Here is a 72,089-nt window from a genome sequence, read left to right as displayed (position 1 = left end):
CTCCTTCCAGACAAAAAGAATAAGCAAATACTCCTCCTAAGCCATCATCAACATTAGAGGAAGGCATTCCTATCTCTTCCTCTACCCAAGAAGCACCTATAAAAGATACTATTGAACAACATCTCCTAGAGACAATTGGCATACAAGATGATGTGGAGGAAGAAAATAAAAAATACTAAAGCTCTGGGAACTAATATTGAGGAATAAAAGGCTAGAGAAGAATAGTCCAAAGCAGAAGAAGATTTTCCCCAGCACAATGCATGCAAGAAGAATAAATAATGGAAGAGGGTGATAAAGATGACGATGCAACAAAGGAGATGCACACACTAAACTAGGAAAGTGAAGAAGCCTTGGATAAAATTCTTGGGAGTAGAGGCACTGATGAAGATTATGATGAAGAGAATCAACATCAACTGATAAAACTCATAAAGAACATCACGAAGAAGAGATTCTCAAAAGTCACAATGAATAAGAACATGATCATGGGTATAACGAATATGAACTTCATGAAGGCATGAAGAAAAAGAGCAAGAAAAGGACCAGGAGTCAAAAGGTGACAAGCCTCAAGAGAAAAAAAAATCATGATGAGGAGGAACACATTGAAAGTGAGCGAGTGCCTAATGAAGGAATTTTTTAATTGATAGACGATGTGCCACAAACAAGCACTAGGAAACATGAGCTCAACAAAGCAAAGAAAGACAAAGAAAAGTAGATAATAGAAATAAATATATATTGGATACAAAGATCCCTTTAGAATATACACTTGGTGTAACCCTATGTAGTTGACTCAAACAATGCAAGAAGACGATGGAAATATAACGAGATAAATGAAGAAGATTTTACTATCTTGGAATAGACAACAAAGATTCTTGAGACCGAGAAGAGAGAAAGGAAGATATCAATGGTAACCAATGACAGTAGTGGTCACCAAATAGCGTAGATAGCAATACCACTTGTGGACAAACCCAAGGATGAGCTGGAAATGCAAGAAGTAGATCTTGGGATGAAAACAAGGGAAGGGGAAAAGCACTCCTTGTAGTAGGTTGTGACCACAATATTTTGGAGGATGTAGAAGGATGAAAACACTAAAGATGAGCTACGAGCACAAATAGAAGAACTGGAGAAGTATATTGGCCGCCTCCTAGGACGTTTGAATTTTAGTGCTCCTTCTACTAGCCTACAAGCTACATTATCTCCAAGCACAATATTCCAAGATTAAGATTCTTTTTGTTTTAGTTGAACTTGATTGTTGCCAGGACATTGAGGCTCAAGGTGAAGAAACTATCAACAAAGTCCTTAGATTATATCATTCAACAAAGGACCATTTGAAGATCTTGCATGATATGATAATGGGGGAGGGAGAAGATGGAATAGGTATTCATGAAAAAATCCTCATGTGGTAAGATTATCTTCCCACATTCCATATTATTAAATCTACTCATGAAGGTAGATTCTTAAGGAAAGGAGTACTTGATGACTCCAATAGAAAAATGCCAATAGAATGGATAAGAGCCATCAAAATGGTCATAGAGGAATTCAGGGATGTAATGCCTCTCCAATTTTCTCTTTTGGATTCTTGCTTCTTGATGTGGATTTGGCTTTGTGTTTGTGGTAGTGTCATTTGTAGTTTGGTTGTGGATCATTATCTTATTTCAGATACTTCATTTGTTGCAATATATGACCTTAAGTGCATATCGTATGCCTTGTTTTGATATATGTTATGTGATCGTCTGACACCAATGGTGTGTTGGATTGTTTCTTGGTTCTCTTGTTTATGCTACTACATTGAGATGCATGCTCCCTTTTTGTGTGTGGCTATAAGAACCATTGTACTATTGTTTACTGCATATCTTATTTGGATTTTGGATCTATTGGGGATTGTTACCATATTTAAGATGCTAATATTAATATTGATTTGATTAATAATTGGAATGAACAAGTGATGTTAAAATGTTTGGTTGATTTAAAAGTTATAAATCATAATTTATGTGATTGTATTTTGTTAAAGATATTAAATGCTCATAGATACAATTGATGATATTCATGTTAGAATTAGTGAATTTCTATAATGATGATGTTATGATATTGCATTTAATTAGATGATATTATTATTGTTGTGCCTTACTTGATGATTAGATGTGAAAGGGATGAAATCGCATCATTTGAATATATGAGAATGCATGTGATGCTAAAATCCCCTACTAATGATTTTAGTTACTTTGATATATATGCACGAGTGAATGTTTTAGTGACTATAGGTACAGGGCGTTGATTCTACTTGGGTCCACGGGTTTTGGTGTGCCCATATCCTTGATAGTGGTTACAAGAGATAGCATATTGGCCATTAATGTTACCTATCCATGGCCATCATTCCTAATTTGGATGATTTTCCTTAATTTCATGTGTTTACACGTCTAGTTACCAATTTGGTAATGTTCAATTGCCCCAATGCATATTTGTGTAAGACCCATAAATATTGTTTGTGCATAGTCAGTCAATTGTGAAATGTCATCAATTAATATGCATTTGTTAATGATATTTTTATATTATAGTGGCAATTTAATATTTAATTGTGCAATATGGCTTATAGGTAGTTGGTTAATGTGGATTGCATGATTTTAGCTTGGGGGTCAATTTTGGGAGTTAATTGATATTTGAATTTAAATAGGTTTTATTAATATTTTATTTCACTTAAAAAGTGAGTTTATACTTCTAAATTGGGTTTATTTCTCAACACTTGGTTATTTTTCTCTCATTTTTGGCTCTCAAACTCTACATGGTAAATTTGATGGATTAATTTTGGGAGATTTTCTTGGGGGATTTTTGTGTGTAGTTGCTCAAAAGAATGGTGTTGGTGAATGCTTTGGGTTGTCCAAAAGATTTTCTCTCTCTTGGTGTCTATGGTTTGCATTTTTAGTTTGAGGATTTGATCAAGTTGGAGGTAGGAATACAATTTCCTCTCTTGTTTTTCAATTTGATCACTTCTAGTTTGTTGCAAATGGTATATTGAATGAATTTAAGCATTCTTTTAATTTGAATCTTTCCATTTGGGTAATAAACAATTTGTATGATTTTAATTTTGAAACGTGGTTTTTAAGAAATGTTATGATGCCCAACTTGTCTTGGGTGTGTGAAAATGAGATTTTATTGTAAATTTGAGATGTTGTTCACATTAGCTTTGTGAGTATTTGTGAGAATTTGGATTCTTGTATTATGAACAATTTGATCTTTTTGAGGTCCATTAATGGTGGATGGCCTCTTGGATTGGATTTTGGTCCAAAATGTGATTTATTGAAAAATAGACTTTAGAGTATTTTGAAATGTTATTATGATGTGGAATGATATATTTATATATGTAAATTTTAATATGGGATCATTTGAGATCCGTCTCCTGGCATTTGCACCATTTGGGCAATTGTTTCTATATGACAATTTTGGGCTCATTTAATGAGTGGTTGGCTTGAAAATTGGTATATTTGTCATGTGGTCTCATATTTTGGATTCATTGAGATTAGAGTAGGTAATAAGGGCAATGACGGGAATGGTGTCCAATGTGGGTCGGGGCACAAAGGGGCCACCAAGATAACCCATTGAACATTTTGGTAATGAAGTGAACATATTAATTAAAACTTAGGTTAGGTTAAACATTAAATAAGATTATTGAATTCCCCTCTCATTCCTTGAGTTCTCGTATAAACTTACGATGAGTTGGGAAGGTCTGTCCATCCACGGGGCGTTGATCTGGCATGATCGGGTCTCCTCATCTATATGAGAGGACTACTCCATGTGACCCATCCCTTTGAGCAAAGATGGCAGTCCTTGCTCTTGTTCTCTATGTACCTAGTCCTATAGATATGATTAGCACCCAAAAGATGATATGCCTTCCATGTTGATTACCATGTTAAAGTTGTGAAATACAACGTCACAGAACCCAGTGAACACCTGTGTGCAAATAACATGTCACAACAATGGAAGATTCACACAAAACTCAAAAGTTTCTTTGAAACCCTAGAGAAAAATTATGCAATAATAATAATAACCTATGTAAAGATTACAAAGGGATCAATCCTTATAAAAGGAGATCAAAACCTAAAAACATAAACCCTAAAACCAATAATTAACAATGAATTAATGATTAATGGGCCTAAGTTTAGCTTCCTAAATTTAGCTTAAGTGAAAATAAAGTAAAAGGTGACTTAATTATTCCTTATGGATTCATGTGATTGTCTTATATGTGGCCATTCGACCTTATCATCTTTCGGTGATTGGTAGATGAGATGGTTCCTACTTGATGTTTTGATGTGTTTCTTCTTGGTGAGTGCATCCTTATTTTTTACATGAGTTTGATTGTTTTGAGGTTATGGCTCCACCTTCTTTTATGTTGATGTGGCATTATAATTCTTATATGGTTGATTTGATCATGTTGAGTGTATGCTCCATGTTTGCTCTTATGTGAATCTATTCTCCCCCTGTATGCTTTGTATGATTGTTTGGGTCGTGCAACTATCTCCATGAGCATGGTGAGGTGTGCCTAAGGGTACCACATGGTTGTCTAGTGTTGCAAACCACCGCTGCGGATTGAAGGACTTCAATCATGAGTGGCTTGAAAAGTTCTTCGTCCTTCATCAACACTTTTTCTCCTTCTTTCTTTTTTTTGCAAAGTTGTATTTAATGTAAAATGCTATCAAGCATTGTAATTATGGATGATTTGTATGTTGAACACTCCGAGAGGAGTTTAATGTAATTTATAACTTATGATATTAGATTGATGAACCTTTACATGGATCGATGTTGTAATTAGCCACAAGCATGATCTTGTATGCTTCTCAATTCTCGATGTATCATGTTTTTCTCATGGGAACACTTATTTTGGATCTTAAAATGAACATAGTTGTGTTTTGTTGAGCATCGATGATTGATTTAATCATCTCCCATTTTGATGAATCTTTGACCAATTTAGTGTGGGTTAGAGTATTTTGAAGCCAATTTGGGCTCAACTGGGACTACTTGTGAGGCGTCTCAAGGTGTTTCAACCCTATTTCTTGGTGGTTCGAACATCCCTGAGTGTTGTGAAGTCCATTTTGGGAATATATGGGTGTGATTATCATGCTTTGAGTTCACCCAATTCTCGACTAGTCTTGTGGGTGTCAACTAGTTACTCGATGGCACCACTCTTGACTCATTTTCTCACCTTTTTTCCTAATTCTCTCAATTTGAGGATCATATGCATATTTTGACTTCATCGAGGGGTTTTAGGTATTTGAAACGTGAAATTGTCCAACCAGGAAGCTTGTTGGTCTAGATAAATACGTGTCTCAGAGGGCGAAAGCACAAGTTCACCAGTCCAAAGGACGCCAACGCATCGTAGGGACACTTATGTGTCACGTTAGTACCCTCAACACATGCTAGTTTCCTCTCAGGATACTTGTGCATATTCTAAAACCTTTCATTGGACACTTGTGCAAATTTTGTAAACTATCATCAGACACTTGTGTAGATTTACAAAAATTGTCATTTGTTGTTTAGTCTGGAGAGGATGTGTTGTGAAGGTACAAACATTTAGAAACCCTTAGACGTGGTTTGAGTAGGTTTTTTGGGGGGTTTTGAGAATTCAAAGGTGTCTGATTGTGACTAGGGTTTGTCGAGGCTCATTTGTGACACTTGGGACTAATTAGTTGATCTTGTTTATCGATTTGAGTCTTGTGACTTCGAGGTGGTCTTGTGTGGTCCTAATCACCTCTTGGACCTTTTCCTAAAGTTGCAAAGACCTATCCCCTTACTTGTTCGAAGTTTCAAGTGTTTAGTCTTCAACCTATGCGTTGTTGATTATGATAGTTTTATCTTATCATGAGGTTTGTATATGTTATGCATGTTGACACTTTAGTACTTCACCAAAAAAAAAAATATCCATGCATGTTGACAATAAGATGGACCTACAAGTTAGAATGAAAAGTTCAATTTGTTAGCAAATGAGTGGAATGCTCTTATGAGCCTCCACAACCTAAAGTCTACTTAGGTGGTTGTTGTTGTGTCTTTTTGGCCTTCTATTAGTGTTTAGCTCTTCTGCCTCTTTGGTTGTGTTGGTATAATAAATCAATATTTTAATTGTTGAACATTTTTTATGTTGTTCTTCTAAACTCTTTAGGTGTGAAACCCTTTTCACATCTTATTTTATAAAAAACACTAACTATTATGAGTTAGAAGAAGATATACAAGTGTACCGAGTTCATGAAATGAAAGAACCTCATAGATGAATATTTTTTTTGTATTATTTGGGTCAAAAACTCATGCAAATTAATTTCATCTATAGCTATCTCCAACCATCCTAACACTAATTAACAACCACTAGCGTTAGAACCGACAACTGTTGAAGTTAGTGTTAGGTGGACGAACCAAAAGATGTCAACTAGGATTCCTTCCTAGCTAAGAGGGGGTGTTGATTTTATTGTAGCTGTGGTTGGAATCCACGGGCCTTCATAACACAAAGGTTGTGATTATATTATATTGATAATATAATAATTATATTGATAATATAATTATATTATTATTGTAAGATAGTATATTATTATATTATTTTAATAATTATCAGATGATATAATTATATTATAATTTAATTATACTTATAATTATTGATAGTATAATAATATATTGATATTATATTTAACATTATATTATATTAATATAATTATATAGTAACTAATAAGAGTGAAAGGGGCACCTCTTGCACATATATTTTATGAGATATGTGATCTCATTTAAGGTGGTAATAATCAATTGAATAAAAAGAATAATATACGATGGCAATATGAAAGAATTCAACGTGGTATCAGAATGGGTACGAAACTCGGTAAAAGCCCTAATTCACGACGGAGTTCACATTCAAACTTCAAAGAGAAATTTGTGAAGTCTATGGTGTGTTGGCATATCTACTCATCTTTCAATATTGGTGATTAACATTATCAAAGTGACTGATTATGTATTGCGGATATTATTGGATAAAGTCGATTCTAAAAGAATTGCTTAAATTTTAAATATCGTATTCTATCGAATGCGGGTCTCATAGTCGGAAATAATAAGATCTCTACTGGGCGATCATTATTGTAATAATTGTGAATGTCGTGAATTGGAATCAAATATAATTTAATTAATTATTTGTCTGCTCCTTCCATGGTGCCAAGCGATATATCATCTAGAGCGATTCTCTTTGCTGAAGAATATATTTTATAAGAATACTTGGTGGTAGTATTCAGGTTTGTGTGGCAAGAGTTATTCGCACATCTTCAAGTGTTAGACGTGTACCTATTTTCTTCATCCATGGCAATTCCTTCAGTATCACAAGACTCTGAGTCAACGCACAACCCTCGTTTGGAACTGTTCCAGTTATCGTGCATCCTTGTTCGATGGAATTGAGTTTTCTTTATTGTGTTCATATTGCAGTTAAAGAGCCATCCTAAACACATCGTGTGGGAGCTTAATCATTCTTTTGTGAACGATGGTTGTCGTGAGTAGTTAGTGTGTGGCCATCTCTGCAACTGGGGAAACTTTGTGAGCATCATTTCTCTAGTCACCTGGAAATATGATTTTCTTTTGGTCATGTATTTTGAAGAACCATCATGGTACGTTATTTTGCTGCAGCATGGAGCATGATAAAGGTTTCCTCTATGATCGGATTTTTCCAATGGCATGTGCTCTATCTATCTTGGTGCGACTCCTTGCTTAACGATGTTCATTTGCTAAGTCGAGCTTCATTCCTGTGTCATGAGTTCTCCTTGTGATGAGGTGTTTGGTTGGAGTTGGTCATCGTGCGTATATCCATTGTGAGTTTCACGTTGGATGGCAACACTTAACACTTCTGGTAAAGCAGATGCTAATATACATTACGAGTCACTTTGCCATCCCGTGAGAGACGTCGAGAATAGTGATACAAACGGGAGTCAGTATTACAAGGCGGAAAGAGTATTTACATGTCGTAATTATTATATGTCCATTCTATTCAAGGAGACACCATGTTGTTTTGCACGACTCTTCATCGATCATAAATTTCATGATCTTTGGGGGCTCCATTGCATTCATTTGTTGTGCGGAGATCGATATTACCCTTGATTGACCACAAACGACTTCATTGGTTGCTCAGTGTACATCATATCAGATTTGTTAGCCTTTTTCGTGTGGAGCATTATTTTTTATTTTTTTTGCTTGGATCAGGCTCTCCAGTTTTTCATCATGGTTAGGCTTTGTTCTTCATCGCTCAGCATTGCAGTGGTAATACTGACCGACAGTTCTATCTCCTTCATCCAAGAGGTTGTTTGGATAGCCTTTGCTTATGGATTGGGTATTTGATTCTTAGCGGTGAGAGAGATCGAGTTTATATGCCATCATTTCAATTCTCTAACAAAGGTGGAGTCCACATCTTTGTATTTGTTGATCGATCCATTCTCCTACTTGTTGTCGCTTAAATCATTTTTTGCTAAGCCCGCGATTGGTTTTGATCGTTGTTGGAGGTTTCGATCATTAGTTGTGAAGGTCCCTGTGAATGTCAAGGCGATATTCTCTTTGAATTCTTTGAAGGCTTGTGATTTCATTTCAATGTAGAGATCTATGGGCTTGAAAATGGAACAACTTAAAGCAGAGTTGGTGGATTGTGAGGAAAACTAACCAATTAAGAGATAAGTTTTCATGGTTGAAAAATGTTCATGAAGTTTTCATATAGTTATTAATTCATGCTATAGCGAACCATGTATGATTTCAGCATTGCTATTTCTCTTCGAAATAGCCTTGAACCATTATTAATCTTTCTAAATGTTGTTAGGACGGAGATTGCATTGAAGGGTGGATGAGCTTTATACATCATGTGAGGAAGCATCATAGTTTTCTGCCATGAAATTGAATTGGTGGCTGGAGACGTCCCTTCCAAGAGGAAGAATCAACAATCAGAGGGAGCCTGACATTTCAGCATCACAGGAAGCCTTGAACAAGGAGATTGAAAGGTTGACATCAAGATACCCTTTTGGTAAAAGGGAGTGGACTGCAAGAGGACTCTATTCTAATCTCAAGATGGTCATATTCTTGTCTGGTCTAGGGCTCGGTCTTATGACAATAGGTCCAAGGTGATCTTGGATATTGCACCTTCAGCCGTATGTGGATCATACCAGATGATGAGAGTCTCTTGGAGCAAGATATCTTCCATCATTCGGACCATGTGAACAGTGTATGCTTCCATGATAAAAGGAGCAGTTAGAGAATCTACTTTATTTGATTTCCAAGGATCTTGGTCATATTAATTAAAGGGGAGTAAACCATGTCGAGATGGTTTCTCCAGTGATCAGGAAACTGTAGTAGTTAGAGGAATCTATGATTCATGAGATAAAGTTCCATGTGATATTCCTGGATAGATGGATACTTGGTGAGCTTGGGATTCACCAAGAATGATGCAAATCTTTGAGACAAGCTTAGAAGATATGAAAAATGAAGCCTTAACTGAGAGGGAGGCTTAGCATCAGTCATCTTCTATGATTTGATAGCGTATTTCTCTTTGAGAGAGACTTGAGGTGTAAGCTCTTATCTCCACCCGCTGATATGGTTCATGGTGGATGTCATGTGTGTGATGCCATGACAACAACACGTAAGAGAGTATGTGGTAATTTTCTTGTACTTGTGTGTTTACCCTCTAGATGAGTCGTGGTGAATATCATTGTGAGGTGACGATCTCACAATGATAAACACTTGTGCATCTTACCATCATTGTGAGGTGACGATCTCACAATAATGGTTGATATTTCATGAGGTGATATCCATGGATAAGCTGTAATGGTGGATATCACGTGAGGTGATATCTATGGATAAGACATAATGGCGGATGTCACAGGAAGTGATATCTATGGATATGCCATAATGGTTGATATCACGTGAGGTGATATCTATGGATAAACCATAATGGTGGATGTCACGGGAAGTGATATCTATGGATATGCCATAATGGTTGATATCACGATAAGGTGATATCTATTATTTTACCATCCATGGGTGTAGCCATGGTGATATGTTCATTTGTACTTCACTCATGGGTGTATCCATGATGAGTCCACCCTTTGGGCATATCCATGGTGGATGTCACTATGTGACTCATATGTAGAATTCCTCCCTAGCTAAGAGGAAGTGTTGAAGATAGCATCAGGAGGACGAATCAGAAGATGTCAAGTAGGATTCCTTCCTAGCTAAGAGGGAGTGTTGATTTTATTGTTGTTGTGGTCGAAATCCACAGGCCGATCATAACACAAAGGTTGTGATTATATTGTGATTGATAATATAATAATTATATTGATAATATAATTATTATATTATTATTGTGAGATAATATATTATATAATTATTATATTAGTATTATTATTATGAGATGATATAATTATATTATAACATAATTATACTTAGAATTATTGATAATATAATAATATATTGATATTATATTTAACATTATATTATATTAATCATTGGGAGTTTTATTAACAAGTGATAACTTATATCAAATCTGTGATGCCGTCTGTGATGCCTGTCGATGTTGCCTTAAGGCCGCTTGTGTCTGTCACCATCGCTGCCCTAAGGCAGCGAAACCGGCTGTCCAGCTCCCTGTTCCCCCTTTAACGGCTGGTGAGACTGCTTTGCCTGGCTCTGCAGGGGTTTCGCCTGGTGCTGTGAATGGGGGCTCTGTGGGGGTTTCCTCTAAGGTTGGAGATACGGTGTTTCCAGCACCCTCTGCTGCTGATCGAGATGCCTGTGGCTTGGGGCCTGTGGCTGTTACTATATGCAAACCTTTGGTTTTCAAGGTGTTTGATGATACTGATATGGAGATCATCCACACTTCCTCTGTGTTTGAAGCTCATGGTCTGATTTGCAGGTTTCGGGGTTTCTGGCCAAGCCTTCCTCAGCTGCACACTTGGATTTCTCAAAGCTGGAAACCGATCATAAAAGGTTCAGTTAACATCTTTCCTTCTGCCAAGGGTTTTTTCATTGCCAAATTTGAATATGAAGAGGATAGATCGAAAATCTTAGGTATTAATCCTTTCAGCTGGGAAGACAAATTTATTTTGATGGTTAAACCCTAGTTCCTGGGTTTTAACCCATCTACAGATTCATTTAATGAGATTCCTATTTGGGTTAGGCTCCCTAACTTTCCCCTTCATCTATGGATGGACTCTCTGCTAGAGGAAGTGGGGGATGCTTTAGGCGAATTCTTAATGATTGATAAGGATTCTTTCCAGATTTATCACTCTACTTATGCTCGGATTTTGGTTAACATTGATGTCTCTAAAGGGCTTCCAGCTGAGTTAGAGATTGAATCTTCCTTGGGATCTTGGGTCCAACCGCTTGACTTTGAAGGTATCCCCTTTAGATGTCGAAAGTGCTTCCAGACTGGACATGTTGCTGCACGGTGTGAAACAGATAAAAAGAAAAAAAGATCTGCTACTTGGTGGAAGGGTGCATCCTCTGAACACTATTTTGTTAAAAAGAAAAGCTTCTCCCAGGTGGTGGCACAAGTTCCTCAGGCCAATGAGCCTCTAGTTGCTGCCTCTGTTCCTCAGGAATGTGTGGATGCTTGCACCCCGACTGATCGTTTGAAAAATGTCGGATCTTCTTCTTCGATGGATGACCCTCCCGCGTCCCAGATTGCTGCTGGATCTTCTGTTGTCCCTGCCTCTGTTGTTCCTGCCTCTTTGGATGTTGGCTCTGTTCCTCCTGATGATGGGAGGTCCTCTATTATGGATCCATCCTCTTGCAAAAGGCTGCTGCTAGGGTTGAGGAGGGATGGATTACTGTTAAAAGTAAAAAATCTAAATTGTCCCAGTCCTCTTTTGATATGACCCTTCGATCCCACAAGGGTAGGACAAATTCTTGATCCTTCCTGGTTGGGTTAGGGCTGCTGGTTTTTTGCAGCCTGTTGGTTTTTGGTAGGGGTACTTGTTGTTCCCCTTCTTTTGATTGGTTGTGTCGAGTCTCTATTGTGTTCTGTTTCTTTGAGTGGACTTTCAAGTTTATCTTTCGGTTCGAGTTACAAGTCCCTCTAAAACCTGTCTTGTAAAGGGTTTCTGGTCCTTTAAAAACTTGTTTTTCCTTAATCAAAAACATTATATTATATTAATATAATTATATATAATTATATTAATTAATAAGAGTGGTGTCCCTTGGTAAAAGGGGCACCTCTTGCATATATATTTTATGAGATATGTGATCTCATTTAAGGTGGTAATAATCAATTGAATAAAAGGAATATTATATGATGGCAATATGAAATAATTCAACAAGATATACAAGTGGTCTTGTGTGGTCCTTATCACCTCTTGGACCTTTTCCTAAAGTTACAGAGACCTATCCCCTTATTTGTTCGAAGTTTCGAGTGTTTAGTCTTCAACCTATGCGTTGTTGATTATAGATAGTTTCATCTTATCATGAGGTTTGTATATGTTATGCATGTTGGCACTTTAGTACTTCACAATATATATATATATATATATATACCCATGCATGTTGACAATGAGATGGACCTACAAGTGTAGAATGAAAAGTTGAATTTGTTAGCAAATGAGTGGAATGCTCTTATGAGCCTCCACAACCTAAAGTCTACTTAGGTGGTTGTTGTTGTGTCTTTTTGGCATTCTATTAGTGTTTATCCCTTCTGCCGCTTTGGTTGTGTTGGTATAATAAATCAATATTTTAGTTGTTGAACATTTTTTATGTTGTTCTTCTAAACTCTTTAGGTGTGAGACCCTTTTCACATCCTATTTTATAAAAAACACTAACTATTATGAGTTAGAAGAAGATATACAAGTGTGTCGAGTTCATGAAATGAAAGAACCTCAGAGATGAATCTTTTTTGTGTGTTATTTGGGTCAAAAACTCATGCAAATTAATTTCATCTATAGCTATCTCCAACCATCCTAACACTAATTAACAACCACTAGCATTGGAACTGACAACATACCAACAAGTTAAACAATGAGATAAATTGAAAGTATATACACACAAACTAGACTAAGTAAGAGAAAGACTAATGACATAGAACACATACACCTATAGTGCAATGGTATAATCAATTTTAGAATTAGGACATCCCCATGAGCTAGAAAACCACTTTTGTTGAATTTTGACTTCAGGGGCTATAAAAGATTGAAATAGGGTTCACTAGATTATGCATGCAAACTAGGAATTAAACCTATTTCATAACAATTGCACTTGAAGGAGAATGAACTCAATAGAATAAACCTAAAACTTATTAGGAAATGGGTTGAGTACAAGATGAATTTGGTACTTGATTAAGCTGAAAATGAGCAATTGAAATTATGTGAATTGATTGGAAACTAAATGTAAAGAATCAAGGCATCCAAAATTGACAATGGATAGTATAAGCAAGTAAATATAGAACTGATAATCATAGAACCAAACCAGATCTAAAAAGCGGATGGAAAGAGGACCGATCATAGAAATTTGAGTTGAAATTGAATAGAAAATGATGATTAGGCACCCCTGTCCAACTGGAGAATTTATGAATGTCGAACTAGATCTAAAACCCTAAGATCTTGTGCCTATTTCCTACAAATTTGGGCCTGAACTAGGAGGACAGGGACAAAAAATGTCCTTGAACTAGGAAAATGCCCTTGTCCAAGTGAATTTTAATGAAATTCAGAGAAGTCCTTCATCTCCAGATCTTGAGAAATTTCCCACCTTTGGTCTGCTCTTTGTCGAAAGCCTATAACTAAACCTGAATCTATGCACAAAAGAGAAAAATGGTTTTTGGGGTTGTATAGGGGTTTCCCTTAGTCAAAAGCACCTAATATGGCTACGCTTTTGTCAAGACCCATCTTTCACCCAAGTAGACTGCACTTAAGGGGGTCTAAATGTAAACTTTAGTTCCTTTCCATGAAGTTCTTCAGTTTTTTCTTACGACTAGTTTAGCTCGCTCACTTAGCATTTTGTAGACTTAATAGTGGTAAGTGGTAGTGGATGAGGCCTCCACTTTTTGCCTCTTGGAATTTCTTATAAATGTGCTAACCTAACTTTATTTTCTCACTCACTGTCTTACCCTCTTGCATCTCCCTCGAATGATCTAGTTTGCTATGTATTTGTTGTCTCGATTAATGAAAATAACATTGTTTAGCCTATAATCTAATCTTCAATATTATTGTGGGTATCACTATATAATCCATTATGGATGTTAGCATGTTTGTAACCAACCTTTCTCTGAACTTTTACACAACCTTTTGTATGCTTTCAAGTTCATTCAAGTAGATGTTCCAACATTTTGAAGATTGTGTAATTGGAATTATAGTTGGATGTTTTGGATTAAGGCAAACATAGGCCCTGAAACCCTTAACAAAGAAGATTCTAAAAGGTTTAGAATCAAAACATCAAAACAGAAATTGAAGACGAAATAGGTTGTAGAAGATGGAACAATACATATGGTAGCCAAAGAACCAGCGAAAAACCCAGACGGGTAACAATCCAAACATCCACAAACTAGGACCCTCAAGATTTTACTTTAGTACTGCCCTTGTAGGATCGAAGAATCATGTTAAAAGAGGGCGTAAACTTCTTAGATTTTTTTCCCTTAACAGTAATCCAACCCTCTTCCACCTTAGCAACCTCATCAAATCAATCCGACGAACCCAATGTTGATCCATCAAGATTATGAGAAAGAGCACCAACAACACCCTCCTTCTCAGAAGCGGAGTAACTCCCAACAAGCAAAGCATCAACCTGAACAATTCTAGAATTAGCAACCATGGCACAATCATTGGGCGAAGAAACAAATCCGTCTGAGGAATCAGCTGGAGGGGCATGAGACTGCAGACCAACCTCAACAACCTCTCCACCAGAAGCCAAAACAGCCAGAGAAGAAGTTGCAAATCCTAAGCCACCATATGAGAAACCTTATGAGTTTCAATTTTCTTTTCAACCAAGTAATGCTCATTAGAAGCACCCTTCCACCATGAGGCCAACAAAGTCTTCTTTTCAAGCCCAAAACGCTCAACCGCATGACCCGTTTTGAAACATCTTCGACACCTAAAGGGAATCCCTTCAAAGTCCAAGGTTTGAACCCAACTGCCCTTAGAAGAGTTGATAATAATCTCAACAGGCAAACCTTCTGAAACATCTAGCTAGACCAAAATATGAGCAAAGCTTGAGTGTAGAATGTCATACAAATCATTATCCACCAACAAAAAATCCCTAAGAGCATTACCAACTTCCTCAAAAAGAGAATCAGCCCACAAATGAAGAGGAAGATAAGGAAGCCAAACCCAAATCGAAACCTTATTAAACGTTTCAAAAAAAGGATTGAAATCAAAGTGCCATGGTTTAACCATTAAAGGGAATTTATCCTTCCAACAAAAATTATTATCACACAAGATTTTCTTTCTATCCTCGGCATTCTCAAATTTTGCAATAAAAAATCCTTTACCCATAGGGTAAATATGAATAGTACCAGAAATAAGAGGCTCCCAATAATGGAAGATCCAATCATGCAGCTCAGGGAGGCTGTGCCAAAAACCCCTAAACCGACAAATAACACCATGATCAGAAAAAACAGATACATTATGTTCTCTCTCCAACTCAGTCTCCTTATTCACGTTTATTGAAATAGAACAAGAGATAGGGATAAACACTGTCACCAAGACGTCGCTTGGCCACCTGCTTAAGACCAGACGAAGGGCTCCCTGAGGCCGTCGCCGCAACCCCATAGCCAGAAACCCTAGTCGTCACATTTGCAGCCGAAGAGGAAAACAATGCATCCAAGGACGGGCGAGCAGAGCCCTCACCACCCCCCTAGATGCCACAGACAGGAAGGAATACACAAAGTGGTCGGGATCCGTAGCCACGGCAGGACCAAAGCGCGCGGCAAGAGAAGTTCACACGGCGAGAGAAGCAGTTCACTCGACGGGAGAAGCCATAAAGGGAATTATAATTTGATTGTTGCTTGGCAATCAATAAATGGTGTATTCAAAATGTCATTTCCATTATTTGGCAAAATGATTTGTAAAACCAATTTCAAAGAATAGCATTTGCCTGTTAATTAACTTCAACCGTGAATGATTCCCAAATGTTTACATGGTATACAAACTTTTAACATTCCGGATAAATGATACTCAAATATGGATAAAGGCCATTTGGACAAATACAACAAATAATCAACTTTTACATTGCATATTAAGATATCGTACATATTATGACATTACGCTAGCATTAAATTGAGAGTAGGCGAATCTTTATTTTTCAAAATGGAATGCCCTCTTTTATAGAAGGTTAACTTATGCAAAAGGGTTCAACAAAACTTCTCCGTTATCAATTGGGAAAACACTGCACTCTGACAACTAACTACTAAAACTTCTAAATCGCGTTGGCTACTTCACTTATAAATACTGCTTCTTGGATCATTTTTTTCTGAAACATATATCTTAAATTACATCTTATTCAATTAGCATACATTACACAATTAATACCCTTCTCTAGGGGCTTGCCTAAGTCAAACATGTTTCTAGGTCAAAATCTAGGATACCATTTGAATTGCAAAAATAGACAAGCGAAATACAAATTATTAAAAACAATTTGACATAAGTAAAAGGAATTAAACTCGCAGAAAATTGCTGGCATTAACCAATGGACTCTACAGAAATCCTAATGCAAATAGAATCATTCCCAATCTATGTTACCAGAAACGAGAAACGAGAAACGCAACCGCAACGGCAACGTGACGAGAAACGCAATTTTAAAAGGTTGCGTATAAGAAACGGATTGTATAGATGTGAATATATATATATATATATATATATATATATATATATATATTTGTAAAATAAAACAAAATTAATTTTAAAAATAAAAACTATAATACACATCTATATATATATTTGTAAAATAAAACAAAATTAATTTTAAAAATAAAAACTATAATACACATCTCTAATTAAAAATTTAAACATCGTTAAAAAAATATTAATTTCATTCTTTCATTTTAAAATAATTTATATAAAACACTTTTCACAATGAATATAATAAAACCAAACCACCAGGACAAAAATAAATGTGTCATAGTTAACTGGTCATACAAAAATTATAAATTAATGTAAACTCCAATATTGGTAGTTATAAACTCCAGCTTGCATTTATAACTTAATGTTAACTCCACCTCCAAATTAGGGAAAAGATAAAAATGCCTAAACTTTTGTTTAAATTTTAACTGCAATCTGAAAAAACGAAAATCACCGCTTGGAAACGGCCGTCAGCAACGGGAAACCCGTTTCGGCCATCGAAACGCGAAACGGATGTCTCCCGTCGCGTTTCTGGTAACTAGGTTCCCAATGAAGTGACCAATGTAAATTTTTCTAGTGCTACATGCATTATATTCTTTTGCAATTCAAACTTAAATGGAATAGAAAAGATCTAAACAAAATCTCATTACAAACGTGCATTTAACTGAGCTTGTCCAACCCCATTTTTCTTAACCACAAAAGTTCAGCTTTTTCATAACTTTTGCATAGGCCAGATGAACAAGGGCAGGCTGTCGAAGTCTTCGTTTTGACTTTTTAGACTGCCAAATTAACAGGTAGACAGAGATGTTAAAATAAGTTTCAAAGAAATTAATAGGATAAAATTAGCCTTCTACCAGGTAATTAAAAAGAAATGCATAATAAACTTTGAAAAAAAAAAGAAGAATCATGTCTTAACAAAACAAAACAAAATTATACATTGTCGTGTTAAGGATTTTAAAATGAATGCTAAATAAGCGAAGTGCAATCATGTTCAAAATACGTAAGACATGAGTTACATAATGAACACCTAAGCTACTGTCTAACACCAATTTCTGTCAGAACCTGTTTTAACTTTGAAGTGTAAAGTTGTAGAGAATGTAAAATCGTGACATCATTGATTATCTTTTTAACCACTAAGCCAAACACTATGTTTCTACTCAAAAGTGAAGAATGTGACTCCCGCGACATTGAAATTGGATAATATAATAGAATTAGGTAAAAGTATGTATTAATTAAAAGCTCCATTAAATAGTTTACTCTCTATTGCAGGCATTTACGATGAATCAAAGCCATACTTACTAGCCCCTAATATGAAAAAGGAAGCTGATAGCATGCATCTGAAATTATTTGAGTTGTTTGAACCTTGAAATTGAACTTGCAAACACTCCCTTAGAAACATGCAATACCACTCTTATTTTATAGTATTTTTAATCACCAACTTGAATGCTCAATGCCAGAAAATATGTACGTCTCACTGGAGAAACCCCTAGAACTTGTTTTATCTTTTTAGTACTGTTGGTGTTAAGCCACACCCGGACCGACGATGGACTGGTCCAAGAGGGGCCAGTAGCTCAGTGGTAGAGCACTCCAGCAGCGTATGGAAGGTCCTAGGTTCGAGTCCTAGCTGGTCCATGTCTCATTATCAGAGCCAGGTCCAGGCTAGGAGCCCCAAGCACACAAGAGGTGTGGCTTAAGGGGGGGTGTTGGTGTTAAGCCGCACCCAGACCGATGATGGACTGGTCCAAGAGGGGCCAGTAGCTCAGTGGTAGAGCACTCCAGCAGCTTATGGAAGGTCCTAGGTTTGAGTCCTAGCTGGTCGATGTCTCAACAAGTACCACTCTACATGATTTCTTCATAATGGAGTCTGTATTCCTAGGTCATGAACAAGTTGGTAATGGAGTCCCCTGCAACAGGTAAGTACCTTAATTCAACTTGCCCTCAAGAATTTTAAGCGTTCTTGAAATTTTACTTCGATTGCAAAAACAATTTTAATGACACTATGAAAAAATGGTATTTTGTCACTTAAGCATCAAAGCAAATAAGATTAAACTTCTCGTGGTGATTCATTGACATTTACTGAGTGTCTAATGTTTAAGGGATTCATAATGAATTGTCCAAGTATCAAAATCGGAAACATGCCTGTTAGTGGAAATACCGAGGCAAAAACAACAATTATCATATTTATCTACACATTCTCACCATAAAGTAAAAAGATTAAAAATTTCATGGTGATACATTGCCATTTAATTAGTAAACATTTGAAGAATTCATAGGGAAGGGTCTGAGAATCAAAATCAAAATCATGTCTCTTTATGCAAAAGTTAAAAACTTGAAACAGAAACATTAGTCATCATATTTATCCAAACATATTCACTATAAAACACAGCCAATGATTTGAATCCATAATATTTTCTCTATCTTGCCATAGTTGCTCTTTGCAAAGCATTAAAAGCACCTAGCAGCACAAGTGCTTGTCAAAGCGCCACATGCAATTCTTTGAAGTTTGAACTCTCAAACAATGGAAGAGGAACTCAACTGACAGGGCTCAACCTACTGGAAGTGCATAACTGATTTGCTATACCAATAGTGGCCTGCTTTTGCAAAAGAGACTATTCTACAGAGATATATACAGATACTGAAGGGCACCTTTCTTGCTTCAGGGTTCATGATACTGATATATTTCACAAGATGTCTTCCAATTCCAGCTTTAAGTTATAAATTTTACTTGGGTCTGGCCAAGATTTGATGTCATCATTTTGTAAATATCGTTTGGTTCTGTCCAAGCATTAATGTTGCTATTTCAAAATTTTGTCCAGATCTGTCACATACCATAACCAAGGGCTCTAACATCCAAAGCTTTAAACTTATCTGAAACTTTGGTGTCCAGCAGGTTTCTAATTTTTCATGCGATGCAAGTTCATTATCACATTGTTTCATAAATTACCAGTCATACAGGCACGTTAAAATTGAGTTTCCAGTCCCACCATCTGGAATTTTCAATCTGTCATCTTGCAAATTATCTGGGATTTTGAATGTGCCTTCACAATACATAACATTTATCTGGGGTTCTAGGCACTTAGGTACAATGTGACATACTCCAGTGCCATGATACTCCTCAATTTTCACAATAACTCATTGTTTAGGCTTTGTTCACAATGGCATTCACAATCTGGTAATGGGTTTGTCCAGAATCCCTCCCATACTGTGACTGATTTGGACCAAATACAGATCCTCAGCCAAATTTGGCCAGGATTCTATCCCATGCCTGTGGGTCCAGTCCAGTACGTCTAGCCAGAACCCCTCCCATACCCAGCAACCAGTTTGGCCTAGATACAGATCCTAGTCCAACTTTAGCCAAGGTTCTGTTCTGGGCTTGTGGGATCAGTCCAAGTACGTCTAAACATACCCAGGATGAACCCACACACCCAGGCCAGAACCCTGTACTAATCTGGGTCAAACCTACCCAACACAGTCAACTTTTTATATGAACACAAAAAAAAAAAAAAATTTAAAAACTCTAACCCACCCTAAAGTGAGAGGGGCATGAAGCTGCTACACAGGACTTGCATATTGCAACTAGTGGAATAGATGCCAATGCTGCTTGTCGTTCTAACTTCTAATGAACCAGCTGATGATGTTGATGCTGTTGACCAAAAAAGCATGATTACCTTTAACACTTGACAACTGCCATTGACCTGTCAGTAATCAACTCTATTCTGCATTTAATTTTGTACAATTGTGCCAATTAAAGTTATTTTTTAAATTTTATATATATTTCATCATAGTAGAAAAATACATTTATAATCGTTATAAATTGCCACCTGGCCCAATTGTTGATCTGATTCAGATCAGATTACCAACATTTTCCTCTGGTTGCTGGCAAAATTCCCAAGACTGCCAGTCTTTTATCTGATTGCTAGCATGATTCGTGAGGGCAATTTACTTGCAAATATCTGTTTTTTTTTCACACCTCCCCAATTGCCAAAAGGCAAATATCCAAGTAATCCATCAAGATACCCATCAGTCAAGAACTGTAACAAACATATACTTGGGGCATAAACAAGAAAAAGTGCATGGATTGCTATGAAGAGCTTCTCACTACCTTTCCAATGCGGCAATAATTACGAAAAATCGAAGATTGTGGCAAAAAAGTAATGAGCTCAAGAGCCAAAAAATGGTGATCTAACTTCAAACAGCAATTACTGTCATCAAACAACAAATTCTAGAAAATAGCTTGCACAATTGGAAATTCACGAAACCAGCTTTCCAACAATATCTTCTTTTTCAAAAACTTACTGTGGCAAATACTTATGCAATTGAAAAAAAACCCCTTTTAGGCACTACGGGGTCAAATAGTGCTCTTGGGTGTTAGAATTCAATCCTCCATGTGACCATAGGCAAGTGCTAGGCAAAACCAAGAATGTCACCCCCACAGGCAACAAGAGGTAGTGATGGTGTCAGGCTGAATGATGGTTGGGCATGCACAGTTGAAGCCTTTAGCTCCCTCCGTGAAGCAGTGGTCACCAACAAGACCACGGGGTCATTGATTGGGTGCTAAACAAAATATCCACAACAAAACCAAAAAATGGCGAATTAAAAAAAAAAACCAAATTTTATATAAATAAAACAATTTAAAATGCACAGATCTTGTAGCGAATGAAAAGACCATGCGCCAACAATGTATGGTGTGACATAGCCTACAAAAATTATGCAACCACATGTAGACCTTACACGAGGGAAAATGTTGGCCCAGTTTGCCGTTGCATCAAAAGACCAATCTGTCAACGCCCAATACAAACTGTAGAGATATGGATCTCGCACGGGAGGCGGTTAGTCCCTTGTCACGAATCCCGAGGGGAGCGCTGACCATTTTGCCAACAATCTCCCCCTCAGCGTTACCTGAGGGGATTCGAACCCATGACCCAACGCTCTGATACCATTTGTTGGCCCAATTTGCCGTTGCATCAAAAGACCAATCTGTCAACGCCCAATACAAACTGTAGAGATATGGATCCAACGAAAGGCGGTTAGTCCCTTGTCACGAATCCCGAGGGGAGCGCTGACCATTTGCCAACAGAAATTAAAAAAAAGTGTTGAATGAGCAAAGAACATTTTGATGGACAGGGAGGTCGATATTTTCTACCACAATTGCATGATTTGTATAGTGTGCCCTATACGGCCAAGTATGGATCCGTACAACTAAGAAAACAAATGAAAAAACCTTTGATGCCCCCTGAACAAAAGACTTTGTTTTAGATGATTTGGCAGTCAATCTTGAAGTTTTCAAGCCTTATGAATGAGATAACACAGTCAAAATTGGCCCAAAGTCGACTTAAAAATTAGCTACCTCTTGGCTCTCACAATTTTAACACTACTTGAAACCCATACAAATTTCACAAAACAAAAGGAAAACCTAACGTTCTTTGCTGCCTTGGATTCAACCATGAGGTCCTTGAAACCCCAATTTGCACCCAACAAATTCTTCAAGCTTGATGACATTCCTTAGATGTGGAAAGGAATCTGTAGCACTAGAGCTCTAATACAATGTAGGAGTTAATGGTTACTCCTCAACACCCCCAGGATCGGATACTAGACCAAAATATCTTCCACAAGATGGAAAATGGCAAGAATAGTTTGCTTCAATAATGCAAGATTGATTGATTGAATATGAAATATACAATTAGAAGGCCTTGCTCATAAAAACAAGGTTGATTACACAAGATTGTGACATCCCTTAATCCTATGTTATGAGATAACTGCCTCAAACAATTATTAAATGACCTAGGTAACTAGAATTAAATAAAGTCATAAAGATAAGATATGATAAGATCTTATCTAGACAACTTACACTTCTAGAAGAACACCTAGAACCTAAGCAAACTTAAGTCATGTGAATAAGTTCCCTACTAGGAACTAGCTAGGTATAAGACCTTTACTAGGTATGAAACATTATTCACACCAACATTATTTTATTTCACTTGTTTGATCAGAGTAAGCAGGCTTTTGAGGTGCATTGGAGCATATTTTATATGCTCCATTATTGTTTGGGATTCTAGATGCCTGAGATAGAATTATCTCATACCCATTTACATGCTCAAACATCCAATTCTTTTAATAGTGCAGCAACTTCTTTTGGTTTGGACAGTTACACCTCAAACACCCAAGTGCTCAAAATCAACTGCACACTCCATACATTTCTATAACCTTCAGATTCTTCTACATAGAATATGAAAACCTACTTTTAGAGACTGAATTTGAGTAACAAATCATAGTTGGCTTATTGAAATAAGTAATATAGATTTAAATATGAAATTCATGTGAACAGGTCAGCCTAAGGAGAAATGAGTATTTTTTTCTTCCTAGGAGGTCTCTATTTAGGCAAAGTATCTTTTGTCTTCTTACACATTCATTCCAGTGAGTTTCTTCAGTTCTAGTGTTCTCTGATGCCTTCACGCACTATCAATATCTCTATTTGTTGCCCATCAGTTGGTATTTTGCTTTCTTGCTATGAGCAGATGATTGAGGATCAAATGGCAAATGTTTCAATGATTCTAATATGGTATTAGATCCAAGGATTTGACCCTTGGTACAAAGGCCATCACACCTTGCAAGAATTATTGAAAATTCATAGGAGTGAAGATTACATGACAAAGTTGCATCCTACGTTATTGAAGACATGGTGGGACCGCATATTTCTAAAAAGTTTAGACTGAAGATGACTACAAAGAAGATTGGTGAAATTTTGTCATCCAGAGTTAGGGTTTCTATTGCATGAAGAGAGAAGCTTTGCAAAGCAAGACAATCTAGACAATGCATTTTCAATATCTGAAAGCTCCAAGTTGTCCCTATCAAAAATTTGAGGATTGGGAAGTGGTTGATTAAGGCCAACACATGACAGGAACCAATTACTGGAGAAATTTTTTGATATTCAAATAGTTATATTATTGTTTTTTGGTGGAAAAATCTACAAATTTTCTAGAAACCATGGCTTTGGCAAATGAATTCAAAACTTGGACAATTTTATATTGTTAGAAAGCTCTTTCCAAGATCTACCATGTGGAGAAGTGAGAATGTCTTTGAGAATTCTAGGCAAAGAAGATTGTGTAAAGAAGATGGAGAAGGATTTGCTTGCACAACCCCTAAGTGGGATCAATTATAAGAGATGAAGTTCACCATAATGGCAAAAGGTCTATGGAGAGTTGTTGATGACTTTGAAGTCAAGACAAAAGATGAAAGGAAAATTCTAGAATACACCAATCCGAAGGACAATTCTACAGTGACGATTGGAAGGAATGTGATGATTGAGCTTTGATTCCAAGTGGTGGGCGAGAAGTGTCCAAAGTAAGTGTGGGATACACTAGAGAATATCTTCAATGCAGCTGATGATAGGCAAGCATACAAGCTTGAAAGGAATTTAATTACACTTGATCCTACAGAGTTTAACAAGAGAGAATTATCTATATCAAAAATCTAAGATATTCAATATCAATGAGGCAAATGTGGAATGGACTGTCAAAGGAAGGATCAACAGCAAGCAGACATTGTGCGTGAAAGTCCCAAGTCACCCTATGAGTCTTTGCTCTCTTCATTTCAAACAAGGTGATGTTCAAATATCAAGTTGCTTTAATGATTTTTGTAAAATGCTAATCATGGAGAAAGATAAGCCCATTAAACTTTGGCATAGTGGGAGTAAGCCACAATGTCATGTCCCCTCCCTGATCATTATATATAAGAAGCCTAATTGAAATTATTTTTAATTATCATAATAATTATTTGAAATTTATTAAATATTACTATTTAATTAATATTTATTATTAAATATGAATAAATAAGTTTTAATTGAAGTTGAAACTTATAAGCATCCACCGTTTATTCACTTAGTAACGGCTACTGAAATCAAAGACAATCAAGTTGATGAATATAAAAGGAGTTCATCGAGACCCTTCCCGAGCATGCTCCTCCGTTTGGAAATATGTTAACCATTCAACACAGGGCAAATTCGTATAAAACATGATCTAAGAGCAATAAGATATATTACCAGCCATGTAAACAATGATCTGTCAAAGTCCAAAAGCAAGGGCAAGGGAAAAATGTAGAATGATTCAGACTTGATGCATACGTATTCATTAAGCATCGCATAAGTAAGGTGAAAGACTCATAATCTCTTATTACTATGTGAGACCAAACTAGTATCGAGTGTTCAAAATCAGGCATTCATACTAACCAAACACTAAAGAAGAATAGCAAAAAGGAGATCGCTATAGGCGGAATTCAGTATTCCAATATGGACGATGGTTTTACGGTTACCCATATTCGTCTTTTGGTGCTAATGTGCTACAGGTGTTTTTGGTCTTATCAAACAAATATTATAAGATTGATGTCAAACTAAGTCAATGACATTTCGTAGATTAGGAGCATAACGTGCCATTAGTGTTTAGTATTGTGATGACCTGGCAACAGGAGATTATAGTTTGAGTGAAAACCAACGATTAATTATTCAAAGGGGTGTGATGGAGAGAAGAGACACATCCTTCATATTGTTCGATTAGTCAAAGAATTATCAATTCATCTTATAATCAGCAAATAACTAGTATTTATGAAGGAGTGCGATTTGGATAACAAGTTAATTAGTATGAGTAATGGAAGGGTGCGATTAGGGAAGGGATATATCTATCCCAATCAAGCGTTGCAACCATTCCATACCAAAGGTATTTAAGGAGGGGCAACAATCAAAAAAAGGGGAGGATTCCAATTCGGTAAAAAAAAAGAGATGGACATTATCTGACAACATCGATCAAATCAGGTCAGAACTGTTATTAATTTACAGGCAGTAACATCCTTGATTAGGAGTAGTATGCATAGGGGATGTGTTTAATAAGTAGGCTTAATATATGCAGCCCGATAATGTGTGTATGCAGAATTTTAAAAAATATTCTACATAGATTGCAATATGTATAATACTAATATTTAATTCATAACAGTGGCAGACCAGAATTGTTATGCGTCAGATCTGTTTGTCTTAAACCAGCCACTATATATACTAATAACCAATGTTTTAAGCAGTGGTAGTATCAAAAATGTATATAATAGGTAATTAACAAATACATCAATAATTGGTTATATTATTTATTTTATTTATTTATTTATTTATGTGTATATATACAAATCAGAATAAGTGATATATATATATAGTAAGGATGAAATATCAATAAGGTTATATACACCACACATATATATATAGACATATAATGTCTTAATCAGATAAATAACAATATTAGATTGTAAATCAGAAAGAACCCATAAGATAAAAGACGGTAAGGAGGATATGTCTATATGTATAATCCTTGTTACGACTGTCAGTGTTTAAGAACTTGGGAAGGAGATATTTTTATGTTGGGGACATCAAAATTTGTTTGACACTTGCATTAAGGATTATGGATGTAGGATAGATGAACAATTTATTAAATAGTTAATTGGTTGGGCAGTGGAATATCACTGATTGGATTCAGGTTAAGGTGGAAATATCTCCTAATTTATTTAGTTTGTGTCATAAGTATATTGAAATAGATTTGATTATGGTTAAAACATGTCTAAGCCTAGTAAGGGACATTACACACAAGCTCATATCAGCAAGACAAAAGAGGAAAGTGAGAGGAAAGAAACCTCTTTTGGAAAAGGATGACTTCAAGAAAAAGATAGAGAACCAAGGATGAGAACCTATGCTTAAGGGTGATAGAGGATGTGGAAGCTAAGGAGCATGCCTTTATTGTGGAAAATATGGACACAACATTTGTGCCTGTCATCAAAAGAAGGATGAAGACAATAAAAAAGATGTAGAACCATAAGAGCCGAGAGAATTCAAGGAAGGAAACGACAAATGGAGATATGCATTCATTGCAAATACCTCTTCACCTATGTTACTGGGTTTCTTGTAAACAGGTGCCATGATGCAAAAATACAGTTTGGGTACCAATTTGGCCTGGGGTTTACGTCCAGCCAACTTGAGTATTGACCTATTATTAGAAAGAATTTCACCCAGATTTGTGTTCTATTGTGCAAATTCCAAGAGACATAGCATCAAGAGGGTTTCTATTTTCAGAAAATCCAGATTTCCATACAAAGGCGACACTTCAGGTTCTTATTTTTCTTAATTTCATGTGGATTCCCTATGGGATTGCCCAAACACCTGGCATAAAGAGGGTTTTCATTTTCAGAAAATCCATATTTTCATACAAAGGCAGCAATTAAGGTTCTTATTTCTCAGATTTTCATGCCAGTTCAACCATCTAAAGCAAGCTGCATTAACCTCTCGTGTTAGTAATGTTACACATAACCTTCACCCACCTAGATTTCTTTATAAACACATCACTTCCACATTTGATTTTAGAGAATTAGGTTCAAACGATGACATAGCTAGGCAAGGTGAAACCCCTCTTACCTACAGCTCCATGTTTACGATAATTGCATTAAGCATTTCATGATCAATGATGAAGATTCAATTAATATAGTCCTATTGTGACCTTTTCACACATCGCCCCATTGCAAATGGGGACCCCCCTCTTTTTTGGCTTTGCGGTCTAGTCATTTGCTAGGGTTTTTAGGTGTTTGGCAGTAGTTTTGAGTCCGTGTAGCAAATTTGTCCATAGGGATGAGATCAAGTCACTAGTCCTAGTCCGAAATTCATGAGCAAGTATCACGGCTGAGTTTCGAGAGCAAGATTGTGGGGAGTACAAAATGTTGTCATTGAGCAAAAAAGTTGTCAAAGTTGCAAAAGTTGTCAAAAAAGTTGTCAGGATGAGTGATGTTGTGAAAATGTTGAAAAGATTCAAGGATGTGATGCCTAGACTGTTAATGTTTGTAACTTCAATAGATATCATTTCTTGTCGTGGTTGTGGAATTCTCTTTGCTTTGCCGCATCTCTGCTCACTTCATAAAATTTGAAGTGAAATATTCGTTGTGACTTTACTAGAAGTGTTTTAGTTCTTTTTTGTACTTATCAGCACTCTTCTTGCATTGATTTTTGCATGTATCATTTTCTCCTTGTATTTCTTACGGGAAGAAATTCTTTCCCCCCTTCATCCGTGTAAGCTTCATCGGTGTAAGATTCACGTGTGTCGTCGACTTGGTGTCTCTTGTTGGTGTGGGAGGAGTTTCAAGTTGTTTTGTAACTGTCGCCGAATTCTTGATGTCTTAGCTTTCTGTCTTTCGTCCTCTCGAGATATATTGTTTCGTGCACCTATTCTTTCTTCTTCACGTGTATTGTAACAGGTTGTATGGGGAGTGCAAAGTAATTCTTAAGAAAGGCAATTTTATTATATGCTTTTAGTGATCTTTTGTGAACGTATTAGAAAGAATGATATCGTCTTCAGCTATCTTGTAGTTCACGATCTTTCAATATAATCCTTCTATGTTCGATTGATGTGTGATCTCATCATGTTGTAGAAAGGGCATATTCTGAATGTAAGGTAGAAGTCATCATTTTCAGAAGCTTCTTGACTTACCATTGATTGTTAAGTGATAACAATTATTGCTTGTTAGGCTTAAAAGCTTTGTATCAGATTCATATTGATAATAAAATTCAATTTTGGTGTGGTTGGGTTTTTCACCCTCAAGTGGAGGGTTTTCCCAAGATAAATCCTGTGTCTCTTGTTTTGTGTTTTTCAGAGTCTGAATTTTTATCTTTCTAGTTCTAATTTTAACATGGTATCAGAGCGGGTCTAAAGAAAAGATCCAGAACCAGATTGCTTAGTTTTGAAATTTTCTTTGCTTGAGCATTAGTCTGTTATTTCAAGTTTTCCATCATGGTGAATGGACTCAAAGTTGAAGACAGATTGGATGGTGCAGCTAATTACACTTCATGGTAATTTGTGATCCTTATTGTGCTTGAAGAGAATGATCTTCTCATCTATGTGAAGTTTGTTGTAGATGAACCTTCAGATGACACCAAGAAAGCACAATGGAGAAAGAACAATCTCATGGCAAGAAAGATTCTAATTGATTTTGTTAAGGATCATCTAGTACCTGTTATATCCAAGTTGAATTCAGCCAAAGATATGTTCGAGTGCCTTCAAAGTTTGTATGAATTCAATAGTACTAGCAGAGCTCTAGCATTGAGACGTCCACTCCTTCATATCAAAATGACTAGAGGTGAATCTGTTGTTTCTTTCTTTATGAAGATTACAGAATTGAAGGATCAGCTAAATGCTGTTGGAGATTCCATTGAGGATAAAAACCCGGTTATGCTGGTTATGAATGGCCTTCCTCACTCTTGGGAATCTTTCATTCAAGGTATTAGTGGAAGAAATGAGCTACCCAAGTTTGATCGATTGAGAGCAGATTGCATTCAAGAGGAATGCAGATTGGAGGCAAGAGGAATTGGTCGAAAATCTCATCATGAAGAAGATCATGTTCTTGCTGCCCATACTTCTAGAAGAAAAGGGAGGAAAGGGAACTTCAAAAGAACAAAAGAAACAGAGATAAGAATTTTCATTCAGCTCCTAAATCTAAGAAGAGAAAGGATCTCTCTAGAGTTCAATGCTTCAGATGTGACAAATTTTGTCACTTTGCTAGAGAATGTCCTTCAAGGCCCAAGCATCAAGCTACTGCAACAAATGTTGAACATGCTTCTCCTATTAGAAAATCAAGTGAAAGTTCAGAGGATTTCTTATTTATTTCTGCCCTTTCAAGTAATGTTCCCTCTGATAGTAATACTTGGCTGATTGACAGTGGAGCTTCTCGTCATATTACTGAATATCGTGAACATCTCTCGAATCTATTTGAAAAGGATTCTCACTTGCATGTTATCATTGGTGGTGATGCTTGTTATTCTGTGAAAGGAGTTGGTACCACTTCTTTTCATTTGGATTCTGGAATTCCTCTTCATCTGATTGATGTGCTATTTGTTCCAGGAATCAAGAGAAATCTGATTTCTATCTCATCTTTGGAAGATAAAGGATATCAAGTTGCATTTGTTGAAGGCAAAGTTCTTGCATGGAAGAAGAACTCTAGCATCAAGATAGCTCATGAGATTGATGTCCGTCATGACAATCTATATAGACTTTCAGTTCGTCCTGTTCATGCCTTAGCTCATGATTCAATGACTTCTAATGAGCTGTGGCATAAAAAATTTGCTCATCTAAATTTCAGAACTCTTTCCTCCATGGAGAAGATGGTCATTGGTCTTCCTAAGCCCAATCAAGATCATGATGGTGTCTACAAAGGATGTGCTCTAGGTAAGAACATTAAAAGTCCTTTTCACTCTAGTGAAAGTAGAGCAAAAGAAATTCTAGACCTAATTCATTCTGATTTGTGTGGTCATATGTCTGTTGCTTCTTAAGTGGTTTTTGGTACTATGTTACTTTCATTGATGATTTCTCTCATAAGACATGGATATACTTTTTGAAATCTAAAGAATTTGATGAAGTGGTGTCTAGATTTAAAGAGTTCAAAGCTCTAGTAGAAAATTTGTCTGATAAGAGGATCAAAGTTTTAAGATCTGACAATGGGGGTAAATATACTTCTGGTTTATTTCAAAAAAATTGTATTGGGATTAAGAGGGAGTTTTGTGTCCCTTATAATCCTCAGCAAAATGGAATTGCTGAAAGAAAGAACAGGTCTATTGTTGAGGCAGCGAAGGCCATGATCTAAGATCAAGGTCTTCAAATATTTCTTTGGGCAAAAGCTTGCAGAACAGCTGTTTATGTTCAGAATTGTAGTCCACATCAAATTCTAGATAATATGACCCTTGAAGAAGCTTTCATAGGTTTTATATCAGATATTAGTCATCTCAAAATTTTTGGATGTCTAGTGTATATTCATATTCCAAAAGATAAGAGAACTAAGTTAGAACCTTCAAGAAAGAAAGGCATTTTAATTGGTTATAGTGAATCATCAAAAGCATACAAAATTTACATTCTAGGTCAAAAGCAAATTGAAATCAGCATAGATGTCTCCTTTGAAGAAGATGTAGCTTGCAAAAGGTCTAAAGAATCTAATATGGAAATTGATAGAGAAGATTTTGTGCCTTCTCAAGATATGAATATGGCTGTCCTGGATTTTCCTTCAGAGATTCAGAGGGAGACTACAAAGTTAGAAGATTATGTTGATCCTATTGATCCTATAGATACTACTGCTGGTCCAAGTAACGCTTCAGCTGATAAGAAGAGATCTTTGTGGGCAAGGCATACTCTGCAAGAGGCTGAAAAATATGCAGCCCCACGTGGTGCTTTCAAGGAAAGTAAAAGACCTCATAAGTTTGCAGGATATGTTGCTTTGATGAGTCATAGTATAGCATCTGAGCCTTCAAGTTTTGAGGAGGCTTCAAAGCAGCAAGTATGGAAGGATGCCATGATGGAGTACCAATCCATAATCAAGAATGATGTGTGGGACATAGTTCCTAGGCCCAAAAGTATATTTGTTGTTTCTTCTAAGTGGTTGTTCAAAATTAAACATGCAGCTAATGGAAGTGTTGAAAAATATAAAGCTAGATTCATAGCTAGAGGTTTTTCTCAAAAGGAGGGTATAGACTATGAGGAGACCTTTGCTCTTGTAGCTCGATATACTTCTATCAGAACTATTATTGCTATTGCAATTGTTAAAGGGTGGGAATTACATCAGATGGATGTAAAGACAGCATTCTTGAATGGTGTAATTGAAGAAGAAGTTTTTATTGAGCAGCCAGATGGTTTTGTGATCCATGAGAAAGAGTCACATATATGCAGATTGAAAAAGGCCTTGTATGGCCTTATGCAAGCTCCGCATGCATGGTATGAAAGGATTGATCATTATTTGTTGAGCTTGGGTTTTTTCAAAAATGATGCAGATCCAAATATCTACTTCAAGGTAATTGATGATAAAGCCTTAATTTTAGTTCTATATGTTGATTTATTTCTTACTAGAGAGGATGACCTCATTGCTAGATGTAAGAAAGAGTTAGCTTTTGAATTCGAGATGAAAGATATCAGTTTGATGCATTATTTTCTTGGTTTAGAAGTGAGGCAAAGATCAAATGAAGTCATATTGAGTCAAGGGAAATATGTCATTGATCTTTTGAAAAGATTTGGTCTGTTAGATTGCAAGTCTATGGCAACTCCCATGGAAGCAAATCTGAAAAAGTTACATGAGGTTGCAGCTAGTTTAGACTTAATTGATCCTCCTATGTATAGGCAATTGATTGGATCTTTGATGTATTTAGTCAATACAAGGCCTGACATATGTTATGATGTTAACACTCTCAGTCAGTTCATGTGTGAGCCTAGATAGATTCATTTTGTTGCAGCTAAACATATATTGAGATATGTGTGTGGTACAGTGGGATATGCCCTGAAATATACTTCTTGTGAAGTTCTGAAATTTCAAGGTTTTTCTGATTCAGATTGGGCGGGATGTGTTCCTGACAAAAAGAGCACTTCAAGATGTTGTTTCAGCCTAAGTTCAGCTATGATTTCCTGGTGCAGCAGAAAACAATCATGTGTTGCTCAGAGTACAGCTGAAGCGGAATATGATGCAACTTGTGTGGCTGCAAGAGAAGCAGTGTGGCTTTGCTAATTGCTCGCAGGATTGTTTGGACAGCCTTTGGAACCTACAGTGATTCTTTGTGATAACCAAAGTTGTGTGAAGCTTTCGTTTAATCTTGTTTTCCATGATAAAACCAAGCATGTGGAAATAAAATATCATTACTTGAGAGATATGGTTCAAAGAAAAACAGTGGAGCTCAAGTACATTTGCACTGAAGAGCAAATAGTGGACATTCTCACCAAGCCACTTCCTAGAGTGAAGTTTTGTTATTTCTGAGACAAGCTTGGTAATGTGGAGAATGATGCTCTTGCTGAGAGAGAATCTCAGCTTCAACGAATCTTTTACATGTTGTTAATGTGTTCTTCTCTGTGAGGGAGAAGTTTGAGGTGCAATCCCTTGTAATGCATTTTTCTCTGTGACGGAGAAATTTGAGGTGAAAGCCCTTGAGGCTCTTTTCACTAATGGGAGTAGCCATAGTGGATGTCATGTTGAGAGACTCCATGACAACATCACGTTGAGTGACTCCGTGATGGGAGCTTGTGTTATTCCACTCATGGGAGTAGCCATGGTGAACATCATGTTGAGTGAATCCATGATGCCTATCACGTTGAGAGAATCAGTGATTAAATTTTATTGTTTTCATATTGTGTTTGTCATGCTGAGAGACTCCATGACTTGAAAATCAGTTAATGATATCTCCTTTATTAAGGAGTGTTAATGTTTCTAACTTCAGTAGATATCGTTTCTTGTCGTGGTTGTGGAATTCTCTTTGCTTTGCTGCATCTCTGCTCACTTCATAAAATTTGAGCTCTATATTCGTTGTGACTTTCCTGGAAGTGTTTCAGTTCTTTTTTGTACTTATCAGCACTCTTCTTGTATTGATTTTTGCACGTATGATATTCTCCTTGTATTTCTTACGGGAAGAAATTCTTTCTCGTCTTCATCTGTGTAAGTTTCGCCGGTGTAAGATTCACGTGTGTCATCGCCTTGGTGTCTCTTGTCGGTGAGGGAGGAGTTTCAAGTTGTTTTGTAACTGTCGCCGAATTCTTGGTGTCTTAGCTTTCCGTCTTCTGTCCTCTCAAGATATATTGTTTCGTGAACCTATTCTTTCTTCTTCGCGTGTATTGTAACGTGTTGTATGGGGAGTGCAGAGTAATTCTTAAGCAAGGCAATTTTATTATATGCTTTCAGTGATCTTTTGTGAACGTGTTTGAAGGAATGATATCGTCTTCAGCTATCTTGTAGTTCTTAATCTTTCAGTATAATCCTTCTATGTTCGATTGATGTGTGATCTTGTCATGTTGTAGAAAGGACATATTTTGAATGTAAGGTAGAAGTCATCATTTTCAGAAGCTTCTTGACTTATACTATTGATTGTTAAAGTGATAACAATCATTGCTTGTTAGGCTTAAAAGCTTTGTATAAGATTCAAATTGATAATAAAATTCAATTTTTATGTGGCTGGGTTTTTCACCCTCAGGTGGAGGGTTTTCCCAGGATAAATCCTTGTGTCTCTTGTTTTGTATTTTCAGATTCTGAATTTTTATCTTTCTGGTTCTAATTTTAGCATAGACAAGGGAAATTCTTTGTCAAGGTCGTATTTTCCAACCTTGACAGTATCAGGGAATAGTGAAGATTTTTTAAAAGTCCTTGTCTAATTGAGGAAATTCAAAATTGAGAATTCAAGGCCAAAGGATCAACTATGAAAATGCTAAAATCATTGATTCAATCCTTAGCACATTTGGAAATTTCTTTAGGCAATGTATTTATTTTGGTGTTGTGCCCTTGGAAATATCTAATTTGCGCCCAAGATTTTCTCATATGTCCTTTGGCATTTCTCATTTGTGCCCATGTTTGCCTATCACGAACAAGGAATTGTGTTAGTGTTGTCCTCGGGGATATCTAAATGGCACCCAACTTGCTTTTATGTCCTTGGACACCTCTCATTTATGCCTAACATGAATCCACAACCTACATGGATTAACACCTAGCAATTTTTTCTTCATTTAGCAATTCAGTGTTGTTTAGTCCCTATCATGGTCTCAAATGCGCTCATCATCATTTCATTTTGCTTAGCATGAAGTCCTTGAACATGTGGAAACAGCAATCATTCTTTGTCATCTCAATTGCACCTACGGGTTTGCTTACTTGGAATTACATTAGAACTTTGTCCTTAGGGACCCCTAATCACCACCCAATGCATTTATCCTTGAACCCCTTGAGATGGTACCTTCCTCTTGCCCATATACCTTGTGAAAATACGCTCAAGATTTTGATTACCCTTAGGACACTTGAAAATAGCACACATCAATCCTTGTCCTTGCATCCTTCTCAAACCCGACTAGGAGTTGTCCCTATTCTTTAGTCCTTGAGAACATCTAAAATGCACCTAGCATATTTATCCCTAGACAACTCCTTAACCTCGCTAAATGCATCAATCCCTAATCCTTTATCCCCCTCAACCCCACCTAGCTTTTGTCCCTCCATGCACGATGAAGCCGACCTAATGGGCTTGTCCTTAAGGACAACTTGGGTCCACTCAGCTTCATCCTTAGATACACCTAGAAAGCGCCTTGCCCTTGTCCCTATGCACACAAAAACACCACCCAAACTTTACCCCTAGACACATGAATTTTGCGCCCAGTATTGTCACCAAGGACCCCCTATATGCCCCTACCTTGGAGTCCCTAACCCTCTCTAAAACCCGCTCAAATATGAGGAGTATGCAAATCGGCCCTTTTAGGAGGGAAAATTCAAAAATTCAAAGAACAAATCAGGAAATCCTAAGGCAACCGACTTGAATTTGCATTCAATCAATTCAATTTCAAACATCTAAATGTGCAAGTTGGCCTAGGTGAATTCAAAAGTAAAGAGGCCTATAAAGCAAGGATGAATTTGGTCATTTAAACATCAAATCAATTTAGTTCAAAGGCAAATAAAAGAAGAGCAGAGTTGAGCGAACCATCACCAGAAAATTTGCAACATTTTTCTCATCAATTACCTTGCGTAAAGGGCAAATTCCATCAGCATATAAGGCGAATTAATAATCAAACATAGGGGCAACTCTGTTGAGGGCTGATTTGGAGCCAATTTCAGATTTATTTCCATCCATTTTTAGACCTGATTGGGTGCGAATTTGTCCCAGACCTAGGCGAATTTATGCAGACCAGATTCTGATCTTCATGACCAGCCCTAAGCAAACTGAATTTCCAGCCTAAGAAGGGGGCTGAATTAACCTGATTTGGTGTGATTTCTCCCAGCATTCATCCCGTTCTGAACCTTATTTCAAAATCAGACCTGATCTGAGGTTAGATTGCAGTCAAGGGCAAGGCAAGCATCTCTTGTTTAAAGCGAATTTTGTCATAATTTGATCAAACTCAGACTTGTATTATCATTTCCGAGTAAAAAATCAGTTTTGAAATCAAGAAGGTATGCATTTGAGGAGAGTAAAAGCATCTTCAAGAACAAATGAAATCAGAGTTTTAATCAGATTTAATTTCATTTTCTGATTTTTGGATAGGAATATTCATCATCATCTTGAGATTTTGTTGGCAAATCTTGTGAAAATTCATCTACATGTGTCCTAAATGTGTAAATTCATTTAAGTTTTCATGATTTCAAAGTAATCACTTCTTGAATCTTACATGGGCATATTTCCAAGTAATCCTAGCATCCTTTCACACTTGTAACTTAAGGTGTTTTACTTTCAGGAGCTAGATATCAGGAGCTAAAGCCAGAGGAATTTCAAGACAAACACAAATAAAGTACGCCTACAAAGGAGTCCTATAATCAAGGATCGTCTTGAGGTGGAAAAAGGTTGGAGATACTAACCTTGGACATGTCAACATGGATGAATTCAGGGAGAGATGTATGCATACAATGTGTCCAAGATAGCTAAGAGGATGGTCATCCAGACAAGTCGCCACAAGTATATCCCACACCCTTGCTCCAATGGTCCATCCTCTTGTCCACGTTTTTCCTAAAACTTTGAGTTGATCATCTATATGGAATGCACTTGAGTCACGTTTCTTATTTGTTTTGAACAAGAAAAGTTCACAACTAAGGTAGTATCTCTCTAACCCTACATGAATGGTAAGTAAACTTGTCTACCCTTTCAATTCAAATTTCTATTTCCAAAATTACTTTATGTTGCACACAATCATCCAACTTGCTTTTGTAGGTCTAAATATGGGACAACAAGCAAGGTAGTTCCAATAAGTTCTATGATCCCACACCAATTTCGAGAAGCAGCACCTACCTGGATTTGTTGACTGCCTTTCATGAGCGGACAATATGTAAGTGGCTAAATACAGACATGCATACAGGCCATGTCCAATGATGACCCAATGGCCCAAGGCAAACCCCACGTGGCATGAAATATAACTCTCTTTATCATGCTTAATCTAGTGAAGTGCTTTGTTGGCCTCTAAGATCATTCCCCTTTGTTATTTTTGTGCTTATTTGGATTTTTCTTTGGCCCTTGTTGCTTGTCGCTTTCCAAAACTTAGTCGTCTACTTTAAAATGAAGTGTTCACCCATATTTTATTGGTTCGTCCCACTAGCACTTATGGAATGCCCCAACAAACAAATGTTTGTAAGTTTCAAACAAATTACATGTAAAGGAGCAAACAAGTCATTTTTTCTTACATCCGTAATCTTTTTGCATCACTTTATTCTTTCATCTTTTTGTGTTTTATTTTCTTGGTTGGATGCACCTAGCATATAAAAACTTATTGTTTCCTTCTTTTATGATGGATTTCTTGTTATATATAGAGTTTTGGTAGCCTTTTAAAGGGTCTTCTCTTCCATGAATTTTTGGGCTTCCATTTTGTTTAAGTGTTTCTTTTAGCATACACATTGGTCTAGATTCAAGAAAAGAATGCACCATTATCTTTGAGTTATCCATACTTCTCACATTATTTTTATTACAATCTACTAACTGCATACAGGCTCTAGGTTCCTTGAATGGCCATAGCTAACAGCGTTATTGATCTGAACAACTCCCAAGCTCTTCTCAATAGTATCTTTGAGTGTGTCTTGGTGCCTTTGTGCTTTGATCTTTTGCATCTTCCTTTCACCACCCACACAGAACACTCAGTTGAGAAGAGGATGAGGAACAACAGCTACGTCCTTGAGGACAACACTGCCATCACTTACAATTCCTACATGCTGGATTGCTCATATCCCAGAGTGTGAGAAATCTGATTGCATTTATCTTATTTTAAATAGTTTAAAGTAAACCAGTTAGTTATCAGTTTTTTAGTGTAAGAATTTTCCTTTGCTCTAAGCCTGTAAGATTTGCTAATTCCCTAACTCCTAACTTCCTAACTACGAAAGCTGCTTTCCAATGAACTTAGAAGATGATTATATATATATACTAGCTCCAAGCATTAGGAGTGATCCATGTCGGCCTCAATGAAAGCAGATTTCGTAGTTAGGAAGTTAGGAGTCACTTGGAGCTGAGGCCGACATGGATCACTCCTAATGCTTGGAGCTAGTATATATATATATATAATCAGCGACCCATAAGCCTTGAGGGTATACACCCAAGATAGGTAAGGGCTTGGATCTGTAAACTTTGAGGGAACCTATTGTATTTGGTCTCTAAGCGCTTTGGTAACATACATAGACCCTTCTCCCTTAAAACTGAAGTAGTGGCAGGGTTTGATGTCTATATTAAAAACTATGAATAATGAAATTAATCATTTAATGAGGAAAATAAATAAGAACTTGTTAATAACTAATTGAAGAATAGCAATCAATTTTAGTATATTGAAATAGATCAAATAGGAGACATTACACCACAACCCCAGTGGCAGTGCCCCTCTCTGCAGTAAAGTGACCCACAACCCTACTGGCAACAACCCCTTGCTGCAACAGGTAGCCCATATCCCGTGTCAATATCTAACCCCTGCAATAATGTACAGCCCATAACCCCATCAGCAATGCTCCCTCACTTCAATAAAAAAGTTTCCTAGCGCCATCAGCTACACCCCCCATTACAATAAGGCAGCCCATAATTTTATTAGTAAGAAAGGCAGGCTCACACGGTGGGGGCCATCACACCTCAAGTCAATAACCCCTTACTGCAACAGGCAGCCCATATCCCCAGTGTCAATTCCCCATCCCTGCAATAAAGTAGAGCCCATATCCTCAGGTGTCAATTCCCCACCCCTGCAATAATGTATGGCTCATAACCCCAGGAGCAATGTCCCCTCACCATAATAAACAAAGTCATAGCTCTGCCAGCAATGCCCCATCACTGGAATAAAAAATTCGTAGCTCCAGCAGAAATGCCCCTTACTAGAATAAAAAAAATTCGTAGCTCCAGCAGTAACACCCTCTCACTACTACAATAAGGCAGCCCGTAATTCCAACAGAAAAAAAGGTACGGTCACACGGTGGAGGACATCACGCCTACTCTTATGGTGCAGAATGTCCAGATGGACCCAATGTAAGAATTCTTGCAAGTGCAAAATTTTAAATCTTAAACTAAAAAATTTCATCACAGCTATTTTTTAGGAAGAATTTCGGCAGCAGTAGCAATGGGAGCAACAGCTTTGGAGAAACTGCTGAGAAATTTTCAGTAAATTTTTTAAACATATGGGAGTTTACTTGTGGCGTACCTTTGCCGAAAACATTTTTTATAATAGTTTTTATGAAATTTGCGGCAAAGCCAAAGATTTCGTTTCTAGGGTACATGGATTAAACTAGATTTAAACGCCCAAAATTTTACCGTAATCCATACTTAATCTTAAGAACGTTTAGGAATAATAGCCCAGTGTTAAGAATGTGTCCAAAGCACACCTCTTTCTTAAGAGTTTATACAAAACACAACCCCGATCTTAAGAATGTGTCCCAAGCTTTAACTTACAAGTACATAAAGACAACCATTGTTTTGCAAATAAAAAGCGGAATAAAACCAAGATTGTTTTGCTGTATCTAATCATACAAAACGGAGAAAAGATGGCCTTAAATTCTAAGTCCACCCTTAATTTTAAAAAAAAGACTGTTTCAGAAACAATGCAAATTTTACAAGGGAACAAAAAGATCTACCTTTGAATGAGCATTGTGCCTTTTTCCCACTCTCCAACGCTTTATTTGGCCACTAGCCAGAGTCTTAAACCTAGATTTATATGACCTGCCGAATGAAAATAAAAGTCCTGTAAGAAACCAGACTTCTCCTAACCCACATATGCCCTAGAAAATAAAGAATAAAGAAAGTCTCAAAACAGTAAAAATGTTGCTACTGACGAATAGCTCTTCATCTTAGTCTTCTTTAACTTGGAAGGTGCAACACGCAGATTCTTCAAAGGCTTCTTCTTGGAGGCAAATGATTGTTTTTGGATCATCTGCAAAATTTTATTCAGAAGCATCCAATTTTTTTAATCGATTGCCTTAAAACTTAAAAAATCAATTTGGTGTTGTAAGACTATGAGAACTAAAAATGGGTTACCATGATAGAGTGAGGGAGTGGAATTATAGGCATTTGTGGGTGCCATTGATAAGATTGTGGTCTGAAAAATGGTATGCCATGGAATGACCTCTGAAATGTGTAAATGAGATTCTTGTGAGGGATGAAAAGACTGAAAGAACAAAAAGACGAATGTGAAATACTACTAGATGGAAGCCTTTCGAATAAGCTTAAGCCTGCAGATCGCAGGCGACATAGAACTTGCATAGTCTGAAGTGTTTAACCAGGCAGGAAGAGAAGCAAACATTTGACGCTTTGTATTAAAATAAAATTGGCAAATTATATGACGATATTAATTTTCCTTATCTAAAAACCCAAAGGCTATTTTGCTGGTTGCTGGGAGTGTTCATGCTTGTTTCAAATTTAATGATTTGGTTTTGGTAATATTTTTTCTTACCAGGAAGAGCATCAGTAGAAACAAAAAATATCAATTTTTGTTAGGAAATGTATCAACAGTTGTTAGGAAATGTATTAATATTGTAAAAAGTAACACAACTATTGGGGTCTCTTTTGCATGCCTATTGGTCTCACTTTTTTGGGGGGCTGTTTTGGACACCTTGGCAAAAAACACGCTGATGTGGATATTTGATGATGTGGCCTGAAACCTTAGTTATAAGCAAGGGACTTGTCAAATAAACTGATGTAAAAAGCATGAAGTTAGGGTGCACAACTAGTGGGTCCTTTCCCCTAGTTCTTTTTTAGTTATTCTGTTTATGTAGATTAAGTTTTAATAATTTGTTAATTTTGTTTTGAATTTTTTAAAGGTGGATCAAGTTTATTAATATGATTTTTGTTTTGTTTTATAATTATTACTGTAAATTGTAGATGGGAAAGTTTGAAAGATAAGTAGGAAAATTTGTATTTAAAGTAGATAATAAAGTAATGTTAATGAATCTTTTATGAATGTTTATTTTTTAATTTTATAGTAGTTATAGATTTTATCTATTAATAGTATGAGATATATAGTGTAGTGTTGTAAATTGCATGTTTTTGTAATTTCATAATAATATACTAATTTTTCATTAGTCTTGAAAAAGATATATTTTTTAATTATGTTATGATTTTATCGAAATGTGTTTATTCTAATGATGTTGTATTGTTCCATAGTTTTTAGGTTCAATTTTTTCAGACATGAGCATTTAGTGCAAACGTTTGCATGGTATGCTAGCGTCCCATGAAAATGTGTGATTCAACAAGTTGTTGGAGTGTTACACCCCTATCAGCTTGGTCAAGTCTCACAAACAAACTTAGACCTTCTATTCTAAGTGAAAATCCTCTATGTGGACAAGGGAGAAACAATTTGAAGGATATAACTCATATGGCATAGCTCTCTTTCTATTCAAAGCTTTCACATGCTATCTTTCTATGAACATTTTAGCTATTGCTTGCATATTTTCATGGTGTTTTGGTGTAACATAGTTATTGGGCATTGAAGAGATCACTCTTAGAAGATTCTGGTAGCTTTTTTGAAAGGACTTTCCACTACTTTGGCTATTGCTCCCTCACCATGGAGGTTTAATATCGTTAGCTTCATTTTCATAATATAATTAATATCTTTTCCTATTGAAGCATTTACATTTGTTCTCTTTTCCATGTCATTGGTATCTATTATTTGCCTTGGTTGTTTGTGGAGGTTAGAATACCAAAGCAGGTGTTGACTAAGGCAAACCTCTTAATACAACCACCTAACATTTTTTATTATTTCCTTTGTGTGCAAGTTCATATAGAGTTTTTGACAAATTCAACATATTCGTGATCTCTACCCCTTTTTTCTTGATTTCTATTTGGTTATTCTAGTAGTTGATATTTTGTTGTCATTGTATCCTATTACCATGATGTTTTGAAACGTGTGCAAGAGTAGATTTGCATGGTATTATAGATTCTTGTTACTTGTCTATATGAGACAACAACTTGTCACACTAGTATCAAGACAGTAAACTTGCATACTCTATAGGATATCTATACATCTCTATTTTTTGTTTCTAAAGTAATAAATGATATTTACATAACAAAGGAAATTTATTAATCTTTTCTATTATTGATATTTGTAAAATTAAATTGTCTAATTTCCATTAAAATTAATTTATTTGAAAGGATAAATCAACGTGTAGCTACACTTTGATTTACCTTAGTGTAATTGGGAAGTGAATTCTCATTGGAAATATTTTCCCTTCAAAGAGTTCATCTTCTCGCCATTACATTTTTGTGAACCCAATGTGTTACACCTTTCTCCTCAAATTGTACACTTGCTAAACATAGAAGACACCTCAAAACAAAATAATTTTTCACTTCCTTCTCATTCCTTTAGGAGGCAACTAGGTTGTATGTTGTGATACTTGTATGAGTTTCACAACCTAGTTTGCTTCTTATGGAGAAATCATTAGTAGCTTGAGAAATCAAAATATATCCCTTTAAAACAACTACAAGTTCTCTTCGACCAGGACCTAGTTTCATTATCAAGTAGTTTGGTTTGGGTTTACCGGCCCTAACTACTCTCTACCTTATTTAGGTTCTAACACTTCTAAACCACCTAAGCTTCATCCTCCCATAGATCATGATGTTGGTTTCATGGTTCCCTATGACAACATTCAAAATATGAAGGAGAACATTAAGGGGTTTCAAGATGCTTTAGCCAATGATTCTTACTCTCAAGAAGCTCTTGTTGTAGAGAAGGGAAACATGTTGTATTAAAATACCAAGGGCCTTGATTTTTTGTGAACATTGGTGAACATAGTTGAGAGCCACGTTCCCTTTTATTCATCCCTTCTAGGACATGTAGGAGATTCATTGTCAAAGATTGGAAAGGGGATGTGATGGTTCTAGGTGCAAAAAAACTAGAACTAGGGACCAATAATGCTGTTGAAGTTTATGTTACATTGACTGCAGTAAGTTTTTGTAGAAAGATTGGAGTCAAAAAATTACATTTAGAAGGGGATTCATTGATAATTATACGGGCAATAATGAAGAGATCTAATGAGCTAAAATAATAGCTCTTTTATTTCTATGACTGATAAGTTTTTCTTGTGTTTTAAGTAGCATAATGGGACAATGTGAAGGTCATAGGGTATATCAAAGTTTTGATTATGTGCATATTGAATGATAGCTAAACTCGTTGAACCTTGTATTCTTTTGACTAAATATTCATGTAGCTATGCGGATTATTATGGTAATATCATGTGTGGATGTATAAATGTTGTGATTGATGAGCAATGGATATATATGTGCTTGTATGTTCTAACCTTTGATGCGGGAGTAAATAAGTTGTTGCAGAAGCGATCAAGTTAAGCCAGATGGAGAATCACACCATGCAAACAGCTACAAATATTTTGAGCTGACTGAGCATTTAAGACAGTGAAGAAGACGGTGTTTGAGTGAAGCAGCAAAGGAATAGCGAGGCGGTACCAGACTCATTTATGGTTGTCTTCAGCAAGAAGCGATCTAGCAAAAACCATCATGCTATATTCTTGGATGATGGTAATAAAGTCCTACGTTCTTTGTGGTTGACTTCTTCTTGTTGTTGTAATAAAAGTTTCCACCAAGTTTCATGGGCATGATCTAAGTAGTTGAAAGTTTGTTATAGCTTTCTTATAAATAAAGATTTGCACCTCTTCGCAAATGTTAGACAGAGTTTTCAAAGTTAGAAGTATTTCTCTTATTTTATGCATTGTATCGACTTTTGGAAATAATGAATAAAGACTATGTTATTCTGAGCATATAGAATTGTTTTGAGATCTGGATACACTCATCCAAGGGGGACCACTTCGTGAGTACTACTATGTGATTTTTAAGTTAAGTTTTCTTTTGTTGCAGTAGACGTTATGGCAATTGACTATTCCTGCAACCACTGGAATCAGATCTTGTGACTGTTTCTGTAGCTAAAGTAAACAGAGTAGTCCTTGTTTGTTAGCTTTGAATGTTGACAGTTATTTATTTAGAATCGTCTATTAATGTTAAGATTTCTTGTAGCCATTCAGTTGTCATATTTATGCATGTTTGTTTTAGTAGATTTAGTTGTTGCAATAGAATAGAGTGACTCTTACCAAAACTTAGTGCATAGAGAGTGCAGGCCCATTTCAAGTAATGTGTCCCTAGGTTGACAAGTAAATGAGCCTCAGTCATAGAAATGATAGCTACTCAGAATGGATGACCAATCCCTGAGTTGAGACTTTAAGTCTAGTTATTATTCTAATTAGCAAGGCAGACTTTTTTGGCGTCGTTGTCGAGGATGGTGCCAAACTAAGAACCTATCATAGTCATGAATTTTTAAGTTTTTAGTATAGTTGGTTTTGTTAGTTTTCAAGTATTTCTCATGAATCTGCATGCATAGACGAAGAAGAAATGCTTGTGGTAGATTCCTTCCTAATCATCCTGATCATAGAAGACTCAATCCATATGAGGCCCAGATGTAAACCCTTTTGTTGCACTTTATCAAGCCCCAGATAATTTGAACCATTATGCATTTGACCTTTCAGAGAATAGCCTTCATTTCCTCTTTGGACCACCTGAAGTGGATCCTTTTCCTGTAGCTTCTCATCAAGGACCAATGGCAGGAAATCCTCCAGGAGGCAGAGGTAATCCCCCACCTCCACCTGTTATCCCAACATTTAAGTTCCCCATTTCCGATTTGCATGATAATGCTAACCTCAAGAATATTCCAACTTCTTCTTTACCTGAATTTTATGGACTGGTGATAGAGGACCCCAATACTTTTTTGTTTGAATTTGATGTCCTCTGTAGGAGTTATGACTACACTACAAATGCCCATAGACATAAAATATTCCCTGCTATTTTGAAAGAATCTGCTTTGAGATGATTTATGATTCTAGGGAGTAGTACAATCAATACATGGGATGAGATGAAATGATTATTTCTTGAGAAATATAAAGATTATTGTCGGGGACTGATCGACATGGAGATGATATCTTCATAATGACACAAAAGGAGGATGAGAGTCTAGAAGATTATCTCAAGAGATTTCTATTCTATGTCAAGAAATACATGCATAGTACTTTAAATGAAGAATCTCTTAAGTTGATATTTTTGAGAGGGATCAGTGAGGAATACACGGATACCTTAGACCTTATGGGAGGTGGACATATAACTCAATCCACATGGAATGACATCGGCCAAATTTGCCAAAAGTGTTTGAGAGCCACTACTAAGAAGAGTAGGCATTCTAAGTCAGGAGTGTCTTCATCAACATCCAGCAATGGAGTGTCATGAATGGAGCTCAGTCATATTTTGAGGGATTTTAAAGAGGATATCATAAACAATATGGTCACTCAATTAGACATACTTCAAGCTAAGAAGAAGCATGAGGAAGATGAGGCAATGCTTGCAAAATTTTGTCCACGTTGTAGGTAGAAGAAGAGGGATTGTAGATGTAAGTTGGTTGTAAATCTTGATGTTCCTGAGTTTAAGCCAATACATGGAGATGATGATCAAATCTTTTATGTTGCTCAAATAAGGCCAAATTTTCCAAGACAAGGTATGCGTCCTGATCTATTGTCTTTTATGGTTATAATGGGAATTTTTATGCACAAAATAATCAGTGGCAACCTCCATATGCTCAAAATTTTGGAAATTATCAATCACAAAATTGGTATAACCCTTAAGGTCAAGGGCAAAATTTTGCCAATCAGTCTCCACAGTGGCAGCAACCACAGGGAAATTGATCTCAATCTCAGGGACCATGACAACCATCACAAGGGAATTGGCAACCTACTCCTCAACGAAGAGGAGGTCAACAATGGTCAAATCAATCTTCTAGGTATCAACAACCATTGCAACAACCTCAACAGCCTGCTATAATGCTACCTCCTGCTCCTAATGCTGTCCCATCTAAACCCACACAATTGCCCGCTCAGCCCATGCCAAATCCTAATAGTAAGCCCCAGCAGCAGCAACAAGTATATTTAGCTGATCCTACTCAATACCCAACATATTCTCTTAGTATAAGTGATATTCACCTTAGATCTGGGATAACTTTTCCTAACCTATCCTCTCCGATTATAATTGAAGTACCAAATGAAAAGGAAATATCCATTCCAGCAAACCAAATTCCTCATAATCAACAACCTACCAATTCACCATCGGTTACTAAAATGCCCCCATTTCCTCAAAGGCTGCAAGCCGAAGAGAGTCATCAACAAGAAGATATAAATTTTGATATTATTGATCAGTTGAAACACATATATGTTAAGATCCCATTATTCCAAGCTATTAAGGATGTCCCTATCTATGGAAAAGCAATTAAAGAAGCATGTTTAAAGAAACCTGGTAGGAAGAAGAAGGATTCTCAAACAGTGCATGCAATGGGTCAACTGGCTGATATTATATTAAGCAAGGTTTCAATACCTAAATATTTTGACTCGGGTAGTCTTATTGTGAAAATAGTCATAAATGGCACTCAGATAAAGAATGCACTAATAGATTTAAGAGTCGTTATCAATGTAATGACTAAGGATGCAAAAACTTAACATAACCAGTCTCAAACCTACTCCTACTGTCCTAAAGCTTGCTGACAGTTCTACAGTCTGACATGATGGTATGATTGAAGATGCTTTGGTTACTCTAGATTCTTGGGAATATCTGACACTTTATGATATTATCTCTTAAAGCTACATTGGGGGGATATTCAGTCATCTTAGGGAGACCTTGCCTTGCTACAGTTGATGCATATATTGGATGTTGATCAAGGGATATAACTATTTCTAATGGAAATTCCACTAAAACTCTTGCCCTGTATTCGTCTGCTCAGCCCCAACTTGATCAAGAACAAGTTGTTTGGCCTGACATGGGGGAGGAATTGAAAGCAGAAGTCAACTTTGTTAGTCATCTTATGATGATTAATAGAGAATCATTTATACAACTTCAGGATGAAGATTTTGTGCTTTCTAATAATCTAGAAAATCGGTATGGCTTGGAGCAACAATCGCAAGAGATAACATCATATATTACAGCATTGGATTTTCCTACAGCCACCGACATATTACATACCTTGTTGCTGCAGGAAGTCCACACTTCTTATCTTTCTGAACCAACTTAGATAGATCTTATTGTCAAAGTGGAAGTTGATCCAAATAAATGTTTGAATATTAACAATCAACTCACTGAAACTCAAAAGCTAACACTGGTTGATTTGCTCAAATGTCATCACAAGCTTTTGTGTGGGATTACAGAGATATGAAAGGACTAGATCTTAAGATTTATACACATCGCATTTATATCAAAGAAGACTATAGACCGATCAGACAACCACAAAGAATAATTAATCCTGCATTAAGGGAGATAGTTAAAGAGGAACTGCATAAATTATTTAATGTTGGATTTATCTATCCTATATCAAATATCCAGTGGGTGTCGCCTCTGGTCATAGTTCCAAAGAAAGGAGGTAAATGGCAGGTATGTGTAGATTACAGAGCTTTGAACTCAGCAACTAAGAAGGATCATTTTCCATTACCATTTGTGGATCAAGTGTTAGATTATTAAGCAAGGAAGCGATACTTTTCATTCTTGGATGGATTCAGTGGCTACAACCAAATTCGAATTGCTCCAAAGGAGCAAGAAAAGACACAGTTTACTTGTCCTTGGGGAACGTATGCATATTATGTTCTTCCCTTTGGGTTATGTAATTCTTCAGCTACTTTTCAAAGAGCAGTCATTAACATATTTTCAGACATTTCCCAAGATTGCATGGAGATTTATATGGACGATTTTACCACTTATGGATCAAAGTTTGAAGAGGCATTGAAGAATTTAAAGAAAGTTTTACAAAGGTGTGAAGATTACAATTTATCCTTGAATAGTGAAAACGTTTCATGATGATGCAGGAAGGAATAGTTCTTGGTCATCACATTTCTACAGCTGGAATCCAAGTTGATCCAGCCAAAATTGAAGTCATCCAAAACCTTCCTGTTCCTACAAAGAAAAAGTATGTTATAAGTTTCCTTGGTCATGTTGGATATTGTCGAAGATTTATTAAGGATTTTAGTAAAATGCCAAGACCTTTATATTATCTTTTGGCTAAATATATGGAGTTTAATTGGACTCCTGCATGCCATGCAGCTTTCTTGAAGCTCAAACACGCATTGACTCAAGCACTAGTGCTCAAAGGTCCGAACTGGTCATTGCCTTTCCATATTCATACAGATGCATCAGATTATGCTATAGGAGCAATTTTGGGCCTGAAGATGGATAATTTAGAGAATGCAATTTATTTCATTAGCAAAAATATGTAGGGACCAAAGCTTTATTATACTATCACAAAAAAGGAGATGTCAGTAGTGATATATGCACTTAACAAATTCAGGCATTATATCACAGGATATCAAATATATGTGCATATTGATCATACACCAATAAGATATCTTATGAACAAGCCTTCAATCTCAAGAAGATTAGCTAGATGGTTACCATTGATGGAGGAATTTGATATTATAATTGTTGATAAACCAGGTAAAGCTAATGTAGTTGCAGATTATCTTTCTAGGCTTCAATTCCAAGACAATCTTGAAGCAATAGATGATGATTTCACTGATGAACACTTGTTCTTGATAAAACCTCACACTCCCTGGTATGTTGATATTGCAAATTATTCAATTGCTAATAAGTTTCCTTCTCACTTTTCTTCCAAAGAAAGAAGGTTGTTAGTTGAGAAAAATTTCAATTTCTCTAGAATTGCTAATTGTTTATTCTACATTAGACCTGACCAAGTCTTGAGAAGGTGTGCCTGAGAGGATGAAACTTATGATATTCTTCATGCATGTCATGATGAGCCATGTGGATGACATTTTGATGCTAAGAGTACAACACTTAAAATCCTTAACGCTAGATATTATTGGCCAACTTTACACAAAGATGCAGTTCAATATACTAGAAAGTGTGATAGATGTCAATGAATGGGTAGGTCCACTAGATCTGATGAAATGACATTGTATCCCCAAATATTGGTTGCACCATTTGACAAATGGGGTTTGGATTTTGTAGGACCAATTGATCCTTCTTCCAATGGAAAATCCTACATTTTAGTATGCACTAATTATGTTACAAAATGGGTGGAAGCAAGAGCAATGACACATGCAAAAGATAATAAGGTAGTTGAGTTTCTCTATGAGGAAATATTTACAAGATATGCAGTGCCAAGAGAACTTGTTACAGATCAAGGACCATAATTTACTTCCACACTAATCACAGTATTGGTTAATGAATATAATATCAGGCATAGGAAGTCCACTCCATACCATCCTTAGTAAAATGGTCAAGTAGAAGTCACAAATGGGGATTTAGAAGCTATTCTTGCCAAGACAGTAGCTCTTCATAAGAAAGATTGGTCAAATAGACTTCCAAAAGCCATTTGGGCATATAGAACCACGTGGAAAATAATAATTGATTTTACACCTTTTGAAATGGTGTATGGAAAATCAGCCATGATGCCCATTGAGTTTGAACATTAAACTCTTAGGACAACTCTACAACTGAATATGACTCTATCAGAAGCACAAAAAGGCCACATCATGCAATTGAATGCTCTGGATGAAATAAGAAAGATGGTTGTCCAACACACATAAATTATTCAAAATTAGCATACTAAGTGGCATGACAAGTGTATTAAGGAGAGAAAATTTAAATCGAGAGATTGGGCACTTTTATATGATTCCAGGTATAAGGATGCAATAGGGAAGCTGCAGACACATTGGTTGGGCCCATATGAAATTGTTGAAGTTATTCAAAATGGAACAATTTAGTTGGCAACAATATGTTGGACACAATGGATCACTAAGAGGGGGGTGAATTAGTTATCTAAACTCTTTTTACTTCAACAAGGAGATATCGGTAATATATAAAACAAACTGAGTGTTAACCGATAGCTCAAATAGTGCAACCAAGGTTTGTGAAAGAATTTGCTAAAACATTAATATACCACATGCACAAAGATGCAACACACAACACCAGATATGTACAAGGAAAACCTAATATGGGAAAAACCTCAGTGAGAATAGTTGTTGGAGATCTTCTGCTCCAATCCACCCTCACAATGAAACTATGATTACAAAATTTAGGGCACTAACCCCTGATTTATGAGCACCAACTCAAAGGAGCACCAACCCTTGCATAATTTATAAGCTACTACCTAAAGGATCTACAACCCCTGCACTAAGCTACAACTTAGTGAAAGAAATATAAAACTTAGATATACAAATGAAATCACTGTTGCAAATGAAGTTTTGCAACCTTACAATATTCTCCTCTATCGGTTTCACCCTTACTGATCTGTATTCTCTCCACCCACTCTGCAACTTGACTTTATTGATCACCTTTCTCAATCCTCTCTCACAATGTCTTCCTCCTCTTAAGTCACACTCAATCACTATTAATCAGACACATCTTCTGCTCGTTTATCACCTCTATGTTCAATGCACTTGAAGAGAGGAAAAGGTCAGTGAGGAGGATTTAGCTAGGAAACCATACAAATCAATCATAGAAACATATGAAATTGAAAGACATAATTTGAATCACACAAAAACAAGAATGAGATGAATATACCTCACAAACCTTATACCTTCTCCTTCGTATGGAGCTTGATGAAGTGAAGGTGCTCTTGGATGATGCTCCACTTGATGTGCTCCTCTTGTTTGCTTGATGTGGATGGCTCTCCAATGTTGTACACAAATGAGATGGATCTTGAGAGATGATAGGGATGAGATGATTAAGTATGGATGAGAGATGATTTTGACATGGTAAGGTTGCTAAGATGATTTTCCTAGGCTCAAAAGGGCAACATAAGATTATTAAGTTTGGAGATGGATAATGAAGGGTTAGAGTCCTCAATTTATAGGAAGAGAAGAGGAAAAATGGATGGTTAGTGTGGATTCAAGATGAAGGGCTAAGATTTCTTGTGAGCTCACACAAGGCCCAAGAGAGGGTGTGGAGACCAAGAGATATGCCTTAAAGGCATTTCTTGTCTCCACACTCCTCAAGGTGCATTGGAAAGACTTTCCAATGTGCCTTGAAAAGAGCAAGGTGCATTGGGAAGACTTCCCAATGTGCCTTGAGAAGAGCAAAGGATGTGACATTCCTTGAAGAATGGGGAGGAGGAATTTTAAATTCTCTAAAAAGGGATGATCATGGGGATTGGAGGAATAAGAAGAAATTAAAAATTCCTAGGGAGAGGAGATGCCTAGAGGAATCTCACATTCACCTAGGAAAAGAGCATTTAAAGCTAGTGGTTGGATGGAAGGGACAAGGAGTTGACTTTGTGGCTAATCATGATGATTAGCCACTAGCAACTCATTAGGAGAGGGATTAGAGGAAAGATTAGGTGGGATAAGATTTGTAGGAGGATTTGACTAAGAGAGAGAATGAGTGGAGGGAATTAAAAATTAGAAGAATAAGGTTAAGCGAGTTTAGGGAATTTCTAGAAGACTTTATTAGGTTAATGATGAATTAGGAAGATGATTTGTAGGAATCATGTAGGTTAACTAATTAATTGAAATTAATTAGCTAAAAAGAAGATTTGTGAGGATTTAATTTTTAGAAGAATAAAGAGAGAGATTGATTTATTAAATAAATAAAATACATACTATAGTGACAATATTAATTATAATTAATTAATATTGAGGAGAATTTGAATTAACATAATTAATTAATTAATTATGTGATGAACTAAAAATAATTAAAATAATTATTTTTAAGTGTCTACATTTTGCCCCTCTTTTAAGCAGCGACAATTTTTGCGATGTGTAGAAGATAGAAGAAGAAAAGGATGCCCCAGCATAAAGTGTGGGAGGTGTATGCCCCCTTGAGAATTTTTTCGAAAAAAAAAAGCGAAAAATTGTCGAAAATAAAGGAAGAAGAACTTGGATGGAAGAGGTAAGCGAGGAAGAAATATGAAATGGTCATGTAGAATTTGGAAAGAAGAATAGGAGATGCGAGACCGTAGAGGAAAATGGGCCCTCACGAGGACCCATATAAGCCACAATGGGCCTAATGAGGGGTCATTGCTACACACAAGCCTTGGAGCCACTCAGAGCGAAGAAGAGGAGAAGGAGAGATTGACCACATTCCAGTTCATGATCATCACACTGAGAGGATTCGACGATTCAACCGACCGACGCGCTATGGACCACCAGTGAGTAGAACTATGCCCCTTTTGAAATTTTTGATTTTGGGTAAGTTTTAGGGCTAGAAATAGGGAGCAAGATTAGGTGAGGCGCTCACGCTGATCGTTGTTTCAGCACGCGCGCCCCTAGGCCAGTGTGGGCTCTTGCGTAGGGTTGGTTAGAATAGGGGGTTTTGGGAGGGGAAATGGGGGATTAGAGCGACAACTCGCGCTTCAGCATGAGCGGTTGCGCTTTAACGTGGGCGCTCGTGCTTCAGCGCGGGCGCCCAAGGGATTATGCGAGTGCTCATGCTAAAGCATGGGTGCTCGCGCTAAAGATTGCGTTAACGGGCCCGAGGGGGAAAAGAGGGAAGGGGTTTCTCTGTTGGCGTGAGCGTCACAGTTTTGGTTGGAGTTCCTGGTAAATCAGCGCGTGCGCTTTAGATGAGTGGAAATACAATTTTGGCTTAAAATTTTGGAATGGGGGAAAGGTATGGCTGGTTTCAGAGGTCGGGAGGGGGTTTGAGATGTGAAAGTAATGATTTGGTGTAATGAATGCAAGTGGAGAGGGGACCACTGGCTTCAAGAGAGCATTGGCCTGCCGCGATGAGTCTCTATCATAAGTTAGCCCATGATGATCTAGAGGTGCTAGCTGCGCTAGGGTTGCATTATGTAGACAAGTGGCCGAGGATACGAACACATACTGCCATGATGACAGTGTTGGTAGAGAGGTGGGATAGTTGGTATAACACCTTTCGTTTGCTGACTGGAGAGGCCACAGTCACTTTATTAGATGTTTGGAGGATCTTGAAGATTCCCGTTCGTGGTGTGATCCCTAAGTATTAGTTGGACGCAGCTGATTTTTATCTGTGGGAGGTGTGCGAGTATGAGATGCCACCTATGTTAGACAGGAGCAGGATGCACTTGGGTCGGGCAATGGGTGTTCAACAGATTCCTTGATTGGTCTTGGTGATTTGCAGGTTCCTGAGTGGGTGGATCATTCTAGATCTGGGCGGCCATGGATTTCCTCTTGGGTGGAGCAGATGTTTTTACTTCATGCAGCATGATGGTTAGTAGTATGCATGGGGGTCAGCGATGCTAGCCCAGTTGTATCATGACATGCATCTAGTGGTTTACAGGGAGTATGCCAATTTATCTACTGGGGTCACACTCTTACACATCTGGGCGTGGGAGCATATTGCAGTGACTCAGCCACTGGGGGTTCAGGATAGATAGCCACGATAGTCATTTGTGGATAGGTACAAGGGACTACTGCACTACACACAGACAACGTCCATGTGGTTCTAGAGGAGGATTCTGGATGAGCTGGCACAGTTCACATGGAGACCATTTTTGGGATGTGAGCGATGGAGAGATGACTAACAGCTTCACTGGGTGGGAGTGGAGATGTGGATATTTGGGAGATCAGTCTACATCATGGAGTACTATGCTCCATTCAGGGTGGCTCGGCAGCTTGGGCAGATACAGGATATAGTCGGGGATATACCAGTGTATCCTCATATTACACGAGAGTTGAGGTATTAGGGGCCTACAATGAGTCCCTTGGAGGGTCAGACGAGCTTCTAGACAGTATTTCACATAGTCTGGGATGAGCAGATGGGGGTAGGGGAGGATCCAGGCATGACAGGTGGTTACAAGAGCTAGTGGGAGGGGCACTTGCTAGTGCGGCTTACCATTCTTGGAGTTTTGGATGATGAGGAGTTGGAGCCAGGGGTTGATCAGGTCATGGGTGGGGAGGATGATGGCCCAGGAGAGAGAGTTGTGGTTCATGCAGGGCATGGTGTGGGTTGACAATAGAGGAGAGTCTGGGTTGTGTGGCGGAGGGATCGAGAGGAGGAGGAGGGAGATGGAGAGGATGCCCTAGTGGGAGAGGCTGCGAAGGTCACAGTTGGTGAGAGAGAGGAGGTTGCAGTTGGTGAGGGAGGGGAGGTTGTTCCTATGGATATCCCTGAGACACAGGTGGATGAGAGGGGAGGAGTGTCGCACGCTGATTTTGACCGTGTTTAGCAGGAGCGGGATACATATAGAGCGAGGCTTCATTTAGTGGAGGATGAGCTATAGGTAGAGAGGGCTCAGAGGGAGAGCATGGGGGCAGAGGTGGAGCGGTTGAGACGGGGGATAGCTGATCTGATAGAGAGTCTCCATACTGTTAGGATAGAGGTGGATGCCTTGAGGGTGAAGGGGGGAGAGGCAAAGAGGATGCTAGAGGAGGTTCGGACAGGGACAACCATAGCAGGACTGCAGGATTCTCTTCGTCGGCAGGATACCGAGTTAGAGGGGTTATAGGCCAGAGTGCAGAGGGCGGAGGTGGATGCGACACGACTACGGGGGGAGAGGGATGCAGCCCGCCAGGCATTGGTTCCTGCAAGATTGGTGCTGATATTTTCTGATAGTATGCAGCAGCGGGAGAGGGCAGAGAGGTCAGCCCAAGAGGCACAGTATTATAGGGGGCTATATCACGGAGTAGTGCCTACAGGATAGCAAGAAGCCTCGTACACTGAGAGTGTGTAGTCTCACAGGACCCATAGTCAGCGACCGACTCAGAGTCAGCAGACAGGGGGATCAGTGGGTTTTCAGCCACCAGTAGGGGGAGCAGGAGGATCAAGGGGAGGAGGTACAACAGAGGGGGGTGGAGAGATAGGAGGGGAGAGCTAGCTCCTTGTTTTGCTTGTGTATTATATTTTGACCCTTCATGGCGATCATTGTATCATGACAGACACATTGTCCTCTTTATATATATACATAATTTGATTGGTGATAGATGATGTGTAGCCTTTATTGTGATGGATTCTTTTATTTTTCTTTTGATGTCATATATGGATGCAATTATGGATGTGTTATGTTGACTTATTTGTGATGCAGAGTGGATGCTTATACATGTATGTTTATGATGGGTTGCTAACATGTTTTTGGATGCAGGATGAGTGATTTTTATGCTTTATGTATATATGCAAATGTGTGATGGATTCCTAGATGTGAGAATGATTTATGATGCAATCTAAATATTTTGTGAAAAAATGAAATTAGTAATGTAATCTATATGATGTGAATGAATAATACAAAGAGGGAATATGCCAATAATAACACAATGATCTTAGATAGAAGAATATGGAATAGATGGGAAATGGGGGAAATTGAGAACTCCATGGGATTATCGAGTTTAGGATTTTATGGAATGATGGTGAGATTTTGTGCACAACAAATGTGGAGAGCCAACCTAGTTTGATATTGCCTTGGGTGACTTGCACCACTGATTATAGGAATCAGGATGCCATTAGAAACCCAAGGCGTGGACTGACTCTCAGATAAACAGGAATTCCTTACACACAACTATGCAAGTGTTAAGAAACACTAGTATGAAGTTGTGGGTACGTGCAAGGAGACCCTCAAACACACCAATAGCTCTTGTACATGAGAAGGTAAGTGTTGACAAACACTAATACCAAGCCGTCAGTTTATACAAGAGAGATCCAAAACATGCCATTCTATGAAAAAATATGCCCCAGTATGGGCCTATTTGTAACATACCTGGATATGGCAAATCCAGGCAGTCGTAAATAGTTGCAGTCGTAGGGCAAAAGATGCAAGTCTAAATGGAAAGATCCAACAAAATCTAACAAGTCACTTATTTGTGACCAAATGATACCTCTTGCCAAGAGCAGGACTAGGATGGAGGATTAGGTTGTCAGGCGAGGGAAGGAATCATCCCTAGGGCATAGTGGACTTGTGGATTTAGGCAAGTGATTTTATGGTTTTTTGAAGAGTGACTTGTGGACTTGGGATTGTTTCTCAAGACTTCTTGAAGCTCACACAAAGGCACAAACGCTTGGTTTAATGGGCCATTCCTTGTTCATGACTCAGGCGAAGACTCATCATCATACATGTGTTTTATTAGGAGGTGGAAGAGAAGGAATGTTGGGATTGGGAGGACTGAATGGTGGGTAATTTGCAATGTTGACCTGATAGACAATGGATCTGGTTATTTACCTTGGTGCCTGCATGGAGGTTTTCACCAAGGTACTTGTCTATAGCGCCACAAAGTGGTTTTCACTAATGGACGAATTATTTTTTATTTATTTTTAAAAATACAATTTAAGACTTTCTGAGGACTAGGCATAAAATCTTTTGAGGTGCATGATATTCATTGAATCATCCAGAGGATCGCCTTCAGGAGTAGCTAGCTGATAAGCTCTTGATCCATACTTTGTTGTGATTACGTATGGTTCAAGCGAATTAGTCTCGAACTTGCCTTTCTTTTCTCTTTCTTATAGATTTTTTTGATTCTCCATGAGGTCAAGATCACCAATTTGGAATTCTTGGGTTCTGACTTTTTTGTGATAACTCATGCGCAGACAGTTTTGATATACCCAGAGATGATTCAAGATCTTGAGGCGCCTTTCATCTAACAATTCCAGCTCTTGTAAGCAAGCAATTCTGTATTCCTCGTCTGGTAAGATATTTTGTAGCGATACCCTCAAAGAGGGGATCTCGATCTCAAGGGGAAGGATGGCTTTAGAGCCAAAGACCAAGGAATAAGGGGTGGCGCCTGTGGGGGTGCGGATGGAGGTGCAGTAGGCCCACAAAGCGGGATGGAGTTGGAGGTGCCAATCACAACCAGCTTCATTGACTATCTTTTTGAGGATTTTTATTAGGGTTTTATTAGAAGCCTCAGCTTGGCCATTGCCTTGGGAATAATATGGAGTGGAAAAACGATGTTGGATATTGAATTTTTGGTAGAGTTCTTTGACATCCTGGTTTTTAAATTGTCTGCCATTATCTGTAATGATAAATTTTGGGATGCCATATCGGCAGATTAGGTAGTTCAGGATGAATTTGGATATTTGCTTGCCAGTGGTAAAAGTAAGAGGGATAGCCTCTACCCACTTGGTGAAATACTCGGTGGCAGTGATAATGAATTTATGTTCGTTGGAAGATGGAGGGTGAATTTTCCCAATGAGATTGAGCCCCCACTGTGAGAAGGGCCATGGTGTAATAAATGGCTGCAATTCTTGAGACAGTGCATAAATCTTGTTGCCATGTTGTTGGCAAGGGATGCATTTCTTCACATAATTATATGCATCTACTTCCATTTTAGGCTAATAGTATCCTGTTCTCAAAATTTTTTTAGCCAATGTGAGCCCACTTGAGTGTGCCCCACAGATACCCTCATGTACTTCGCGCAATGCCCATTCCACTTCTTGTTTATCTAAACACCTTAGGAGGGAACCATCAAAATGCCATCTGAATAAGGTGTCTCCAAGGATGGTGTAACAAGCACATCAGCGAATGAATGTTTGTTGTGGGTTTTGGTGAGATGTGAGGGAATGGTGTTGTCTTTGAGGAAAGCAAAGGTTTATTGGTACCAAGAGGACTTGGGAGCAACGAGAACACACACCATTTCAGACTCTGGTAGGTCATATGTCAGTATAAACAATTGCTCAACCAAGAACTTGCACTTCTGACTGTGTGCTGACATTTGGAGGAGGGAGCCAATAATGGCCATTGCATTTGCAGCCTTGTTGTTTGTTCGTGGGATTTGATCAAACTTGATTGTCGTGAAATGTTGCTTAAGATCTTCAACCATATTAGGGTAGGGAAGGAGTTTATTATCTTTTGTCTGGTACTCATCATTGACTTGTTTTATGACGAGCTGAGAATCGCCATAGACTTGTAACTTCTTTATTTTCCAGTGGATAGTCAAGCACAAACCTATGATGAGTGCCTCGTATTCTGCTATGTTGTTGGTACATGCAAAGGCTATCTTGTATGATTTTGGGATACCATCTCCTTGAGGTGTAATCAATTATATTCCTACCCCTAATCCATTTTGGGTGCAAGAGCCATCAAAGTACAATTGCCACTTGGAGGATGTGGTAACCATCATAATGAACTCATCTAGTAATTCTATGAGAAGAGGATGGTCACCTGGAAGTTGAGCTTCAACCAACTGATTTATAATGACTTGTCCCTTGATTGCCTTTTTGTCCATATATTCAATGTCAAACTCGCTTAAGAGCATGACCTATTTAGCGATTCTACTAGTGAGAGCAGTTTTTGACAGGAGATATTTAAGGGGATCAATCTTAACAATTAGTTTTGTTTTGTTGTTTATCATATAGTGTCGGAGCTTCTGTGTGCTAAACACCAATGTCAAGCATGCTCTTTCAATAGGGGTATAATTGAGTTCATACACAAATAGTGTTGGGAAAAATGGTGTCTCAACCTTGCATTTATGTGAGGTTACTATTTAAAGTAAGTTTTCATTTGAGCACGAAATGGTGCGAAACTCTCCCTGAAGCTTCTGGTTGGCTAGATAAGCATTCCGGTAAAGTTGCGTCGCAAGGTCACAGCTAGTTTTGAAGATATTAAAGTTTTCGTCTTGGAAGGGTGCAATAAAATGTTTAAACTTAAATTTGGGGATTTTAGAGGCTCCGAAACGCCCTGAAAAGTGGCCGTAACCGGCGTGATAGAGCACTTCGCGAGCTTTCCGGCGCTTCAAACGGTTCGTCAATCGGACACCCGGTTCTCAAGTTATGGCCTCCGGAAGTTTGTAATCCTGAAATAGGAAAAATAATTTGTATCGGATACATAAATGAGCTGTAAAAAGGGAGCGACACATGTTGATGTGTACTTTAACATGTCATAGGGCATCTAGAAGGGAGATAAGGTCGGCTACACCTTATTGGGTGGTTTTAGCCCATGGTTTTGTAATACTGTTTGACGGTTTCTTGTATTGTATCTCCTATTTATGAGGTGTGTGAGATAGAGGTTGTGTGTAAGAGTCTCATGGCTATTGAGTTGCCTCTGAATCTCTCATTAGTGGTACTCCTGTGAAGAGTTTGCTCTGCAAGTATGTTGTAATCTATTTTTGATTGCTGAATAAAATATTGAGCTGCTTTTGGAGGGTGGGGTTTTTCTCCCGAAAGGGTTTTCCCCACGTAAATCATTGTGTTGTGGTATGAATGCTATTATATCTATTTCTATTTTCTGTAATTGTTGTAATGATCTGAAAAAGTTTTGCATTACCCTCCTCTCAAGGTTAGTGTAGGGAGTTGTTTCCGCTACTTAACTTCCTTACAAGTGGTATCAGAGCCTGATCACCTTTGGTTTCAATTGTGGGCAGTTGGGTTTTTTGAACTAATCCAGATTTGAGTGGGAGGTTGTGCAGAAGACACTTTGTGATCTTGTTGCAGGAATATTCAGATGGCGAGTTCGTCAGGGAGAATAGAGGTGGAGAAATTTAACGGAAGTAATTTTGAGATGTGGAAGTTGAAGATGGAAGATCTGCTAATAGATCGAGATCTTTGGGATGCTATTGATGCGAATGTCCAAAGGCCCTCAGATCCTACTGCGGCAACTCAGTATGATGTTATGGACCGGAAAGCCAAGGGTCTAATCAGACTGTGCCTGGCAGACTCTGTTCTAATCAATGTCCATGAAGAAAACTCTGCAAAGAAGCTATGGACTAAGCTTGGTGAGATGTATCAAGTGAAATCTTTATTAAATCAAATTTTCTTAAGAAAGAAATTGTATTCCTTGAAGATGGAAGAGGGTGGACGAATTGCAGACCACCTAGAAGCATTCAATATGATTGTGGCTCAATTAGTATCTGTCGGTGTTAAGATGGACGAGGAGGAAAAATGTTAGATCTTGCTTTGTTCTTTGCCTGATTCGTGAGATTCTCTTGTTATGGCTATCGGTAGTACTTATGTTGTTTTGAAATCTGAAGACGTGGTGGGTGCCCTACTCGGTGAAGAGATGCGAAGGAAGGTATCCATCAGTTCAAAGGAAGCCCTAACTGTTCGTGGAAGACCTAAGGAGAAAGGCAAGAAGAATGAGAAGCGTGGCAAGTCCAAATCTAAAGGGAGATCGAAATCTCCTGGAAAGTCCAAAGTCATTTGCTGGAATTGCGGTAAATCGGGTCACATCCGTAAGGACTGCAAAGAAGAAAAGAAGAAGAAAAAGAAAAAGTTCGATTCTGATTCTGAGTCTGACAAGGAAGATGGCGATGCATTTATTGCGGCTTTGGCGACTCATACAGGTAATGATGCCTGGCTAATTGACTCAGGTGCATCTTTTCATATGACTTCCAATAGAGATTGGTTTTCTGAATATGAAGGATTTAATGGAGGTAAGGTGTACTTGGGTGATGATTCACCTCTAGACATTGTTGGTCGAGGTAAAGTTAGAATCAGGTTTTCTGATGGTAGAATAAAAAGGATTAATGATGTGCTGCATATCCCCGGTTTAAAACGAAACCTGTTATCTGTGAGCAAACTAATAGATTCAGGTGTGCAGGTAGTCTTTTCTGAAACAGGATGTAAGATGATTAAGGGTGCTATGGTAGTTGCTAGAGGTGTCAGGTTTGGCACTTTGTATAAGCTTGAAGCATACACTGTTGAGTGTAATAGCACTTCTGTAAAAAGTAAATCTGCGGATACTTCACTGGAAGATTTGAAGGTTTCACCTTCAGCAGATGGAAATGGTTTTTGGGTACCTAAGGGTGCTCTTTCGTCTGAAGCAAAGTTACCTGCAGAGAAGACTATGTTATGGCACCAGAGACTTGGCCACATTGGAGAAAAGGGTCTAAGAACCTTGAAAAATAAAAATCTTGTTGAAGGTTTGAATGACTGTAATCTTGACTTTGATTTTTGTGAGCATTGCATTTATGGAAAACAAAACCGCGTTCAGTTTTACTCGAGTTCTCATAAAACTTGTGGTGTTTTGGATCTTATCCATTCTGATGTGTTTGGTCCAGTAGATGTCTCTTCGATTGGAAAATCCACATATTATGTTTCATTTATTGATGATTTTAGTAGAAGGACATGGGTTTATTTTCTAAAGAGTAAATCTGAAGTTTTTAGTCGTTTTAAAGAATTTAAAGAAATGGTTGAGTTGCAGACTGGAAAGAAAATAAAATGTTTGAGAACTGATAATGGCGGTGAGTTTCTCTCTAATGATTTTGATAGATTCTGTAAAGACTGTGGAATTAACAGACAGAAGACAACTCCGTATTCTCCACAGCAGAATGGAGTTGCAGAAAGAATGAACAAGACACTGATGGAGAAGGCTAGGAGTATGTTGAGTGGTGCTGGTCTCGAACAAAAGTTTTGGGCTGAAGCTGTTGCCACTGCTTGCTACCTGATTAACAGGTCTCCTACATCAGCTCTTGTTGATAAAACGCCTATGGAAGCATGGTCAGGTCACAAGCCTTCATTGAGACATCTTAGAATTTTTTGTTGCGAGGCATATGCACATGTGCCAAAGGAGAAGCGAACAAAGTTAGAGAACAAGGCTGTGAAATGTATCTTCATCGGGTATAGTTATGGTGTGAAAGGATACAAGCTTTGGGACCCTGTTGCACAAAAGGTAATTCACAGTAGAAGTGTTATTTTTAGAGAAATTAAGTCTCCTTCTGTTACATTGCAGCCAGAAAAGACTAAAAAAGAAGATGTGATTCAACTTCCTTCTACACCTGAAAGAGTTGAATCGAGACCCCTAGATAGGCAAGAATTTGAGGAGAGCTCGTCTAGCTCTGAATCTTCAAAAGAGGAGGAAGAACCTCCAACTCAACTTGTTCGAAGGTCTACAAGACATAGACAACCACCTGAAAGGTATTCACCTGATGATTGGAGATGTATTTTTTCTCTGAATACTAGTGTGGATGAACCGAAATCTGTAGAAGAGGCATTAGGTATGAATGATGCAGAATCCTGGAAGATTGCTATGGAGGAAGAAATGGCAGCATTGAAAAAGAATGATACATGGGATCTTGTACCATTGCCTGAAGGACGAAAACCTGTTGGTTGTAAATGGGTGTTCAAGAAAAAGATTGGTTCAGATGGAAGCATTGAGAAGTATAAAGCAAGGTTGGTTGCAAAAGGCTACTCTCAGGTTGAGGGTGTTGATTACGGTGAGATATTTTCTCCTGTTGCAAAAATGACGTCCATTGGATTTTTGCTTTCTATTGCTACTGCTTATGATTTAGAGGTTGAGCAAATGGATGTGAAAACTGCTTTCCTTTATGGTGTTTTGGAGGAAGATATTTATATGACACAGCCAGAGCACTATGTGGTGAAAGGCAAAAGAAATTTGGTCTGTAAATTGAAGAAATCTTTGTATGGCCTCAAACAAAGTCCTAGGATGTGGTACCAGAAATTTGATACATATGTGTTGAGTTTGGGATTTGAACGTTCTAAATCAGATCACTGTGTTTATTATAAATTTTATGGTGATCATTTCTTATTCATTGCATTGTATGTTGATGATATGTTATTCATTGGTAAAGGGAAAGGTATGATTTCAGAACTGAAGTCTCAGCTCGCTGCTAAATTTGAAATGAAAGATCTTGGTGCAGCGAAGCACATTCTTGGGATGGAAATTAGAAGAGATAGGGTGAACAGAAAGCTATGGCTAGGCCAGAGTAAGTATGTGAATTCAGTGTTACAGAGGTTCAACATGCAGAATTGTAGACCATTGAGTGTTCCTTTTACAGTTGGAATGAAACTATCTATTTCAGATTGTCCTACATCCCCATTGGAGATGGAAGACATGAGCAGAGTGCCTTACCAGAGTGCGGTTGGAAGCTTGATGTATGCTATGGTCTGTACTAGACCAGACATTGCCCAAGCAGTGGGAGTACTTTCTAGATATATGTCTAATCCTGGTAGAGTTCATTGGGATGCAGTCAAAAGAGTCTTCAGATATTTGAAGGGCACTTCAGAGTATTCTTTGTGTTATCATGGTAATTCAGTTGGAGACATGACTTCCCTTGATATCCATGGTTATGTGGATTCAGATTGGGCAGGTGATATTGATAGTAGAAGATCCACCAGTGCTTATGTGTTTACTTTGTTTGGTGGTGCAATTAGTTGGATGAGTAAGCGACAGGCTGTGGTTGCTTTATCCACTACTGAAGCAGAGTATATGGCAGCTACTCATGCTTGTAAAGAGGCCATTTGGCTTAAGAGACTGTGTTCAGATATTGGAATAAAACAAGGTACAGTGACAGTTTACTGTGACAGTCAGAGTGCAATTAGCCTAGCTAAGAACCCGACATTTCATGCCCGGACCAAACATATTGATGTTCAGTATCATTTTGTTAGAGATATGGTCGAAGATGGTAGGGTGAAGCTGGTTAAGGTGGAAACTTTGATGAATGTTGCAGATGCCTTAACTAAGGCTGTGAGCACAGAGAAGTTCAGATGGTGTTCAGAGTCTATGGGCCTTATGGCCCCTAGCAATTGATTCATTGTGTTGACATTCCCTTCCGCTCATGCAAGGTGTTCGACAAGTGGGAGATTTGTTGGGAAAAATGGTGTCTCAACCTTGCATTTATGTGAGGTTACTATTTATAGTAAGTTTTCATTTGAGCACGAAATGGTGCGAAACTCTCCCTGAAGCTTCTGGTTGGCTAGATAAGCATTCCGGTAAAGTTGCGTCGCAAGGTCACAGCTAGTTTTGAAGATATTAAAGTTTTCGTCTTGGAGGGGTGCAATAAAATGTTTAAACTTAAATTTGGGGACTTTAGAGGCTCCGAAACGCCCTGAAAAGTGGCCGTAACCGGCGAAGCCGATTACTTCGCGAGCTTTCCGGCGCTTCAAACGGTTCGGCAATCGGACACCCGGTTCTCAAGTTATGGCCTCCGGAAGTTTGTACTCCTGAAATAGGAAAAATAATTTGTATCGGATACATAAATGAGCTGTAAAAAGGGAGCGACACATGTTGATGTGTACTTTAACATGTCATAGGGCATCTAGAAAGGAGATAAGGTCGGCTACACCTTATTGGGTGGTTTTAGCCCATGGTTTTGTAATACTGTTTGACGGTTTCTTGTATTGTATCTCCTATTTATGAGGTGTGTGAGATAGAGGTTGTGTGTAAGAGTCTCATGGCTATTGAGTTGCCTCTGAATCTCTGATTAGTGGTACTCCTGCGAAGAGCTTGCTCTGCAAGTATGTTGTAATCTATTTTTGATTGCTGAATAAAATATTGAGCTGCTTTTGGAGGGTGGGGTTTTTCTCCCGAAAGGGTTTTCCCCACGTAAATCATTGTGTTGTGGTATGAATGCTATTATATCTATTTCTATTTTCTGTAACTGTTGTAATGATCTGAAAAAGTTTTGCATTACCCTCCTCTCAAGGTTAGTGTAGGGAGTTGTTTCCGCTACTTAACTTCCTTACAAGTGGTATCAGAGCCTGATCACCTTTGGTTTCAATTGTGGGCAGTTGGGTTGTTTGAACTAATCCAGATTTGAGTGGGAGGTTGTGCAGAAGACACTTTGTGATCTTGTTGCAGGAATATTCAGATGGCGAGTTCGTCAGGGAGAATAGAAGTGGAGAAATTTAACGGAAGTAATTTTGAGATGTGGAAGTTGAAGATGAAAGATCTGCTAATAGATCGAGATCTTTGAGATGCTATTGATGCGAATGTCCAAAGGCCCTCAGATCCTACTGCGGCAGCTCAGTATGATGTTATGGACCGGAAAGCCAAGGGTCTAATTTGACTGTGCCTGGCAGACTCTGTTCTAATCAATGTCCATGAAGAAAACTCTGCAAAGAAGCTATGGACTAAGCTTGGTGAGATGTATCAAGTGAAATCTTTATTAAATCAAATTTTCTTAAGAAAGAAATTGTATTCCTTGAAGATGGAAGAGGGTGGACGAATTGCAAACCACCTAGAAGCATTCAATATGATTGTGGCTCAATTAGTATCTGTCGGTGTTAAGATGGACGAGGAGGAAAAATGTCAGATCTTGCTTTGTTCTTTGCCTGATTCGTGGGATTCTCTTGTTATGGCTATCGGTAGTACTTATGTTGTTTTGAAATCTGAAGACGTGATGGGTGCCCTACTCGGTGAAGAGATGCGAAGGAAGGTATCCATCAGTTCAAAGGAAGCCCTAACTGTTCGTGGAAGACCTAAGGAGAAAGGCAAGAAGAATGAGAAGCGTGGCAAGTCCAAATCTAAAGGGAGATCGAAATCTCCTGGAAAGTCCAAAGTCATTTGCTGGAATTGCGGTAAATCGGGTCACATCCGTAAGGACTGCAAAGAAGAAAAGAAGAAGAAAAAGAAAAAGTTCGACTCTGATTCTGAGTCTGACAAGGAAGATGGCGATGCATTTATTGCGGCTTTGGCGACTCATACAGGTAATGATGCCTGGCTAATTGACTCAGGTGCATCTTTTCATATGACTTCCAATAGAGATTGGTTTTCTGAATATGAAGGATTTAATGGAGGTAAGGTGTACTTGGGTGATGATTCACCTCTAGACATTGTTGGTCGAGGTAAAGTTAGAATCAGGTTTTCTGATGGTAGAATAAAAATGATTAATGGTGTGCTGCATATCCCCGGTTTAAAACGAAACCTGTTATCTGTGAGCAAACTAATAGATTCAGGTGTGCAGGTAGTCTTTTCTGAAACATGATGTAAGATGATTAAGGGTGCTATGGTAGTTGCTAGAGGTGTCAGGTTTGGCACTTTGTATAAGCTTGAAGCATACACTGTTGAGTGTAATAGCACTTCTGTAAAAAGTAAATATGTGGATACTTCACTGGAAGATTTGAAGGTTTCACCTTCAGCAGATGGAAATGGTTTTTGGGTACCTAAGGGTGCTCTTTCGTCTGAAGCAAAGTTACCTGCAGAGAAGACTATGTTATGGCACCAGAGACTTGGCCACATTGGAGAAAAGGGTCTAAGGACCTTGAAAAATAAAAATCTTGTTGAAGGTTTGAATGACTGTAATCTTGACTTTGATTTTTGTGAGCATTGCATTTATGGAAAACAAAACCGCGTTCAGTTTTACTCGAGTTCTCATAAAACTTGTGGTGTTTTGGATCTTATCCATTCTGATGTGTTTGGTCCAGTAGATGTCTCTTCGATTGGAAAATCCACATATTATGTTTCATTTATTGATGATTTTAGTAGAAGGACATGGGTTTATTTTCTAAAGAGTAAATCTGAAGTTTTTAGTCGTTTTAAAGAATTTAAAGCAATGGTTGAGTTGCAGAATGGAAAGAAAATAAAATGTTTGAGAACTGATAATGGCGGTGAGTTTTTCTCTAATGATTTTGATAGATTCTGTAAAGACTGTGGAATTAACAGACAGAAGACAACTCCGTATTCTCCACAGCAGAATGGAGTTGCAGAAAGAATGAACAGGACACTGATGGAGAAGGCTAGGAGTATGTTGAGTGGTGCTGGTCTCGAACAAAAGTTTTGGGCTGAAGCTGTTGCCACTGCTTGCTACCTGATTAACAGGTCTCCTACATCAGCTCTTGTTGATAAAACGCCTATGGAAGCATGGTCAGGTCACAAGCTTTCATTGAGACATCTTAGAATTTTTCGTTGCGAGGCATATGCACATGTGCCAAAGGAGAAGCGAACAAAGTTAGAGAACAAGGCTGTGAAATGTATCTTCATCGGGTATAGTTATGGTGTGAAAGGATACAAGCTTTGGGACCCTGTTGCACAAAAGGTAATTCACAGTAGAAGTGTTATTTTTAGAGAAATTAAGTCTCCTTCTGTTACATTGCAGCCAGAACAGACTAAAAAAAAAGATGTGATTCAACTTCCTTCTACACCTGAAAGAGTTGAATCGAGACCCCTAGATAGGCAAGAATTTGAGGAGAGCTCGTCTAGCTCTGAATCTTCAGAAGAGAAGGAAGAACCTCCAACTCAGCTTGTTCGAAGGTCTACAAGACATAGACAACCACCTGAAAGGTATTCACCTGATGATTGGAGATGTATTTTTGCTCTGAATACTAGTGTGGATGAACCGAAATCTGTAGAAGAGGCATTAGGTATGAATGATGCAGAATCCTGGAAGATTGCTATGGAGGAAGAAATGGCAGCATTGAAAAAGAATGATACATGGGATCTTGTACCATTGCCTGAAGGACGAAAACCTGTTGGTTGTAAATGGGTGTTCAAGAAAAAGATTGGTTCAGATGGAAGCATTGAGAAGTATAAAGCAAGGTTGGTTGCAAAAGGCTACTCTCAGGTTGAGGGTGTTGATTACAGTGAGATATTTTCTCCTGTTGCAAAAATGACGTCCATTGGATTTTTGCTTTCTATTGCTACTGCTTATGATTTAGAGGTTGAGCAAATGGATGTGAAAACTGCTTTCCTTCATGGTGTTTTGGAGGAAGATATTTATATGACACAGCCAGAGCACTATGTGGTGAAAGGCAAAAGAAATTTGGTCTGTAAATTGAAGAAATCTTTGTATGGCCTCAAACAAAGTCCTAGGATGTGGTACCAGAAATTTGATACATATGTGTTGAGTTTGGGATTTGAACGTTCTAAATCAGATCACTGTGTTTATTATAAATCTTATGGTGATCATTTCTTATTCATTGCATTGTATGTTGATGATATGTTATTCATTGGTAAAGGGAAAGGTATGATTTCAGAACTGAAGTCTCAGCTCGCTGCTAAATTTGAAATGAAAGATCTTGGTGCAGCAAAGCACATTCTTGGGATGGAAATTAGAAGAGATAGGGTGAACAGAAAGCTATGGCTAGGCCAGAGTAAGTATGTGAATTCAGTGTTACAGAGGTTCAACATGCAGAATTGTAGACCATTGAGTGTTCCTTTTACAGTTGGAATGAAACTATCTATTTCAGATTGTCCTACATTCCCATTGGAGATGGAAGACATGAGCAGAGTGCCTTACCAGAGTGCGGTTGGAAGCTTGATGTATGCTATGGTCTGTACTAGACCAGACATTGCCCAAGCAGTGGGAGTACTTTCTAGATATATGTCTAATCCTGGTAGAGTTCATTGGGATGCAGTCAAAAGAGTCTTCAGATATTTGAAGGGCACTTCAGAGTATTCTTTGTGTTATCATGGTAATTCAGTTGGAGACATGAATTCCCTTGATATCCATGGTTATGTGGATTCAGATTGGGCAGGTGATATTGATAGCAGAAGATCCACCAGTGCTTATGTGTTTACTTTGTTTGGTGGTGCAATTAGTTGGATGAGTAAGCGACAGGCTGTGGTTGCTTTATCCACTACTGAAGCAGAGTATATGGTAGCTACTCATGCTTGTAAAGAGGCCATTTGGCTTAAGAGACTGTGTTCAGATATTGGAATAAAACAAGGTACAATGACAGTTTACTGTGACAGTCAGAGTGCAATTAGCCTAGCTAAGAACCCGACATTTAATGCCCGGACCAAACATATTGATGTTCAGTATCATTTTGTTAGAGATATGGTCGAAGATGGTAGGGTGAAGCTGGTTAAGGTGGAAACTTTGATGAATGTTACAGATGCTTTAACTAAGGCTGTGAGCACAGAGAAGTTCAGATGGTGTTCAGAGTCTATGGGCCTTATGGCCCCTAGCAATTGATTCATTGTGTTGACATTCCCTTCCGCTCATGCAAGGTGTTCGACAAGTGGGAGATTTGTTGGGAAAAATGGTGTCTCAACCTTGCATTTATGTGAGGTTACTATTTATAGTAAGTTTTCATTTGAGCACGAAATGGTGCGAAACTCTCCCTGAAGCTTCTGGTTGGCTAGATAAGCATTCCGGTAAAGTTGCGTCGCAAGGTCACAACTAGTTTTGAAGATATTAAAGTTTTCGTCTTGGAGGGGTGCAATAAAATGTTTAAACTTAAATTTTGGGACTTTAGAGGCTCCGAAATGCCCTGAAAAGTGGCCGTAACTGGCGTGATAGAGCACTTCACGAGCTTTCCCGCGCTTCAAACGGTTCGTCAATCGGACACCCGGTTCTCAGGTTATGGCCTCCGGAAGTTTGTACTCCTGAAATAGGAAAAATAATTTGTATCGGATACATAAATGAGCTGTAAAAAGGGAGCGACACATGTTGATGTGTACTTTAACATGTCATAGGGCATCTAGAAGGGAGATAAGGTCGGCTACACCTTATTGGGTGGTTTTAGCCCATGGTTTTGTAATACTGTTTGACGGTTTCTTGTATTGTATCTCCTATTTATGAGGTGTGTGAGATAGAGGTTGTGTGTAAGAGTCTCATGGCTATTGGGTTGCCTCTGAATCTCTGATTAGTGGTACTCCTGCGAAGAGCTTGCTCTGCAAGTATGTTGTAATCTATTTTTGATTGCTGAATAAAATATTGAGCTGCTTTTGGAGGGTGGGGTTTTTCTCCCGAAAGGGTTTTCCCCACGTAAATCATTGTGTTGTGGTATGAATGCTATTATATCTATTTCTATTTTCTGTAACTGTTGTAATGATCTGAAAAAGTTTTGCATTACCCTCCTCTCAAGGTTAGTGTAGGGAGTTGTTTCCGCTACTTAACTTCCTTACAAGTGGTATCAGAGCCTGATCACCTTTGGTTTCAATTGTGGGCAGTTGGGTTTTTTGAACTAATCCAGATTTGAGTGGGAGGTTGTGCAGAAGACACTTTCTGATCTTGTTGCAGGAATATTCAGATGGCGAGTTCGTCAGGGAGAATAGAGGTGGAGAAATTTAACGGAAGTAATTTTGAGATGTGGAAGTTGAAGATGGAAGATCTGCTAATAGATCGAGATCTTTGGTATGCTATTGATGCGAATGTCCAAAGGCCCTCAGATCCTACTGCGGCAGCTCAGTATGATGTTATGGACCGGAAAGGCAAGGGTCTAATCAGACTGTGCCTGGCAGACTCTGTTCTAATCAATGTCCATGAAGAAAACTCTGCAAAGAAGCTATGGACTAAGCTTGGTGAGATGTATCAAGTGAAATCTTTATTAAATCAAATTTTCTTAAGAAAGAAATTGTATTCCTTGAAGATGGAAGAGGGTGGACGAATTGCAGACCACCTAGAAGCATTCAATATGATTGTGGCTCAATTAGTATCTGTCGGTGTTAAGATGGATGAGGAGGAAAAATGTCAGATCTTGCTTTGTTCTTTGCCTGATTCGTGAGATTCTCTTGTTATGGCTATCGGTAGTACTTATGTTGTTTTGAAATCTGAAGACGTGGTGGGTGCCCTACTCGGTGAAGAGATGCGAAGGAAGGTATCCATCAGTTCAAAGGAAGCCCTAACTGTTCGTGGAAGACCTAAGGAGAAAGGCAAGAAGAATGAGAAGCGTGGCAAGTCCAAATCTAAAGGGAGATCGAAATCTCCTGGAAAGTCCAAAGTCATTTGCTGGAATTGCGGTAAATCGGGTCACATCCGTAAGGACTGCAAAGAAGAAAAGAAGAAGAAAAAGAAAAAGTTCGATTCTGATTCTGAGTCTGACAAGGAAGATGGCGATGCATTTATTGCGGCTTTGGCGACTCATACAGGTAATGATGCCTGGCTAATTGACTCAGGTGCATCTTTTCATATGACTTCCAATAGAGATTGGTTTTCTGAATATGAAGGATTTAATGGAGGTAAGGTGTACTTGGGTGATGATTCACCTCTAGACATTGTTGGTCGAGGTAAAGTTAGAATCAGGTTTTCTGATGGTAGAATAAAAAGGATTAATGGTGTGCTGCATATCCCCGGTTTAAAACGAAACCTGTTATCTGTGAGCAAACTAATAGATTCAGGTGTGCAGGTAGTCTTTTCTGAAACAGGATGTAAGATGATTAAGGGTGCTATGGTAGTTGCTAGAGGTGTCAGGTTTGGCACTTTGTATAAGCTTGAAGCATACACTGTTGAGTGTAATAGCACTTCTATAAAAAGTAAATCTACGGATACTTCACTGGAAGATTTGAAGGTTTCACCTTCAGCAGATGGAAATGGTTTTTGGGTACCTAAGGGTGCTCTTTCGTCTGAAGCAAAGTTACCTGCAGAGAAGACTATGTTATGGCACCAGAGACTTGGCCACATTGGAGAAAAGGGTCTAAGGACCTTGAAAAATAAAAATCTTGTTGAAGGTTTGAATGACTGTAATCTTGACTTTGATTTTTGTGAGCATTGCATTTATGGAAAACAAAACCGCGTTCAGTTTTACTCGAGTTCTCATAAAACTTGTGGTGTTTTGGATCTTATCCATTCTGATGTGTTTGGTCCAGTAGATGTCTCTTCGATTGGAAAATCCACATATTATGTTTCATTTATTGATGATTTTAGTAGAAGGACATGGGTTTATTTTCTAAAGAGTAAATCTGAAGTTTTTAGTCGTTTTAAAGAATTTAAAGCAATGGTTGAGTTGCAGACTGGAAAGAAAATAAAATGTTTGAGAACTGATAATGGCGGTGAGTTTTTCTCTAATGATTTTGATAGATTCTGTAAAGACTGTGGAATTAAAAGACAGAAGACAACTCCGTATTCTCCACAGCAGAATGGAGTTGCAGAAAGAATGAACAGGACACTGATGGAGAAGGCTAGGAGTATGTTGAGTGGTGCTGGTCTCGAACAAAAGTTTTGGGCTGAAGCTGTTGCCACTGCTTGCTACCTGATTAACAGGTCTCCTACATCAGCTCTTGTTGATAAAACGCCTATGGAAGCATGGTCAGGTCACAAGCCTTCATTGAGACATCTTAGAATTTTTGGTTGCGAGGCATATGCACATGTGCCAAAGGAGAAGCGAAAAAAGTTAGAGAACAAGGCTGTGAAATGTATCTTCATCGGGTATAGTTATGGTGTGAAAGGATACAAGCTTTGGGACCCTGTTGCACAAAAGGTAATTCACAGTAGAAGTGTTATTTTTAGAGAAATTAAGTCTCCTTCTGTTACATTGCAGCCAGAACAGACTAAAAAAGAAGATGTGATTCAACTTCCTTCTACACCTGAAAGAGTTGAATCGAGACCCCTAGATAGGCAAGAATTTGAGGAGAGCTCGTCTAGCTCTGAATCTTCAGAAGAGGAGGAAGAACCTCCAACTCAGCTTGTTCGAAGGTCTACAAGACATAGACAACCACCTGAAAGGTATTCACCTGATGATTGGAGATGTATTTTTGCTCTGAATACTAGTGTGGATGAACCGAAATCTGTAGAAGAGGCATTAGGTATGAATGATGCAGAATCCTGGAAGATTGCTATGGAGGAAGAAATGGCAGCATTGAAAAAGAATGATACATGGGATCTTGTACCATTGCCTGAAGGACGAAAACCTGTTGGTTGTAAATGGGTGTTCAAGAAAAAGATTGGTTCAGATGGAAGCATTGAGAAGTATAAAGCAAGGTTGGTTGCAAAAAGCTACTCTCAGGTTGAGGGTGTTGATTACGGTGAGATATTTTCTCCTGTTGCAAAAATGACATCCATTGGATTTTTGCTTTCTATTGCTAC

The 72,089-nt window shown here is 37.9% G+C and overlaps 1 protein-coding gene across 1 annotated transcript; it reads right to left on the bottom strand.

Annotated features, from left to right (window-relative positions):
- Positions 1-17,351: 17,351 nt before the first annotated feature.
- On the bottom strand, positions 17,352-40,137 carry LOC131074188 (uncharacterized). The gene is made up of 4 exons (XM_058010755.2): positions 39,769-40,137; positions 39,567-39,664; positions 39,369-39,453; positions 17,352-17,575 (listed from the first exon to the last, which is right to left on the bottom strand). Exons 1-4 carry the CDS (start codon positions 39,991-39,993, stop codon positions 17,486-17,488), a joined length of 498 nt encoding a protein of 165 aa, XP_057866738.2. The 5' UTR covers positions 39,994-40,137; the 3' UTR covers positions 17,352-17,485.
- Positions 40,138-72,089: the final 31,952 nt, after the last annotated feature.

The sequence above is a fragment of the Cryptomeria japonica genome, chromosome 8 (genome assembly GCF_030272615.1).
Source record: "Cryptomeria japonica chromosome 8, Sugi_1.0, whole genome shotgun sequence".
NCBI lineage: Eukaryota > Viridiplantae > Streptophyta > Pinopsida > Cupressales > Cupressaceae > Cryptomeria > Cryptomeria japonica.
This window is presented reverse-complemented; position numbering and strand designations above follow the sequence as displayed.

Coding starts and splice junctions, on each gene's coding strand:
- LOC131074188 (XM_058010755.2), bottom strand. CDS start 39,993: ATGCAAGTTCTATGTCGCCTGCGATCTGCAGGCTTAAGCTTATTCGAA. Junction 39,665..39,768: donor CACTCCCTCACTCTATCATG/GTAACCCATTTT, acceptor AAAATTTTGCAG/ATGATCCAAAAACAATCATT. Junction 17,576..39,368: donor GGCACAATGCTCATTCAAAG/GTAGATCTTTTT, acceptor TTAATTTGGCAG/TCTAAAAAGTCAAAACGAAG.